The sequence below is a fragment of the Oryctolagus cuniculus genome, chromosome 21 (assembly GCF_051225735.1).
Source record: "Oryctolagus cuniculus isolate XC-2025 breed Fujian yellow rabbit chromosome 21, ASM5122573v1, whole genome shotgun sequence".
NCBI classification, from domain to species: Eukaryota; Metazoa; Chordata; class Mammalia; order Lagomorpha; family Leporidae; genus Oryctolagus; species Oryctolagus cuniculus.
In genome coordinates, this window is record NC_142887.1 from 49,735,706 (window position 1) to 49,807,794 (window position 72,089).

Genomic DNA, 72,089 nt, shown 5'->3' on the forward strand with positions numbered 1-72,089 from the left:
ACTAGTTGTTGACCTGGTGTCATTGGCCTAAGGAGTTTCAGACTGGCAGAAACCAGATTGAAATTCCAACTGAAATCTAGGGAAATGTATTTGGTAAGTATCAAACTTGTACATGGTGCTACCAGGTAATATCTCTTTTAATGTTTTGTTCAGCTGTTAGTGGACATTGGTTTTTTTGTTTTGTTTTGAAAAGATTTATTTATTGATTTGAATGACAGAGGTATATAGAGAGAGGGAGACAGAAAGAATTTCCATCCATGGTTCACTCTCCAATTGGCCATAATGACCAGGATCGGGTTGGTCCAAAACCAGGTATCAGGAGCTTCTTCTTCCAAGTCTCCCACATGGGGTCAGGGGCCCATGGACTTGGGCAATTTTCTATTTGTTATCCCAGGCCATAGCAGAGAGCTGGATTGGAAGAGGAGCAGCCAGGACTAGAACCAGCACCCATATGCGGTGCCGGCACTTCAGGAGAGGGTGTTAACCCACTGTGCCACAGTGCCAGCCCAAGAAATTGTTTTCTAACTTGGTTCTTTTACGGTCTGGACTAAACAGCAATTGTAATCAGAGCTCTATTCTTATTGCCCCTTAGCACTTATTTTCTAAAATAAATAAATTGTATTTGGAAACTACAAAAGAAAAAGCTGTTTTATTATAATACTGCTTGACCTCCTTAAGACTGAATAAGAAATGGCCACTTAAAAGATCTCTGAATGGGGGCTGGGGCTGTGATGTAGTGGGCTAAGCTACCACCGCAGGTGCCTGCATCCCATCTGGGCATGATTTCTAGTCCTGGCTGCTCCTCTTCTCATCCAGTTCTATGCTGTAACCTGGAAAAGCAGTAGAGATTTGCCAAGTGCTTGGGCCTCTGCACCCATGTGGGATACCCAGGAGGAACTCTTGTTCCTGACTTAGGATTGGCCCAGATATGGCCATTGTGGCCATTTGAGGAGTGAACCAGATGGAAGACCTTTCTCTCTGTCTCTCCCTTTCTCTATAACTACAGATGGTCTGGGTGGAGGCTTCTTGGAAATAGAATTCAGTTGTTCACAGACGATGGTTACATGTTTCCTCATGAGCTGTCAGTGAGGTCTGCCTTCTGTCATTGCCTTTCAGTGGGCTCCTGAAACTCCCATGCAAACACCATTATTCATAGGTCATTCAAAACACCAGCAGCCAGTGAGTGTCAGCCAAAATATGAAAATTTTAACCAAGGTTAAAATTATGTTCTGTGTATTAAGTACAATGAATCAGAATCATTCTTTTGAGTTTTCTTTCATAGGAAAAATTTTCAAAATTGTAGGGAAGGAAGGTGGCCACCCGGGGCCCTTTGGTGTAGACACAGTGGTGAGGGAAGGGGAGGCACTGAAGGCTCACACCATATCTCAGGTGGTACCGCCCGCTCAGGACAGTTTCTTGACTCCTCCCCTTGTGGGGCCAGGGGAGGCTGAGCTGATGCTCTTGGGTTGCTGTTGGATTTGCTGTGGGCAGTATTGAGCTGTACTTCATCTTCAGGCATCAGCAGTGGCTGCAAGGCCACTTCCTCTATCTCAGAGACACCAGGTGGGGATTTTTGGCTGCTCTAAGATGTTTAATGGCCCAGATATGGGGTGGTTAGACCTGGTTCAGGGGACCCTAGTCCCTGGCCCCTTAGCCTTTCTGGCTTCCCAAAATGTGGGACAGCTGAGAGTCCAAATGGAGTCTTGCTCGGTGGTGATCTCTTTGGATCAGCTAAGGAGGAAGCCCTATGAGGGCATGGCCTGAGCCAGGTGTTGACTGAATGCCTGAGTCTCCCAAGCCTGGCTCTTCCTCATGGACTGGGAGCTGGGTGACTGGTGCAGTAGTTTCTCTCATCCCTGGAGGGAGGCCACAATGTGGCACCACAGATTGTCATAACAGACTGGTGAGGGCTCTCGTGTTGGACCTGTTGGCACCAAACATGGATGCCTCTCAGCTTCCCATTGCTGGGTCAGGCAGGCTGACAGGAAGGGAGAGGTGTAGCTGAAAGCTGGGTCTTGTTCAGGCTTTCATTGTATGTCTGATTGGCCAGGCTCTTACAGGAGGTGGAAGTGGTGCCCTCTGAGCACATGGACTGCAACTGGTCCAGCACAAAACCTGTTCTCTGCGCCGACTTGAGGCTGGAGGAATGAGAGCCACTGGAAAGTGGGTCAAAGTGAAAGCTTTTGCCAAACGTGGAAGAACAGAAGCTCTCGGGTTCCAAGCTGGGCTCTGAGTGGTAACTGGGATGACGGCTGCTCTCTGCAGTTGAGGTTGGCTTTCTCAAACTGTCCCCATGACTAACCTGGTGCTGGAGGAATGAGGCAGGGCAGCTGATGCACTGCTGCTACTATAAGCTGGCCGACACTTGTACATGGTTGGTGTGGGGGGCTGTCCTTGCCCCAAAAGCTGCTATCTCCATTAGTAGCCAGGCAAAGGTGTGTTCGCAGTCCCATGCAGCTGCTCAGGTCTGGCATAGGAGGAGGCCGGGGTTTGGCATTTGCGGACTGGCTCTCTGTTGTTTCCAAGCTTCCCTTAGACTTAGTTCCCCTAAGCTCTCCCTGGATGCCATTATCCATGATCTTCACAGTAATCTGACACTTCTGGCTGAAGGAAGGGAGGTCTGATTACAATTGTCTTCTCTTTCTTTGGTCTTCCCAAATATCTGGGTGCTGGGGAATTGCAAAGTACATTGTTAAAGCAGCCATTGGTGAAGGGGCTCATGCCTCCCCGGAATTTACCCATAACCTGTTCATTGGCTGTGCGTCCCCAGGCCACCAGCACCACATGAAACCCTGTGAGGCCAGCTACAGGGATGAAGAATAAGCCAGCAACACACTTCACTGCCATTGTGACAGTGTGCAGACCCCTGAGAGCTCCTCTATGTGGCAGAGGACATAAAGGAGGCCAAAGCCAAATATACCCATAGAGTGGGCTGTCAAGGAAAGGAGGAAGAGGAAGAAACAATGCTCGTTCTGGCGGCCAATACAGTTGTTCACCCAGGGGCAGGGATGATCAAATTCCTCCACACAATTATCACAGACACTATGTGGGAACGCCGAGGAGGACAGTAGCAGCGGCGGGTGGCACATCCTTTCATGCACACCTGGATGCCCTTGATCTCCACTGTTTTGTAAAGGGAGCTCAAAAATCTTCCTTGTCCTCATTTTCCTCAGCTCCAGGGAAAATGCCTGGGTCCATGAAGGTGGCCCTACTGAAATTGGCCAGAACAAAGAGAAACATAAATGCATTGTAGATGGGCACTGCAGGTGACATATTCAGGCTTAGTTCTGGACAAGCAAAGAAGAGTGTTGTAGCTCCCACTAAGAAGATAGCGGCTGCTGAGGCCAGGACGTGTTTCTGGGTCTGAATCTCTTTCCAGACTCTGCAGCATGTTGGAGCTCTGAGGGGAGATCTGCCCTGCTGCATAGCCCAGGCCCACTCAGAGGCAGAATGGATAAGACAATGGGATAAGGGAACCAACAGAGAAGAGTACAGAAAAAACAAACAAAAAAAAAAAATCAGGGAAACAAAAAATTTAGAATTATCATCCTTCCACATCCCCAAACAAAACTGAAGGTCAAAATATCTCAAATGAAGGAAACATATGGGAGGGGTAAAGGTGGATTGCAAGTGATAAATAACCGCTTCCCCAGAACAAAGCAGAAGAGGAGGTTAAGAAACACAACTTGGGGGCTGGCGCCGTGGTGTAGCAAGTAAAGCCGCTGCTTGTAGTGCCGGCCTCCTATATGGACACCAGTTCAAGTCCTGGCTGCTCCACTTTTGATCCAGCTCTCTGCTATGGCCTGGGAAAGCAGTAGAAGATGGCCCAAGTCCTTGGGACCCTTCACCCGCGTGGGAGACCTGGAAGAAGCTCCTGGCTCCTGGCTTCGGATTGGCGCAGCTCCAGCCTTTGCAGCCAATTGGGGAGTGAACCAGCAGATGGAAGACTTCTCTCTCTCTCTCTGCCTCTCCTCTGTGTAACTTTCAAATAAATATAAAAAAAACAAAAACAAAAAAACACAAGTTTACCAGCTTGGAAATGGGAGACAAACAGGAGGCTGTACACATACAAGTAGCTGCAGGTAGAGAACATGGACAGTCAGACAGATCAAGGTACCGCTCATGGACAGAGGCAGGTCTTCAAAAAAAAGAAGGGGAAATTTCAAGGCAGGGCAGGAAATTCTGAGCAAGGAAAATTCCTGAGGAGATACTCTAGTACCTCCACGACTACCACACTCCCACAAAATGTGAGCACTACCTAGAAGAGGTGTGTGCTGTGCATTTTTATCCATGAAGGAACCTGCAGCCCCTTCCAGCGTGGAAGAAGAGCTGTTTTCACTGCAGCCCTTGTCAGTTCTAGGCAGCCTTCTCAATGCCACCGCTCCCACACCTTGACTTCACCAGGGTTTGTAGTCTGCAATGGCTCTGTAATATTATTTATTTCTCTCTTGGTGGCTAATGCTGGACTACAGCTGTTACAAGTTGAGTTGTAAAGACTTTCCTTTAAGAAGAGAGAAAACAGAGAGAGAGCAAGCTGCTCTGTCTTCAATCTCTTCTTGCTATTCCCAAGCCCTTCGAGGGCCCCATTTCCTATAGAGTTCATGCAAAACTGAAGGAAAACTTAAAATCCTTGAAGCCTTTTCTTCCCAATAAGCAGAATAAGACAAAGACATTGATACCACGTGATACTTTAAAAAATAACTCGGGATGAAGGCACAGTTCCAAAGATGTCCCAGTTTCCAGGTTAGTCACTGTGTCTGGTCTTTCTTCTTCAATCTTGGGCTTTCCAGACACAGAGTTCAACTGGGTTATGGTGCCTCCCTTGGAGCAGTGCCCATCACCGCCACCGTCGTTGTCGACGCAGCCTCCCGGCAGTGCTGTCCGGCCTCTGACAGGCAGCGCAGAGCCCCCACACGCTGCACGCCCGCACTGCTCCTCCACGAGCCAGTGCACAGCCATGGCTCTCAGGGCAGGGTATCAAGCCCTCCCAGTGTTCCCATTGGCTCCCTGCCCCGGGCACATGAGACGTTTCTCTCATTCATGAGGGTCACGCAGTTGCACCTGCCCCTACTCCCTCTGCCATCCACCCATAGCCCCCACCCCTTCTCCACTCTCAAAGTTAAGTACTCTTAACATCTTAACATTCTTTAAAAGTAATTCTAGATGGTTTAAAAGTAAGTATGAAATTTTTATCCTGTTTCATTTTGAAAATTATGCTAATTTAGAAGTTTTTAAAGAATTATTTTGAGATGGTGATGGGGCTGACGCTGTGGCATAGTAGCTTAATCCTTCACCTGCGGTGCCAGCATCTCACATGGGTGCCAGTTCTAGTCCCAGCTGCTCCTCTTCCAATCCAGAGAGCTTCTGCTATGGCCTGGGAAAACAGTAGAAGATGGCCCAAGTCCTTCAGCCCCTGCACCCATGTGGGAGACTGGGAGGAAGCTCCTGGCTCCAGGCTTCAGGTTGGCACCCCTCCAGCCATTGCGGCCATTTGGGGGCTGAAGCAAGATGGAAGACCTTTATCTCTTTCGCTCCCTCCCTTTCATTGTCTGTAACTGTACCTTTCAAATAAATAAATAGAATCTTTAAAAATAAAAAAACTTATTTTGGGGCCAAAATAATGGCATAGCAGCTAAAGCAGCCTCCTGTAATTCCATTATTTCATATGGACACCAGTTCAAGTCCCAGCTCCACACTTCTTACCCAGCTCCCTGCTAGTGGCTGGTGAAAAGCAGCAGGTGGCCCAGGTGCTTAGGTCCCTGCACCCATTTGGAAGACTCAGATGAAGCACTCTGACCCAGTGCTGGCTGCTGTGGGCATATGGAGAGTGATCCAGCAGATGGAAATGCACGTTCTCTCTCTGTGTAACTCTGACTTTCAAACAAATAAATAAACCTTTAAAAAATGAATTATTTCAAAATGTAAATTTTTGTCATAAGGTAGAAAGGCTACAATACTCTAGAATGTAAGGACAAAAATAGGACAAAAACTGAAGGTTTAAGTAAGTTGCAGAAAGCATGAGCACATAACAGAAGGTTTGAAGTGGCCAGCACTATGGCGCAGTGAGTTAATGCCTTGGCCTGAAGCACTGGCGTCCCATATGGGTGCCAGTTCTAGTCCTGGCTGCTCGTCCTCTGATCCAGCTCTCTGCTATGGCCTGGGATATCAATGGAAGATGGCCCAAGTCCTTGGGTCCCTGCACCTGTGTGGGAGACCTGGAGGAGGCTTCTGGCTCTGAATTGGCACAGCAATGGTCAATGCAGCCATCTGGGAAGTGAACAAGCAGATGGAAGACCTCTCTGTCTCTACTTCTCTCTAACTCTGACTTTCAAATAAATAAAATAAATCTTTAAAAAAAAGGTTTGAAAAGGAAAAATCTTGTAAGAAAAATTGTGTGTGTGTGAAAACCAAAAGCTTCATTCAAATCTCCCACATGGGTGAAGGAGCCTAGCACTAGGGCCATCCTCACTGCTTTCCCAGGCACATTAACAGTGAGCTTCATCAGAAGTGGAGCAGGGTCTAGCACTGTGGCAGAGTGCTGAGATGGTGGCAGCCATTTGAGCAGCAGTTCATGTCCCAGCTATTCCATTTCCAATCCAGCTCCCTGCTAATGCACCTGGAAAAGCAACAAAAGATGACCCAAGTGCTTGAGTCCCTCCAAGCACATTAGGAGACCTGGAAGAAGCTTCTGACTTTGGCCTGGCCTAGCCCCAGATTCTGTGGCCATTTGGGGAGTGAACTACTAGATGAAAATGTCTGTCTTTTGGAATCTCTCTATATATATATATAATTCTGCCTTTCAAATAAATAAATAAATAAATAAACTCTTTTTTACAAATGTGGAACAGTCATTATTCAAACCAGCACTCTGGGATGAGGCATCCCAGACAGCTGCCTAATCTACTATACCACAATGCCTGCCCAATTATAATTTTAAAAATTTACATTGTTTTCTAAAATTTTGGAATGAATATCAAAGGTACACTGAAATAAAATTAGAATTTGATGCTTTTTTAAACAAGCTGTTTATGTGCATATTGATATGTTAGAAAATATCTGGAAATAGCCTTGGACTTTAATTTTGGAATATTTTTTTTTAAAGATTTATTGATTTATTTGAAAGGCAGAGTTCCAGAGAGGCAGAGGAGAGAGAGAGATCTTCCATCCTCTTGTTCACTCCCCAGATGTCCTCAATTGCCAGAGCTGAGCCAGGAGCCAAGAGGTAGCATCTTCCTCCAGGTCTCCAACATGAATGCAGGGGCCCAAGGACATGGGCCATCTTCTACTGCTTTCCCAGCCATAGCAGAGAGCTGAATCAGAAGTGGAGCAGCTGTGACTCAAATTAGTGACCAAATGAGATGCTGGCACTGCAGTTGGCAGCTTCACGTGCTATGCCATAGTGCTGGTCATGGAATCTTTTGTTAAAAAAAAAAAAAAAAAAACAAAAACTGCAGCATCTCCTTTTAAGAATTCTTGCTTAGTTTTTAATCATCTGTGAATTTTCTAATCAGCTTCCTTAATCTTTCTTCTCCTTCCTGGTTGTGACTCTTAAATTTTTCTAATAATGGGTTATTTTATATGCTATTTTTCTATTCAAGGTTTTTACTTCCACTTTGGTGACTGACCAAAAATCACAAATGTTGTGCCTTAGCAAACAATCAGAATTGTTTGGAAAAAGCTGAGTCATAAGAGTTAAAAGTTGTATATATACTTGTTTTATAAAATCAGATTTATGAGTAAATCTGGTTTAGAACTGGTTGAATCACACTAAGCAGATGGATGCTATTTCAAAATTATGTGAGCCTATTTTGACCAAATATTTTAAGCCATTTTGACATCCTGAGACTTTCCCAGAATCAAGGTTCTAAATTTTTTCACTTTGAGATTTTCAGCAGGAACCCTTGATGTGTCAAAGGATATATGTCTTATCTTTTAGAGGTAATAGTTTATTATGCAACTTGCATTTTAGGAAAGTACTGTCATGAAATTATGCTCAATGTTAAATTATATTTATATAGATATGTCATTGATATAAATGTCCTAGAAGTAATATAAATTTTAAAATCTGATAGTTCTGTTGCGTTGTTAGTAGTCATGATGGTTATCTTCATAAAAAGGAGACCCAGAGTCCTAAAAGGGACAATAGGTATGTAAAATCCTTCAGTTTCTTTCTTTCCTTTTTAAAGATGTATCTACTTATTTGAAGGCAGAATTCCAGAAAGGAGGAGAGAGAGAGAGAGAGAGATTGGATTTCTTCTGTTGGTTCACACTCCAAAGGGCCACAATGACCAAAGCTAAACCAGGCTGAAGCCAGGCAATATGGTCATAATTCAAGTTCTCCCAAATGGGTACAGGAGCAGACACTTCGCCATCCTCTGCTGCTTTCCCAGGTGCATTAGCAGGGAGCAGGATCAGAGTGGAGCAACCAGGACTCGAAGTGTAACCCATAGGGGATGCCAGCATCATAGGCAGTAGCTTCACCTGCAATGCCACAATGCTGGTCCCTCTTTAGTTGCTTTGTAACATCCTGTATGGAATGAACATAAATGGCTCATGTCAATTAATCAATTTCATAATTTTAACTATGTTTATTTAAAGACTTCTGTCATCCATAGTTTTGTATTCTTCTCTAAAAACACTTGTAATCAATTTCACAGAAAATGTTCCTGAATACAGATTTTTGGCTACTTTAGACAAGAATTTCCAGAACTTTGAGGGAAAGAAAAAAACTAAAAATCCCATAAACTGGTAATGGAGGGGCCAGTGCTATGGCAGAGTGGGTTAAAGCCCCAACTTGCAGCTCCAGCAAAAACAAAGAAACTGGGGCCAGCCCCATGGCACAGTAGGTTAATCCTCTGCCTGTGGCACTGGCATCCCATATGGGTGCCAGTTCTAGTCCCAGCTGCTCCTCTTCCAATCTACCTCTCTGCTATGGACCGGGAAAGCAGTAGAAGATGGCCCAAGTCCTTGGGCCCCTGAACCCATGGGGAGACTGGGAAGAAGCTTCCGATTGGCACAGCTCCAGCTGTTGCAGCCATTTGGGGAGTGAACCAAAGGAAGGAAGACCTTTCTCCCTGTCTTTTCCTCTCACTGTCTGTAACTCTACCTCTCAAATAAAATAAAATCCTAAAAAACATAAAGGGGCTGATACTGTAAGATGTGGACTTGGTCACCCAAGGCTAGCTGACATGTCTAAGAATTACAGCCACTTGTTCACTGAATTAGACACAACAGTTCACATTTGGGCAGTTTTTTACCACTGTGCATACTGCTCACTGTGCATACTGGGCTCACTTCTGGAAAAAGGAAGGCTACTGGCTCATTTCTGGCTATTTGGGAGAGTCTAAGCCATACTATTTGATAACTGAAATATTACTAAAAGAAAAAAAGCCTTTTTTTTTTTAATCCAGCCACATTGTCCACGGGCCCCTCTAGAGACAATAAATGTGAATGATTACATGTATTGAACAAATGTGTCCCAGCAGGCTATTCTAATGGCCCTTTAGCAGGGGTGGAGGACTTCCATACGCTAGCCACATAAAGCCCATAGAATCATTTGGTCTGACCCTGCCAAGGCAACTACAAATGGGATTCAATATTCAATCTATACCCACTAAATCTTAAGTTGCCAAGGCAACTACAAATGGGACTTGATATTCAATCTATACAAAATAAATCTTAAGTTCATAATTTTGTATGTCCTGTGAATGATGTTATAGACACCAAAATGTCCCATGGAAGAAAGGCCCTTTGCTTTAAAGACTACAGACCTTAAACAATAAAGGATGGAAACAGCTTCGAAGACAAGGAGATCCAACCATTGAACACACAGCAGTAACTCCTCCAGAATCTTTGGAAGCAACAGCACTGTTACCAGGTATCTTAGAACTGAAGGTTAAGCTCAAAGTCCTCACCCAGGCCTTATGTCTCAGATGAGGTAAGGGTGAACACTCACACTGACTTGAGTTAGGAAAGAGGGATGTTGATGGTCTGAGTTTTTATTGGGATAAAGATTAAAGACATACATTGGGACTTCCTTGGGTTCAAGAAACATGGAAGAGATATACAGAAATCTGTGAGTTTCCCAAACTTTCACTGAAACTAGTCCAATCTCTGTTCTATTTGTATGAACACTGGCTATTCATCTTCGTTCTTTACATAGAACTGGAGAATGTGATTTTGCACATAAGGCACTGGCAAATTATATTCAACGTGTCTTTTTTTGTCTTAAGGATTCATTCTTTATTTAGTCATTTTTATTAGCTTAAGGGAAGACTGGGGAGCAATGGCACTAGCATATCTTTTTTTTTTTTTTAGAAACATTTTATTTAGTGAACATAAATTTCATGAGTACATCTTTAAGAACAGAGTGATTCGTCCCACCATATCCACTCTCCCACCCCTACTCCCTCCTTTTCCTCCTCCCTCTCCCATTCCCAGTCTCCATTAGGATTCCTTTTTTTCTTTTTTTTTTTGGACAGACAGAGTGGACACTGAGAGAGAGACAGAGACAGAAAGAAAGGTCTTCCTTTGCCATTGGTTCACCCTCCAATGGCCACCGTGGGCAGCGCACTGCGGCTGGCGCACCACACTGATCGGAAGGCAGGAGCCAGGTGTTTCTCCTGGTCTCCCATGGGGTGCAGGGCCCAGGCACTTGGGCCATCCTCCACTGCACTCCCTGGCCACAGCAGAGAGCTGGCCTGGAAGAGGGGCAACCGGGACAGAATCCAGCACCCCCACTGGGACTAGAACCCGGTGTGCCAGCGCCACTAGGCAGAGGATTAGCCTATTGAGCCAATATAATCTGTATAGGATTAAAACATTTTTAAAAACTTTTTTGTATTAATACAAAGAGAAATGTTCCATGCATTCCATAGCAGGATAAAACTTGAGGGGCCAGCACTGTGGCATAGCTATAATTCTAATATTTGAAGCTAAAAAAATTTTCAGAGAAAACTCAAGGCAAAACAAGAAAGCAGAAGAAATAAACAGTAAAATGGAGAAGGTGGAGACAGGAAGGGGTAATTCTCCCCATCTTCATGTAGGAAAGAAGCAGTGCTGTGATGCTAGCATGTGGCAAGGATGTCTCCCCACCAAGACCCTACAATCTCTGAACCTTGCTCTCAACCACCATACTCACATATGGATCCTCTTTGGACTCTGCTGATGCCTCTGGGACAGTCATACAACCCCTGCTGTGCATGTAAGCCAAGCCCAGGAAGAGCCAGTTCAGATTTACCACCCACATGCTCTTGTCTGTTGGCTGGCAGGGTGAAAAACCCTGCAGGGTTTACTACATACCAATTGTAAGAAGGCGGCATGTTTGAATATCCTGGGGATTTTGTATTTTCACCTGGGTAAGAGACAAAGGATTGTGCTGCTTAATGCTGAACACAGTTGCTCCATCAGCAAAATGATTTCCTTCTTTTGCCTGGAAATGCAGGGGCTACACAAGGGGTACAGATAATATTAAACCTTTTAAAGTGTCCAGGTCCTGCTGCTCCTCCAGGGTGAAGTCCACAGTCCACACCTGTAACAGTGCATTTCTCCGAACGGTATCAGCTCTGGGTCACAAAGAAGGGTGACAGGGAGTTCATTCTTCTCTTTATGTCTATCTTGCCTCTTATATAAGATGAAGCTAATTTTTGTATGCTATAGGCCAACAGAAAGGAAAATGATAATCAAAACATATCAATTTCATACTAACTTTCAATTATGAAATTTACTATAATAGAGTTTCCCTTATTCAGTAAAAGATCACAGTGTAATCTGTAGACATAAGTGTAATGTGTAACTGAAGAGTGTTAGATCAAGTGAGACGTCCATTCAAAGTAGGTCAGGCTAACAATGTTTTAAAAAAACTTTGGAAGGATGGCCTTGTGGCAGTGTGTAAAACCACAGGGAACCTGTTTAAGATCCAGTTGCTAACTTCCTTTCCAGCACTCTGCTAATGCACCTGGGAAAGCATAAGATGGCCCATGTCCTTGGGCCCCTGTAGCCACCTGGGAGACCTGAGAGAAGTTCCTGGCTCCCATCTGTTCCAGTTCCAGCTGTTGCCACCATCTGGGGAGTGAACTAATGATGGAAGGTCTCTCTCTTTCTAAATAAATCTATTAAACAATAAATTTTAGGGGATGGTATAGTGCCACAGCAGATTAAGCTACCATCCGAACCCACAGCATCCCACATGAGCACCAATATGAGCCACACCTACTCCATTTCTTATCCACTCCCTGTGAATAAATGTGGAAAACCAGTGGAAGATGGCTGAAGTACTAAGACTTCTGCCATCCACCTAGGAAACTTGGAAGAAGTTCTGGGCAGGTATTGGCCCAACCCCAGCCATTGTAGCAATTTCGGGACAACCAGCAGATGGAAGATCTATCTCTTTCTCTCTGTAACTCTCTTTCAAATAAAGAAGTAGTAAATAAAACTTTTTTGGATCATCAGGTTACACTTCACAGAAAAGACATATCTCTTCATCAATGTGTCCTCATGAATATAAAATTGCAAAACACACTGGCAAAAAGGCAAAGAAAAAACTAGACCAAGTGATGGGAACTACAAATGTAACATATCTAGGTGAGTGGTCCTGGACTGTGAGGAGAAAAAAACAGTAAACATGTTCAAAGAAGTGTTAACTGAATGAATCACTGTTTTTGAAATTTATTTATAAACAAAAGTATACTTATAAGCTTTTTCACATCTCTTCCAAAAATCAATGTAATTGCTATTGTTTACATGAAAGATATTGGCTATGTCCTCAAACAGGGCACATAAACTTGGAAAGTTATCTTAGAAGATTTGCATTTTTTTAAAGATTTTATTGGAGCTGGCACTGTGGTACAGTGGGTTAAAGCCCCAGCCTGCAGTGCCAGCATCCCATACAGGCAACAGTTCGAGTCCTGGCTGCTTTATTGCCAACCCAGCTTCTGCTGTGGCCTAGAAAAACAGTGGAAGATGGCCCAAGTACACGGGCCCCTGTACCCATGTAGGAGACCCAAAAGAAACTCTTGGCTCCTGGCTTTGGTTCAGCTCAACTCTGGCTGTTGCAGACATTTGGGGAGTGAACCAGTGGAAGGAAGACTTCTCTCTCTCTAGCTCTACCTCTATCTGTAACTCTATCTTTCAAATAAATAAAAATAAATATTTAAAAATAACAGATCAAAGGGACAAGATTTAAAAAAAGATTTTATTGATTTGAGAGGTACAACTACAGACACAGAGAGGGAGGGATAGAAAATATTTCTTCCATCTGCTGGTTCACTCCCCAAATGGCCTCAATGGCCAGAGTTGAGTCACTCAGAAGCCAGAAGCCAGGAGCTCCTTCAAAGTCTCCCACATGGGTGCCAGAGCCCAAGCACTTGGGCCATCTTACACTATGTTCCCAGGCCACAAGCAGAGAGCTGGATAAGAAGATGAGCAGTCAGGACACAAACAGGTACCCATATTGGATGCTGATGCAACATCACCAGCCCCCAGAAGATGTGAATTTAAGAGTCAACATCTGGAAGGAGAATGAAGAAATAGAGAGGAAGAATTGGAGAAGACATGATGACCAACCATTAGACATAGAGTAGTCAGAATAGTGAAGAAAAAGATAGGAAGCATGAACACAATTCGGTACTAATTGGTTAAGCAGAGGGTTGAAAGTGTGTGGACACTGGCACAGGAAGTTGAAATTGGGAAAAAAATCAATAAGAATATGATGCAAAGAAGTGAGACTGGTACCCATATGGGATGCTGGCACTACAGGCTATAGCTTAACTTTTAAGTCTTGAAAAAAATTTTATTTGCACACAATTTATACCTGCAAGACTCAAAGAATCTCCTGAGAATACCTATTTGGTTGGCTCCAGTATTCTTTTTTTATTGAACCAACATTGTGGTGTAGCAGGTTAATCCACTGCTGGTAATACTGGAATCCCATATAGATACCAATACAAAACCTCTCGGTACCACTTCCCACCCAGCTCCCTGCTAAGGTATCAGAAAGCAGAAGATAACCCAAGGGTGTGGTCTCTTCCACCCATGTAGGATATGGAAGAAGCTCCAGGATCCTGGCTTCAGACTGTCATAGCAGCAGTCAATGCAGCCATTTGTGTAACGAATCAGCAGACACAACCTCTCTCTCTCTCCTCTTTCTGTAACTCTTCCTTTCACATTAATAAACCATTTAAAAAAAAAAGATGAAACATGACCACTGCTGGACAATAGTGGGAGTCAGAGAGTATTCTTATTTTATATATTATTGTTTAACGTTGCCTCCTCCAGTTCTTCTAAAAAGTACAAGCAATCCTTTGGGAAATGATAGCAATCTGTCATCTCCAAAGTAACTGATACCTGAAGGTTATGGCCATGACAACACTGTTAAATATGTGAACAGTTAAATAGACCTCAAATGCTTTCAAATGCTCAAAATTGGCCAAAGGAAAGGAGAATGAAGCATATATAAAACATGTTTAAAAATTCATAAAATGAAAGATTAAAACATCATCTCAAAAAGTTGACTCCAGGCTGGCGCCATGGCTCACTAGGCTAATCCTCCACCTGTGGCGCCGGCACACGGGGCTCTAGTCCCGGTCAGAGCACTGGATTCTGTCCCAGTTGTTCCTCTTCCAGTCCAGCTCTCTGCTGTGGTCTGGGAGTGCAGTGGAGGATGGCCCAAGTCCTTCGGCCCTGCACCCTCATGGGAGAAGCACCTGGCTCCTGGCTTCAGATCAGTGTGATGCACCAGCCGCAGCACACTGGCCGCAGTGGCTATTGGAAGGTGAACCAACAGAAAAAGGGAGACCTTTCTCTCTGTCTCTCCCTCTCACTGTCCACTCTGCCTGTCAAAAAAAAAAAAAAAAACAAAAACAAAAAAAAGGTTGACTCCATCTAAAACTATGAAAACATATATCTAAGTCCACTTTTTATTGTCAGAAGCAATCCAACTGAGAAAAAGTACTGAGGGTTTAAGCCATAGAGGCCAAGGGTGATAGATAGGAAATACAACACCTAAGCAATCTAACCCCGAGAGTCTTTGCCAAAGGCTGCAATGTGGATTGCAGAGGAAGGATACTGCAGAGGGCAGGGACTTGTGCAGTGAGGGTGCATAATCAAGGCCTCAGCAGAGTGTGTGCCATGTGCACTTAGGTCACTCTCTATTTCTGCCTCCATGATAGACAAATTGCTATGAAGATCCCCCCACCCTTCGTGACTCCCTACTTTTTTCAGATCATAAAGGAATCTGTAAACCTGAAGAGTTACTCTGGTTTATCTTACTCATGCTTTCACCCTCTACATGGGGTACACAGAAGGCACATAACTTGTTTCCTCTGTTAACAGGTCTATGTATCAAGGGAGGCTACATCTGGAGATAACACGGGTGCCTGGCATTATTCTAGATTCTGGATTTTAGGTAAAATGATGGAAACATGGGATATTGCGGTCTCTGGTTGAGAAAAAGTTGATACCTGTGGGATGGCCTGCGCTGCGGCTCACTTGATTAATCCTCTGCCTGCAGTGCTGGCATCCCATATGGGCACCGGGTTCTACTCCTGGTTACTCCTCTTCCAGTCCAGCTCTCTGCTGTGGCCTGGGAAGGCAGTGGAGGATGGCGCAAGTGCTTGGGCACCTGCACCTGCATGGGAGACCAGGAGGAAGCACCTGGCCCCTGGCTTCAGATCAGTGTAGTGCAGCCATGCCAGCATTTTGGGAGGTGAACCAACAGAAGGAAGACCTTTCTCTGTGACTCTCCCTCTCACTGTATGTAACTCTGTCAAATAAATTTTATAAAAAAAGATACCTGTGGGAGAAGAGACATTCCAGCATGTGATGACCAGGGACCACTCATCTTCAGTGTTGTTTCCTGTGAGAGGATTTTACACCCCCATTCCCATACTTAAAAATGCAGACAAGGCCACATGACTCTTTCCAGATACAGTGGAAGAAAATTTTGTCACATTTGAGAAAATCACAGAAAATCACTGTTCTTTATCATCCAGCCACAATGACCATCAGTAGACACCATTCTATCAGCCTGAGGTCAAAATGACAGCTGATGCACAGCTTAAATGTGGAAGACTTGAAGAAACTGAGTCATTGGTTACCTGAGAAAGCCATTAAAAGACCATTAGCTGTAGTAGATGGCACTCATAAATAGATGGCACTGCAAGTCCATGGGTTATATCTCTGGAATTTTTAATAAATAGTGCTTAACACAAATACAGAGAAAAGGGACCGGCGTGTGGCGCAGCAGGTTAATGCCTTGGCCTGAAGTGCCAGCATCCCATATGGGTGCAGTTTCTAGTCCTGACTTGACCTCTTCTGATCCAGATCTCCATTATGGCCTGGGAAAGCAGTAGAGGATGGCCCAAGTCCTTGGGCCCCTGCAGCCACGTGGGATACCCAGAAGAAGCTCCTGGCTCCCAGTTTCGGAATGGTACAGCTCTGGCCATTGCAGCCATCTGGGGAGTGAACCATCGGATGGAAGACCTCTCTCTCTGCCTCTCTTCTCTCTGTAACTCTGTCTTTCAAATAAGTAAAATAAATCTTTAAAAAAATAAAGCTTTGGATCAAGACACAGAAATAAATAAATCTTAAAAAATACAGAGAAAAGCTAAAATGGAATCCAAAGATCACATCAAATGTACAAAAACTTGACAAGTACATAAGGTATATGATTTATAATTTTGAGTGAGAAAAATTCCATAATATTGTACTAAACACTAGATGAAAAAAATAACAGAAATTTAGTTTCTCATAGTTTGACACTATGCTGCCTGAAGTTTTGATTTCTTCTGAGGACATTCTCTTGTTTCAAGATCATCAAATTTCCAACATAACCTTTGGGATCTAGTCTGTTTCTCCTCCCATCTCTAGGGACTCTCTTTCAAAATCAGATTGGAGGGCCAGCACCGTGGCACAGTAGGTTAATCCTCCATGCCTGCGGTGCTGGCATCCCATATGGATGCCGGTTCCAGTTCCAGGTGCTCCTCTTCCAATCCAGTTTTCTGCTATGGCCTGGAAAAGCAGTAGAAGATGGCCAAAATGCTTGGGCTCCTGCACCCACATGGGAGGCTGGGAAAAAGCTCCTGGTTCCTGGCTTCAGATCAGCACAGCTTCAGCCATTGTGGCCATTTGGGAAGTGAACCAATGGAAGGAAGACCTTTCTCTGTCTCTCCCTCTCACTGTCTATAACTCTACCTCTCAAATAAATAAATAAATAATCTTTTATATATCAGATTGGATTAGGTCAGGATATAAGATAACACTCAGACATCAATAGCCTCTGTATACACAGACAATACCACAGCTGACATAGAACTTCTAACATCAATCCCATTCACAATAGATACAAGAACAACTACCTTGGAGTAAATTTAAGCAATGTCAAAGATCTCTGTGATGAGAAATACAAAATATTAAAGAAAGAAATGAGACAAAAAATGAAAAATTGTTCATGTTCATGGAGTTAGAATCAATATCAAACTCCAAACTACTGAAAACAATTTAAAGATTGAATACACCAAGATTCAATGTACTGATTCAATATACCAAGGACATTCTTCTCAGATATAGAAAAGGATGCTGAAATTCATATGGAAACACAAGAGTCCCTGAATAGCTAAAGCAATCTTATACAACAAAAACAAAGCTGGAGGCTTATTTGAGAGGTAGAGTTGCAGACAGTGAGAGGGAGGGAGAGAAGTCTTCCATCCACAGCTTTACTACCCAATTGTTCACAATGGCCTGAGCTGGGCCAATCCGAAGTCAGGAACCTGGAGGTTCTTCTAAGTCTCCTATGCAAACACAGGAAGGAGCTCAAGCACTTGGGCCATCCTCTGTTGCACTCCCAGGCTATAGCAGAGAGCTGCATTGGAAGAGGAGCAGCCAGTACTTCAACTGGTGCCCACATGGGATTCCAGCACTGCAGGTGGAGAATCACCCACTGTATCACAGCACTGCCCCCAGGTTTCAAGATATACTATAGTGCAGTAATCAAAATAGCCTAGTACTTGTACAAAAACAGATGGATACACCAATGGAACAGAATATAAATGCAGAAATCAATCCTGGAGAAGGATAATCTGTTAAACACATAGTGCCGGGAAAACTGGATCTCCTCATGCAGAAGTATGAAGCAATACTCCTACTTTACACCTTACAAAAATACACTCAAAATGGATTAAAATGGATAAAAGATTTAAATAACAACCTGATACCAAATTATTAGAGAAAGTTGGGGTAACCCTGCAAGACATTGGCATAGAAAAAGACTACTTGGAAAAGACCGCAGAGGCACAAGCAATCGAAGCCAAAATTGACAAATGGGATCACATCAAATTGAGAAGCTTCTGTACTGCAAAAAAAAAAAAAAAAAAAAATTATCAAAGTGAAGAAGTGAAGGGCCAACTGACAAACTGGGAGAAATGATTTGCAAACTATGCAACTGATAAAAAATTAATAACCAGAATACATAAAGGCTCAAGAAATTCCACAACAGCAAAACGAAAAGCCCAGTGCAGAAATGGGCAAAGGACTTAAATAGATATTTTTAAAAAGAAGTCCAAATAGCCATCAGATACATGAGAAAATGCTCAGATCACCATTCAACAGAGAAATGTAAATCAAAACCACAAGGAAGTTTTACCTCACCCCCGTTAGAATGGCATTCACATAGAAATCAAACAAATGCTGGCAAAGATGTGTGGAAAACTTAACCCTGATCCACAGTTTGTGGGAATGTAAACTGATAAAGACACCATGGAAGACAGTATGGAGATACCTCAAAACATCGTACTTAGTGAATAAGCCAGTCTAAACAGGACAAAAACCATATATTCTCCCTGATCTGTGACAACTAATAGCACACCTAAAGGTAACCTATAGAAATGAAATTGACACTTTGAGAAGCAATGACTTTGAACAGCCCTTGTCTTGACTATTGAGGAACAATTTTTTCACATTATCTGTTGAACTCTTTACTTAGTATAGAGTTACTCATATGTGTATAAAGTTAATTGAAAATAGATCTTAGTAAAAAATAGGAATGAGAATAGGAGAGGAAGAAGAGTGTAGGTGGGAGGGTGGCTATGGTGGGAAGAGTCACTATGTTCTTAAAGTTGTAATTATGAAATGCATGAAGTTTGTCTTCCTTAAGTAAAAGGTTTCTAAGGAAAAAAGATATGAAAGGAACATTCCAGAAAAATTTTCATTTTGATGATTTGCGTCAAGGCTACTTGGTAGCAATATTTAAAAGCAAAGAATGAATGATGCATTTTTCATCCTATTTATTTTTAATTGTTTACTTTTTTGTTTTAAAAGACAGTTTTGGAGAGAGAGCAGAAGGCAGTGGAAGATCTTCCATCTGTTGCTCTACTCCCCAAGTGGCTGTAACAGCCAGAGCTGGGCCAGACTGAAACCAGGAGCCAGAAGCTTCATGGGGGTCTCACACATGGGTGGCAGGTGCCCAAGCACTTGGACCATCTTCTGCTGCTTTCACAGGTGCCTTAAGCAGGGAGCTGGATTGGAAGTGGTGCAACCAAGAAACAAACCAGAACCCATAGGGTTACTCGAATCCCAGGCAGCTGTTTAACCCAATATACTGCAATGTCACAATTTTTGTCAATTTAGACACTAGAAGTGAGTGTGGACAACTGAAGAAATTAAGCTTCTGCAACTTAAGTGAGAGGCTAGGACTATATTCCTGGCTCTCTGTTATGACCCTGTCTCAGTCCTGGTTGTTGTGGGTGTGAATTAATGGATTGAAGGTGTTGGTGTCTGTCTCTCTCTCTCCCTTTCTCTCTCATTCCATAACACAGAGTAGGTTAAGCCTCCACCCATAGTGCCAGCATCCCATATGGGCACCAATTTGTGTTCCAGATGCTCTTCTTTTTTAAATATTTATTTGAAAGTAGAGTTGCAGAGAGAGAGCCAGAGACAGAGAGAAAGGTCTTCCATCTGCTGGTTCACTCCCAAAATGGCTGCAATAGCTGGAGCTGGGCTGATACAAAGCCAGAAGTCAGGAGCATCCTCCAGGTCTCCCACTTGGGTGCAGGGGCCCAAGGAGTTGGGCCATCCTCAACTACTTTCCCAAGCCATAGCAAAGGGCTGGATTGGAAGTGGACCAACTGGGACTCAAATCAGTGCCTATATGGGATGCCGACACCACAGGCAGAGGCTTAACCTACCATGCCACAGCAAGGGCCCCAGATCCTCTTCTTTGGATCCAGCTCCCCGGTTTTGTCCTGGGAAAGCAGTGGAAGATAGCCCAAGTCCTTGGGCCCCTAAACCCACCTGGGAGACCCAGAGGAAGCTCCTGGCTCTTAGCTTTGGATCAGCCCATCTCCAACTATTTTCACCATTTGGAGACTGAACCAGTGGATAAAAAATTTGTATGTCTCTCCTCTCCTTGTAACTATGCCCACCAAATAAATAAATAAAATCTTTTTTAAAAAAAAGTCTCTATATATTTCCATCTACTTCTCATTCTCTCTCAAGTATATAAATACTTTAAGATGGCAAAAGATTGGCCAGCACCATGGCTCACTAGGCTAATCCTCTGCCTGTGGCACTGGCACACCGGGTTCTAGTCCTGGTCAGAGCACCAGATTCTGTCATGGTTGCTCCTCTTCCAGTCCAGCTCTCTGCTGTGGCCCAGGAGTGCAGTGGAGGATGGCCCAAGTCCTTCGGCCCTGCACCTGCATGGGAGACCAGGAGAAGCACCTGCTCCTGCCTTCAGATCAGCGCAGTGCGCCGGCTGTAGCACACCAGCCGCAGCGGCCATTGGAGGGTGAACCAATGGTAAAGGAAGACCTTTCTTTCTGTCTCTCTCTCACTGCCCACTCTGCCTGTCAAAGAAGAAAAAAAAGATGGCAAAAGATTCAAGTCAAAGACTAGAGAATTGTCTTGGGCTCTGACTATAGTTTATGCCATTGATAAATGGAATAATTTGCCTGAAACATACCTTTGTGGAGTCTGAAGTAATCCTGCATTTGTACACTCACTGTGATAAAACTATGGAGAGTTATTTAAGGACCTGCAATAGGTTCTATCCTCTACACATTTTCTGATCTAATCCATGAAGCAAGTTCAGCCTCCAAAAGCTTTTAGACACTCTACTTTAACAATTCAAAATATTAGCTTTTTAATTTTTTCTGATGTAGCAAATTCTTGCCAAAGTTTGAATTCAAACCATGTAAAAAGTCTTGTGGCTATGGCAATAAAAAAAAATTGAGACCAATGGGAATTCAGCTCAGATGGCTTTAAATCTTCAAACCATTCTTACTTTATCTTATATGAATCCTGATTCTGAATTATATTTCTTTATGCTTTTCCAATTTATTTAAAAAATCTCATAAAAAATCTCATAAAACTCTTAACATACAATGTGAAAGAAGCTGAGGAATAAATAACCTACCAGCAATATATTTATTTTTGTTGGTCTTGGCCACATGTAGATGTCTCTAGAATCTATCTGCAAGAGAAATATTGGCTCAGTGACAAAAATGAAGTGGCCTCCCTGTGGGGGAATATAATCTTTACACATGGGAAAAACAGAAAAGATGCCAAAAGAGCACACACAAGACTACCAAATACTTTGATTAAACATAAACTATTGTTAGATAACCAAAATATTAATTTATTACCAATTCTGTAAAAAAAAATCCTTGTCAGGCCTGTCACTATGGAGTGGTGGGTAAAGCCATCTCCTACAGTGTGGGCATCCATGTGGGCACCAATTTGAGTCCCAGCTACTCTACTTCTGGTCTAGCTCTCTGCTATGGACTGGGAAAGCAGTGGATGAACACCTAAGTCCTTGGGCCCCGTGCACTCACATGGCAGACCTGTAAGAAGCTCCAGGCTACTGGCTTCAGATCAGCCCAGCCCCAGCCATTGAGGACATGTGGGAGTGAACCAGCAGCTGGAAGGCCTCTCTCTCTCTTCCTCTGTCTCTGTAACTCAGCCTTTCAAATAAATAAATCGTATAGAAATAATTTATAATGTTCATCACAATTGTTCAAATAAGTAGCAGTACACCAGAAAAATGATGATTTCACTAGAATCTATATACACAGAAAATTACTCAGGCAGTACTTAAAACATCTCTTGCTTTTATGTATCTCAAATTCCTTAAAAGTATCCAGCTTGAAAATTAGTTTTTGGCCACAACTATATGTATAGAAAAAATTGACAGAATCTGCTAGCACAGCTTCCTGTAACTTCCATGTGACACTCCTCCCTGTACCCAAATCTTAACATAATTCTCCACCACACAGACCCCTGACATTTTCCTGTTCACTTGTTCTAGCCCATGAGATGACCATAAATATGATAACAACATAGTTTGTAAAGTATTTTACAGTTGGGAGTGTGCCTTCTTGTACAGTATTCATGTGGAGAATCCTGAGACTTACCTGAAGGACACCTGGGGCCTAGGTCAAGGCTGTGCAAGTCAGACATTGGAAGGGTAGGCATTATGATGCCGTAGGCTTACCTACTTCTCTGGACATACCACATCACAGAGTGCCTGGTTTGTGTCCTCATTATTCCACACCTCCTGCAAGTGGTTTTTTTGTTTGTTTGTTTTAAAAAATGCTTATTTATTTGTTTGAAAGGCAGAGCTACAGAGAGGCAGAGGCAGAGAGCAAGAGGCCTTCCACCTGCTGGTTCACTCCCCAAATGGCCATAATGGCCAGAGCTAAACAGATCCAAAATCAGGAGCCAGGAGCTTCTTCCAGGTCTCCCATGAAGGTGCAGGGGCCCAAGGACTTGAGCTCTCTTCTACTGCTTTCTCAGGCCATAGCAGAGAGCTGGATTGGAAGTGGGCAGCCAGGACTGCAACCAGTGCCCATGGGATGCTGGCACTGCAGGTCATGACTTTCCTATTACAGCACAGCACCAGCTCAAAAGTGTTCTCTTGAGGCAACAGATCATGGCTCAAAAACTTGGTTTCCTGCCATCTGAATGGGAAACCCACATAGAGTTCCTACCTCCTGGCTTTCATAGATATAACACTCGCTATTGTGGGCTTTTGCAGAGTGATCCAGCGGATGGAGGACCTTTTTCTCTGCCTTTCAAATAAACAAATCAGTAAAAAATTATCGGTATGTGATATGGAACAATGGGTCTCTACCACCACTGGTTAAAGCCAGAGTTGCTCCACTTCCAATTCAGTTCCCTACTAATGCACCTGGGAAAATACCTGAAGACAGTCCAACTACTTGGACCATCTCTATCCACCTGGGAAACCTGGATCGAGTTCCTGTTTTCTGGCTTTGGCCTGGTCCAGTCCTAGCCACTGAAGCCATTTGAAGAGTGAACCAGCAGAAGGTATTAGATAGAAAGATCTGTCTCTCCATGAATCTGCCTTTCAAATGAACAAATAAATAAATAAATTTTAAAAAATTATATTGGTGTGAGTTAAGCAATCCTGAAGGCAGCAGCCTCAATTAAAGCAGTAGACAACTAAAACAGGTGATTTGTGATTCCAGATGCCAGCAGCATATGGATGGCCTAGCAGAGGCCACCCCAAAATGCTTACTGACAATTACAAATGAAATAGTTGAATTTTATACCTGCACAATTCTTCTCCATTTTGAGTGCAAGAGCCCAGAATCTTGGACCATCTTCCTGTTTTTTCTCAGAATATTAGCAGGGGGCTGGATCAAACTTTGGGCAGCCAGGACATTAACTGGTGCCATATAGGATGCCAGGGTCACAGGCAGTGGCTTCACCTGTTATGCCTCAACACAGGCTGCAAAACTGTTTTAATCTTATACATCTATTTGAGCACTGTACTGTGATTTATTTGTATTTTACAAACCAGCAAGCAGTAAAAGCATGAATTGTTCACATGTTAAGTAATGGAAAATAGATTCACACTAAATTTTGTAGCATATAAGTAGCTGATACTAAGTGTGAAAAACTTGTATAATGCCCACATTTGGATACACAATCCATAGAGATTATTAGGGAAAAAGTCTAACCATGGACAAGGAAAAGTCTTCCAAAACAGTGTTTGTTCCAAATCAACTGTGGTTTCTGAAATGGGTCTCAAAATACAACTTTTAAAATAAATGTGGTAAATTAAATAACCCTACTCAAACATAAATAAATAAACCAGAGTTTGTGACATCTACAAATCATTTGATATTTGTCAATGCACTTAACCATAGCTGTAGATATCAAATATGACAAACTACATTTCACATTAATTGGAAAACAATAAATTTTTTTAAAGAAATCATAGTAGACAAGACACACACCCTGGTATTTGATGTGAGCCTCCCAATCAGCAGCTTAAACTGATGCAGCACAATCCCTGCCCCACAGCTCCTGGTTTTGATTTAGCCCAGACTCAGTTGTGAGCCTTGGAGGAATCAGCACATGAAAGCACTGTATCTGTGTCTCTGCCTAAAAGAAATAAAAGGATAAATTAAAGAAATATACTATGCCCCTTATAAGCAGGATGCAGCTACAGAAGAGATGTTGACTCTACGCCCCTCAACGTCCCTTAGGATTAAGAGAATGGGGTCTCTGAGGGGAGAATGTTGTAGGCAGGCATATAGAATAAAATTGATTAGGTGTGTGAGCTAAAGGACCACACTTTCACCATGCCCTTGTGTGACCTCATACCCCTACCTGGCCACACCTGTGTACCCACCGGCCAATCAGGTTAATTAACCTCTCCCCTTTGGAAATGGATTAAAAGTCTGGGACATGGTGTCCTTCTCTCCCCTTTGCTTGGCCTTTTGCCAGTATGGGGCTTGCTGTGGCCCTGCACCTCCAGGGCTCGTGGCCTTTGGGCCACCCACCCCATGCTTCCTGGCCTAGATGTTCCTCCATGTGGCTGGTTCCTAGTACTCAGCATGAATTCAGATTTGCTTCTCTCCTGTAGATAGGGTTCTCACTCTCCTATGCATTTCTTTCACTAAATAAAAGCTTAAAAATGTAAAAAAAGAAATTGGCTGCCTTCTGCTCTTTTCCCTATTTCTAAACTTTACAACACAAGCAACTGCAAATGTGCTCCATTAAAATAAATTTGCTTACTGTGGACATTGCAGGGAGGTTTGAGGGTAAGAAATGCCACTTGTGATAACATCATTGCATACTGGAGTGCCTTGCTGGAGCCTGCTTATCCTACCTGATCCATCTTCCTGCTAATGTTCATCCTGAGATGATGATTCAAGTACTTGAGTCCCCCCCCCCATAAACATGGTAGCTGCAAATGCAGTTTTTGGATGCTGGATTTAGCCTGTCCTAGACACAGCTGTTGCAGGCCCCTGGGCAGTGAGCCAGCAGATGAGAAGGTCTTTCTGTCTCTGCCTTTCAATTAAATGAAAATAAATAAGACATTTAAGAAAAATGACAGCAAAAGAGAACAATTAAAATATTCTTTTTTTTTTTTTTTTTGACAGGCAGAGTGGACAGTGAGAGAGAGACAGAGAGAAAGGTCTTCCTTTTTGCCGTTGGTTCACCCTCCAATGGCTGCTTTGGCCAGCGCACTGTGCTGATCTGATGGCAGGAGCCATGTATTTATCCTGGTCTCCCATGGGATGCAGGGACCAAGCACTTGGGCCATCTATCCTCCACTGCACTCCCTGGCCACAGCAGAGAGCTGGCCTGGAAGAGGGATGACCGGGACAGAATCCGGCACCCCGACCAGGACTAGAACCCGGTATGCTGGTGCCACAAGGTGGAGGATTAGCCTAGTGAGCCACAGCACCGGCTTAAAATATCCTATTTTAATGAATTCTACTATATACATTATCATGTTCAATGTGGATTATCTAAATATACCAATTAAAAGAGATTGAAACAGCCAAAATAAAACCAAGACCAACCTATGTGTGATCTGTAAGAAAACATATATATATATGTTTATATATATAAAGACATAAAAAGATGATCTGATTCTGGGTTAATTAAAGAAAAAATTGGATGCCAGCATTATAGCACTGTATCAAGATTAACTTCCTACTTATGATGCTGGCATCCAGCAGAGTATCAAATATCAGCTGCTCTGTTTTCAATTGAGCTCCCTTCTAATGTCTAGGAAAGCAGTGATGATTGTCCTAGTACCTGGCTCCTGCCACCCATGTGGGAAACCCAAATGGAGCTCAGGTATCCTCCAGATGAAGAGTTAGGGTCCTGGCTTAGGCCCAGCCCAGCCCAATCCAGCCCATTGCAGCCATTTGCAGAGTGAACCAGAGGATGGAAGATCTCTTTCTCTGTCACTCTCCCATTCAAATAAATAAATATTTAAGAAAGAATAAATTTCACTTGCATATGAAATGTGAAAGATCTGCATTACAACATGGTGACTCCACCATCATCAAAAACAACTACATGATAGAATGTGTATGGTGGTGAGATTTATTTCACTTCTACACACATATTTATCACCACTAATGTGTTAAATTATTCCATTTTTTTTCAAGTGAAAATATATAAGTACATTAAGAGTAAGATAAACACAAAAATAGCTTCAGTTCTGATTAGGATTTAGGTCAGAAAAATTTTAAGTGTTACACAATGAAACTGAAGGCAGTTTTCCAAAAGGATAGTACACTGTTTCCTTAGCATCAATCTGTGCAAAGTAAAATCCATACAACTGAACGGGCATTAGAGATACATCAGTGGTAATCAGTACAAATAAATATAAGTGGAAATACCAAGTCACTGGAAACTGGTATTTAGTAATGAATAATCAGAGATGCCAGTTACTACTAGATGGAATAAGGAAATAAGGTCATCCCAGTGTTGACAAATCACAAAATACACATCAATGAAAATTTAGTTAATCCCTCCACTCTATGAATACTTCATATTAAATTTGAATTTATCCACAACCTGCAGCCTAACAATATTTTTCTGTTATTTAAAATATTTGCCATGCATTAGCACTGGTGGGGAATTAAAAAAAGTAACAGTCACAGACATCGAATAATAATCTAGAAGAAAGCAACGTTCCATAACTCCTGGAATCACTGACATGAACTGCCTGAACTGACAACCTAGAATAGAAACATCTGGGGAGGCTGGTGCCGTGGCTCAATAGGCTAATCCTCCACCTTGTGGTGCCAGCACACCAGGTTCTAGTCCCAGTCGGGGCACCAGATTCTGTTCCAGTTGCCCCTCTTCCAGGCCAGCTCTCTGCTGTGGCCCGGGAGTGCAGTGGAGGATAGCCCAAGTCCTTCGGCCCTGCACCTGCATGGGAGACCAGGAGAAGCACCTGCTCCTGCCTTCAGATCAGCGCAGTGCACCGGCTGCAGTGCGCCGGCTGCAGTGTGCCAGCTGCGGCGGCCATTGGAGGGTGAACCAATGGCAAAAGAAGACTTTTCTCTCTGTCTCTCTCTCTCTCACTATCCACTGTGCCTGTCAAAAATAAAAAAAAAAAAGAAGAAAAATCTGGGGAAAAAACACTCAAGGCAAAAAAGGAAAACATCTTTTTAGTGTAAAATATCAATAGTCAGTATCAGCATTCTGAAAAGTTGAAAAGCCAAGAGACAAACACAACCAAAATTCTTCTTTGGAAGAAGCAGATCATAAACTACACAAAGAACCACAAAGAATTAGACTTGGTCACTTCTGAGGACAGCGGGGGAAGAAATCAGGAAGACACCTGAACTGACAAATGCCCATTCATTCACTTGGGTAAGCATTCTGTGGGTGTTTATATTTTTATGTAAAGTCAGCAGAAAATAAGTGCTACCAAACAATAATGAGGCCCTTGCTTCTCGACAACTGGATTCACCAGAGAGGAAAGCATTTATTTCAAGAAGCCGGCATCTTGGGGAGAAAGATCTCTTCATCTAAAACATGCTCTTTCCACCCAACAAGCCAGCAAGAGCTGTTTCTAAGAACATGGGTCGAGGGGCAGACACTGTGGTATATGGGGTAAAGGCACAGGCAGCAGTACCACTGTCACATATGGGCACCAGCTGCTCTGCTTCTGATCCAACTCACTGTGAATGCAGCTGGGAAATCAGTGGAAGGTCACCCACATGCTTGGGCCCCTGGCACCCCCTTGGGAGACCTGGGAGATGCTTCTGACTCCTGGATTTGGTCTGGCCCAGCTCAGGTGATTGCAGCCATGTGGGGAATGAACTAGCTGATGGAAAATCTCTCTCCTTCTCTTCCTCTCTCTCTCTGTACCTCTTCCTTTCAAATAAAATAAATAAATCTTTTTTAAAAAAATGGGTAGCTTCAGATGGAGGTTAGAAATCAAAGGGATTCTATTTAGTTGACAATTTGGCAGCTGTTCAGGCTTTGCACTAATAAGTGCTCATCTGGGGATATCCAAGGCATCAACCAGGTGAAGATGTTTTGATGGGGCTGAAGCTCCTTTGTTAGCTGGGTCAAAGTCTGCTATTCTGGGCTGGTGCTGTGGCACAGCAGGGTAAGACACGGCCTGTGGCACCAGCATCCCATATGAGATGCTCCTTTTCTGACCCAGCTCTCTTCTGTGGCCTGGGAAAACAGTAGAAGATGGCCCAAGTCCTTGGGCCCCTGAACCCATGTGGGAGACCCAGAAGAGGCCCCTGGCTCCTGATCAGCTCAGATCTGGCCATTGCGGTCATTTGGGGAGTGAACCAGTGGATGGGATACCACATAGGATCCCTGATCATTATAATAATCACTTACATAATATTAAGTCAAATTATGTATAAATATATTAAGTATATTGAATATTTAATTAATAGACATAGACATTTAAAATATATTAAAAATCTCAACTCTGAAAACTCAGTTTTCTAAACCCAAAGTCAGAGAATACATGAGATAATCTTGACAAAACACAAAATTTCTTTCCCTTCTGTAATAACCAAAAGGTAAAGGAAATTCTTTTGTGCTGTGTTTCTTCTAATAGGAAGCTCCTCCAGATTACTTAGAAGTTAAACCCAATGGAAAGTTACCCGACCTTAGACACTGGAGGCTGTGAGCATTCAACATTATAAAAGAATGAAAAAACTTAGAAAAGATTACACCTGTTGCCAGTACTGTGGCTTAGCTAGTAAAGCCACCGCCTGCAATGCTGTGATCCCATATGGGTATCAGTTCACGTCCTGGCTGCTCCACTTCTGATCCAGCTCTCTGCTATGGCCTGGGAAAGCAGCAGAAGATGGCCCAAGTCCTTAGGCCCCTGCATCCCTGTGGGAGACCCAAAAGAAGCTCCTGGCTGCAGCTCAGTGCAGCTTTGGTCATTGTCGTCATCTGGGGAGTGAACTATCAGATGGAAGACCTCTCTCTCTCTCTCTCTGCCTCTCTGTAACTCTGCATTTCAAATAAATAAATACATCAAAATTAAAGAAAATAATACACCTTAGAAACAAAAGCAGAAAAAAAATCCATAGAACAATTTAAATACATCTAGAAAAGTCAGGTGTAGGGGCCAGTGTTGTGGCGTGGAGTGTAAAAGCCACCACCTGTGACACAGGCATTCCACATGCACACTGATTCTAGTCCTGAGTATTCCATTTCTGATACAGTTCCCTGCTAATGTGCCTAGAAAACCAATGAAAAATGAAAAAGTCCTTGGGCCCCTGACAGCGAGGTGGGAGAACCAGAAGAAGCTCCTGATTCCTGGCCGTTGTGGCTCAAGTTCAGCCATTGTGACCATTTGGGGTGTGAAGCAGTAGACCAAAGATCTCTGTCTCTCCCTCTCTCTGTAAACTCTGCCTTTCAAATAAAAAGAAAGCTTAAAAAATATTAGGTGTAGGGGTTGGTGCTGTGGCGTAGCGGGTCAAGCCACTGCCTGCAGTGCCAGCGTCTCATAAGGGCACTGGTTTGAGTCCCGGCTGCTCCACTTCCTATCCAGCTCTCTGCTATGGCCTGGGAAAGCATCAGAAGATGGCCCAAGTCCTTGGGTTCCTGCACTCACTTGGGAGACCTGGAAGAAGCTCCTGGCTCCTGGCTTCACATCAGCACAGCTCTGGCTGTTGCGGCCATCTGGGGAGTGAACCAGCAGATGGAAGACCTGTCTCTCTCTCTCTCTTCCTCTTCTCTCTCTGTGTAATTCTGACTTTCAAATAAATAAATAAAGCTTTTTAAAAAATCAGGTGTAAAGATCAAGTACTCTTATTATCCCTAGTCTCCTAAGATAAATATTTCTTTCAAGATTAATTTATTTCCAAGGTAGAGTTACAGGGAGAGAGATCTTCCATTGGCTAGTTCATTAGCCAAATGGCCACTACAACCAGAACTGTGCCAGGCAGAAGCCACTGCCAGGAGACTCATCCAGGTCTCCACATGGGTGCAGGATCCCAAGGACTTGGGCCATCCTCTCCTGCTTTCCCAGGTGCATTAGCTAGGAGATGAATCAGAAGTGGGCCACGAGGAATCAAACCAGTGCCCATATGGGTTGCTGCCATCACAGGCAGCATCTTAACCCGCTGTGCCACAATGTCAGCTGTAAAGACAAGCATTTCTCATGACAGGCCATAACTAAACAATAAAGGAGGAGAAAATAGCTTGTAAGAGATGGCTAGTTGTTGGAAAGGAGTCAATCAAATGGAAATTGTAAGAAGCTGCAGTTGAGAAGATGGTTGAAAATGTTATTAGAGGGGCCAGGCACTGGAGCGTAGTAGGCTAATCCTAGGAAAGCAGAGCAAGATGTGCTTGAGAATGGGGGACCCACAAGAAGCTCCTGGCTCCTCTTGGATTGGCTCAGCTCCAGCCATTGCAGCCATTTGGGGAGTGAACCTATGGATGGAAGACCTTTCACTCTGCCTCTCCCTCTCTCTCTCTCTCTCAAAATTTTAGGCACTGTGGTATAGAAGGTTAAGCCTCCTCCTCAGTGCCAGCATCTCATGTGGACTCTGGCTCAGTTGAGTCCCAGCTGCTCTACTTCTGATCCAGCTCTGCTAATGCACCTGGGAAAAGCAGAGGAAGGTGGGCTAAGTACTTGAGTCCCTGCACCTGTGTGGGAGACTCAGCAGGCGCTCCTAGCTCCTGCTTACTGGCTCCTGCCTGACCCAACCCCCACCCATTGAGGCCATTTGGGTAGTGAGTCATTGGATGGAAGATCTCTTTCTTTTCCTCTCACTTTGTATTTCTGCCTTTCAGATAAATAAATCTTTTTTAGAAAGTTAGCAGACTTTAAAATCAAATATTAAAAACCTCTAGCAAATATTTATCATTAATATTGATATTTTCTAAAAAAAACTTTACTGATTTAACATAGGGGACTAAATCCTAGTTTTATTTATTTGAAAGACAGAGTTACAGAAAAATAAAGCCAATGAGAAAGAGATTGTCTATCTGGTTCACTCCCCAATCATCTACAACAGCCAGAGCTGGGACAGATTGAAGCCGGGAGCCAGGAAAATCCATGTGGTTCTCCCACATGTGTGGCAGGGGTCACAGCATTTGGGCCACCTTCTGCTATCCCAGGCACATTCGCAGGGTGCTGGATTAGAAGTGGAGCAGCTTGGACTCAAAGAAGCACTCTTATGGGATGCAGGTATGATAGACTGCACTTAACCTATGATGCTGCCCCCACTCTGAAAATTTTTAATGTCAGGGCCAGTGTTGTGATGTATGGGTAAGACCACCACCTGTGATGCTGGCATCCCATATGGGCACTGGTTCATATCGCAGCTGCTCCACCTCAGATCAAGCTCCCTGCTAATGGCCTGGAAAAGCAGAGGAAAATGGCACAAGTGTTTAGGCCCCTGCTACTGATGTAGGAGACCTGAATGGAGCTCCAGGCTCCTGCCTTCAGTCTGGCCCAGTGCTTGATTATTACAGACATCTGGGGATGAACCAGTAGATGGAAGATGTCTGTCTCTGTCTCTCTAACTCAGCCTTTCAAATACATAAATAAATCTTTCAAAAATTCTAGACTTTGGGATATTGACTTAGAATTATTTCTTATTGGGGCTGGTGCTGTGGCATAGTAGGTTAAGCCTCCACCCGCAGTGCTGGAGTGCTGGCATCCCATAAGGACACTGGTTCAAGTCCTGGTTGCTCCACTACAATCCAGCTCCCTGCTAATGACCTAGGAAAGCAGTGGAAGGTGGCCCAAAGTCCTTTAGCCCCTGCACCCATGTGGGAGAGTGGGAGGAGGCTCTTGGCTTCTGGCTTGATATCTGCAAGATCCAGCCATTGCAGCCCTCTGGGGAGTGAACCAGTGGATGGAGGAATTTCTCTCTCTCTCTCTCTCTCTCTCTCTCTCTCTCCTTCCCCCGCTCCCTCTCTCTGTTATTCTGCTTTGCAAATATTTAAGTAAATAAATCTTAAAAAAATTATTTCTTATCCTTGGTAACTTACTGTTTAGTGAAAACTTAGCAGGTAATTTTGAACGGTTATATGTTAACAAGTTATGAAAACATTTACCAAAAGTCCCAATGCTTTCTACATATTTTAAGAAGCCAAGAGTACATGTATTTAGAAAAATCTATCTTTTACATTTAGCAATTCAAAAAAATTCATCCTACTGCAGAGTAGTCCTTGGTCTCTCTAGCTGCTACACTGTTTTATCTCTCTGCAGCCACTGTAAGTCAGAGATGCTCTTAGCCCTGGGCAGGAAAACCTGAGGTCTATTACCTCATGTCAAATTGCATAGGAGCCCCAAATCAGTAATCCATCCTGTGATCACCTTGAGGAGAGGATCTGGGTTGCGCATGGCACAAGCATCATGAGCCATCGGGGTGGGATTCCCTTTGTACCCAGTCATCCTCCTCACCTTGCACAGCTCGTACTGGGCATTCTCTTCAGTGTGTGTTCAGTTTGTATACCACCTCCTGCTCATGTCTGCCACCACGTGGCTTCTGCTGTGATGTAGTGAACAGCAAGATGGCCCTGTGGTGTCAAAGATCAGGCACAAATACTCACCTGTCGGCTTGATGCTGATGTTTGCTCCATCTCACACATATCCATGAATCCAGCAAGGCTTGCAGCATCAGCTTGAACCTTGCTGTGGATTCTGACCCAGCACTGCTACATTATCTTCTCTACCTCCTCTCCAGTCAGTGTACACTTGAGTCCATTTCTCAGGCAGATGAGGAGAGAGAGACATCCCCTTAGGTTGCAGGGACCTGAGGATGCACAAGGTGCCACAGCAAAGACCACCAATTCATTTTTTAGCAATTATACTTACATTGCCTGAGAAACTACCATATTAGATAAGTATGGTTATTCTCTTAAGTCATGATCTTGCCACAGAACAACTTTAAATTGGACTTCATAGGAAGCAATGAACACTGCATCATCTTTTCATCTATTGTTTGTGCTTAGGTGAAAATTATGTTGTGATTTTAAATAACACAAATAAGCACAACCAACTTTTACACATACAACAGTAAACACACATAATGTATAGCATACATTATGACACAGAAAAATATAGAAATCTCTGCAACTCTTTTTAAATCTTTTAATCAGGCCCTATGGCTCACCATGTGGGTAGCCAATTGAACAGGGATGAATGTTGGTAAGAAGAAAGAGCTTATTTCTAGAAGCTGGCATCTTAGGGAAAGAAATTTCTCTCTTTTTTTAAGATTTTATTTATTCATTTGAGAGAGCAACAGAGAGTGGGAGAGCCAGAGAGAAAGGTCCTCCACCAGCTGGACCACCCCCAAAATGGCCACAATGGCTGAGGCTGGGCTGATCCAAAGCCAGGGCCTTCCCCGTATCTCCCACATGGGTACTGGGTCCCACACCCCCCGGGCATCTCTCAGCGCATTCCCAGGCCACAAAGCAGAGAGCCAGATCAGGAGAGGATCAACAGGGACATGAAACAGTGCCCACATGGGATGTCGGCACTACAGGTGGAGGTCCAGCTCTGTATGCCACAGTACAGCCCCAAAAGAGAGCTCTTGATGTAAAATGTAATATCTGTTAAAGGGTTAATTATTTAAAAGATTTATTTATTTATTTGAAAGTCAGAGTTACACAGAGAGAGAAGGAGAGGTAGAGAGAGAGAGAGGTAGAGAGAGAGAGAGATATTTCATTCAAAGGTTCACTCCCCAATTGGCTGTGATGGCCAGAGCTGTGTCAATCTGAGGCCAGGAGTCTGAGATCATTCTGGGTCTCCCACTTGTGTGCAGGAGCCCAAGGACTTGGGCCATCTTCTACTGCTATCCCAGACCATAACTGCTAAAAGGTTTCTTAAAGGACAAGGGTAGCGGCCAGAGCCGCGGCTCACTAGGCTAATCCTCCGCCTTGCGGCACCGGCACACTGGGTTCTAGTCCCGGTCCGGGCGCTGGATTCTGTCCCGGTTGCCCCTCTTCCAGGCCAGCTCTCTGCTGTGGCCCGGGAGTGCAGTGGAGGATGGCCCAAGTGCTTGGGCCCTGCACCCCATGGGAGACCAGGATAAGTACTTGGCTCCTTCCATCAGATCAGCGCGGTATGCTGGCTGTGGCGGCCATTGGATGGTGAACCAATGGCAAAAGGAAGACCTTTCTCTCTATCTCTCTGTCACTGTCCACTCTGCCTGTTAAAAAAAAAAAGGACAAGGACAAGGGTAGCTTCAGGGGGAGGTAAATAAAACAATGAGTCACCTTAATTGACAATATGTAAATGCCCAAGCTTTTTTCTGATGAGGCCTCTTAACCAGGGGGCTCAGCATCAGTTGGGTGGAGGCTTCTTTGTCAGCTGGGGCAAAAGTCCACCATTATACAAATGCTACTACTCACCAGAGTAATTCAGGCAATATACAATATCAGTAATTGGTTTTTGCTATATAAAATGTGAAAAGGAAAAGGGAAGGAGGATGGCTTTAGTATGGTTACAACTCCTTTTTAAAAGCTCCAATCAACTGAATATAATCGCTTCCTGCTGTTAGTAACCTCAATTAACCCTATTGTTCCTCAGGGGAAACCTGAAAAATTTACTTGAGCATTTAACTCGGAAAGCAACTCCAGTCCCAGTGATGGTACTGGACACTAACATACATAAAGATAATTATATCCTCATTTCAGATTCAGTAAGCACTCTGTTGGAAAAACATGTTTTATTGCTTTATTAACTCTTGTTCCTCAGTCAATTTTATCAAAGGCATTTGTGGAAAATTACAATAGATTTAAAAAAATTTTTTTAGTTTATTTGACAGCTAGTCGGTGAGAGAGAGAAAGGTCTTCCTTCCATTGGTTCACCCCGCAAATGGCCACTACAGACGGCACTGTGCCAATCTGAAGCCAGGAACCAGGTGCTTCTTGTCTCCCATGTGGGTGCAGGGCCCACGCACTTGGGCCATCCTCCACTGCCTTCCTGGGCCACAGCAGAGTTGGACTGGAAGAGGAGCAACTGGGACTAGAACTCACACCCATATGGGATGCCAGTGCTGCAGGTGGAGGATTAACCAAGTGAGCCACGGTGCTGGCCCCTATGATAGATTTTTTAAGAGACCAGGGAGCCCCAGGGTCTCTGCTCTACCACTGGGCTGAGGCAGAGCTGAAGCTTCTGCTTTTTCTAAATTGACAAGGACTCCTAACCTGTCTCCTTGGGCATCAACAGCCACAGACACAGTTGCTGGAAGGTTTAAGGGATTTAAATGCTTACTCCGTCCCATTTACCAGAACTCTCACAAAACCTCTACTGTTAGAAACCCACTGACGCTGTGGCATATTGGGTAAAGCAGCCACCTGCAGTGAGTGCCAGCATCCCATGTGGGTGCCCATTGGGGCTGGTCCTGGGTGCTCCAATTGTGATCCAGGTCTCTGATGTGGCCCTGGGGGAGCAGTGGAGGATGGCTCAGGCCCTTGGGCCCTTGCATTGGGTGTGTGTTGGGGGGGAACCCAGAGAAAGCTCCTGGCTCCTGGATTCGAATCAGCCCAGCTCTGGCCATTGCAGCCATCTGAGAAGTAAACCAGATGAAGGACCTGATGGAACAAGGAACAAGGACATAAGCCTCAGCCATTCTCCTGCATTGAACAAAAGAGATAAACATTGGAATGTATTCTTTGCCCTAGAAACACAATTGGAGGGCCTGTGCTGTGGCATAGCAGGTAAAGCTGCTGCCTGCAGTGCAGGAATCTCTCATGGGTGCTGGTTTGAGTCCTGGCTGCTCCATTTCTAATCCAGCTTTCTGCTATGCCTGGGAAAGCAGTGGAAGACAGCCCAAGTCCTTGGGGCCCTGCACCCATGGGAGAGACCCAGAAGAAGCTCCTGGCTCCGGGCTTCAGATCGATGTACCTCTCTCTGGCCATTGTGGCCATCTGGGGAGTGAACCAGAGGATAGAAGCCTTCTCTCTCCCTCTCTGCCTCTCCTTCTCTCTCTGATTAATCTTCAAAAAAAAAAAAAAACCCTCAATTGGGTCTCACACTCTGTTGTCTTCATACTCCACCCCTTACAGCCACCTGAAAGACCAGTTCCAGGAACTCCCCTCTGCCTGCTGCCCCCTACCTCACCTCCATCCGCAGCCTTCCCTGGGGGTCAGGGCCTTCTGTCAGGTGTTCCATCATGGGTACGTGGACAATTGCTGTTGGTCACCCATCTCTACAGACTTATTTTCCCTGAATAAATTTGGTCTGGCTATAAATTCATGCACTACCTCCTCTCTATTCTGTGCCTCTTTTCCTAACAGGACCCCCCCCACCTCTGCCTCTCTAACTCTGCTTTTCAAATAAATAAACATTAAAAAATCCCACTTAACAACCACCTTCTCTTAAATTTAACACATATGCAGACCATGCAATATTACAATAGAACACCATTTTTTTCTTCGACATAAGATCTTAACTATATCCTGCCCAATCAGCCACGATGCAACTCAAGGTGATTTTGGATGAAAATTAGATTGAACCACTCATATTTCACCCAAGAGGAAGAAGTCCTCATACAAACAACCAAATGAGTACTCTTCAAAAAAATATCCAAATTTCCTCACAGGGAGGCTGAAGTAAAAATCTTAGAATCTGTCTCCCACACACCAGTACTACAAAAAAATGACCTAAACCAGGTCTAAATGACATGAGCCCAAAGAACAGAGATAGAAATTTCAGGTATGCCCCTGGTTCAACTTACCCAGTCTCAGAGCTGTTGACTCGGGACACAAAGGGGAACCATTGACTCCCTGCAAGGTAGCTAATGCCACAGCGGGAACAGAAAGGAAAGTCCTGGAGAGAAAGTGCTCTCAGAAGCTGCTGGATGTCCCCAGAGTCCCAGCCAAAATGTTAGCTCAAAAGTGGCTCTGGGGTGGAGTTACAAGTGACCATTGCCATCCTTACTAATGTGAAAGGGTTAAGCCACTTGAAAAATACATTACAGGGGCCAGCGCTGTGGCTCAGTGGGTTAAAACCCTGGCCTGAAGTGCTGCCATCCCATATGGGACTGGTTCTAGGCCTGGCAACTCTGTTTGCCATCCAGCTCGGTGCAATGGCCTGGGAAAGCAGTAGAAGATGGCCCAAGTCCTTGGGCCCCTAACCTGTGTGGGAGAACCCGGAAGAAGCTCCTGGCTCCTGGCTTCAGATCGGTGCAGCTCCACCTATTATGGCCAATTGAGGAGTGAATCATCAGATGGAAGGCCTCTCCCTCTCTCTCTCTGCCTCTCCTCTCTGTGTAACTCTGACTTTCCAATAAATAAATACAATCTTTAAACAACAACAACAACAAAAATACATCGCAGACTTCTGGGCTAGCTCACCAATGTTGTTTCCAGACACATAATCTGGCTCTTGATGTTCACTGCTTCAATTCACCATAGCTGAGTGCTGGCCAGAGGAAAGGGTGTATTTCCAGAAGGCAGCTGCAGTCTTGGGAAAGAAAGTCCTCCAATCCAAAGAAGCCTTTTTCTACCCAACCGCACAGCACAGAGGATGTTTAAAGGGACAGGGGTAATTGGAGCACCAGGCTTGAAATAAAACAATGAGTCTATTCAATTGATAATTATGCAGATTTTCAGGCTTTGTTCTGAGGAAGGTCCCACCAGACAGTCAGGGGAGTCCAGAGTGTCAGGTGGGAGGTGCTTTCTACCTCAGTTGGGGGAGGGTTCTCTGTCAGCAGGGGCTATGCCTGCCCTTCCAAATCATCTCCTTTTTTTCAGTAGGCTTCTGAAACTCTTCTGCAAATATTACTCACAAGATTAGGGGAAGGTAGGATGCCTTCATTAGGACTACCATGCTGTTGGAGGAGGGTGATCAGGGTTTATAAAGAGGTTCTAAGGCAGGGGGTGCTGGTGTGAGGACTAGATGACCTAATGGGGAGTCCTTGTAAGAGTGCGCAAGATGCTTGCTTCTCCCCAGAACCTGTCTATTAGCAAGACAGAAGTGGTGATCCCACTCCCCCAGTTTCTAGCTTTATCATGAGAATAGCAAGGAAGCAATGATCCACCCTTCTGATCTTCTAGTTTTATCAGGAGAATAGAAAGAATTTGCCTATCCTACTATTCGGCTGGATTTTTGTTTTATCAAGAACAAGCTAGACAGGATTATTGATGGGTTTTGTCCCCAGCCTCTAATTGTTAGCTGTGATTATTCTGCTCATTCAAATTGCAGTTAAAAGACTCCACTCCATTTTTCAGGTCTCCCTCTCTTGGAGACCCCCTAATGGCTGCTGTGGCAAGAGGTTTCTCATGTAAATAAATCTTGCTTTGCTCACTGCGTGTCCACAGGGAAATTCCTTGTGAGACATGCACCCCAGGCACCTTCCTTCATCACCACTTTCCCCCATTACTTTGGTGTGGTGAAGTCATGAAAGAGTTGATGGTCTCTGGTTTCAGATGTCATGGCTTGTCGCTAGGTCGAGGTCAAGGCTTAAGTTCTCTGATTCCTCCTGGTGGTCAGCACCTGAGTCCTTCAGCTCTGCCTCAGCCTAATGGTAGAACAGAGACCTGGGGTTTCCCTGCTCTCTTAAAAACCTACTGTAAATTTCCACAGATGCACCTATGAAGTTGGTTGTGAGGAGCAAAAGTTAACAATAGGATTTTTTTTTTTTTGACAGGCAGAGTTAGTGAGAGAGAGAGACTGAGGGAAAAGTCTTCCCTTTTCTGTTGGTTCACCCTCCAAGTGGCCGCTCCGGCTAGCATGTTGTGGCCAGTGCGCTGTGCCATTCCTAAGCCAGGAGCCAGATGCTTCCTCCTGGTCTTGTTGGGTAGAAAGTCAATTATGAGCTTATGTGTGTGTGACATAAAGACCTAAAGAGAAAACATCTATGTCCAGCATATGCATCTGCATCTAAGTCATCCTGACAATGTTTCACTGGCAGCCTGGCCTTTGCATCCTGCCCTGCCCCCTTCTACCTGATAACCTGCCAGGTGGGGGTCCCCGCCCCTCCTGCCTGACAAATCTTCCACAATCTCCCAGATGCAGCCCAGTATCTGCATTTCAAACACCCTGCTCCCGGATCCCCATTGTTGTACTTCAACTTTAGGTCAGTGTAATTTTGACATTAGCACTCAACTTAAAACTCTGTAAACAATTTTAAAATTGTAAACCTTTTAAAACTTTTCATGACTTGCTCACACCTTCTGAAACTTTACACCCATTGTTACTTTTACATAGTCTTGAATTGTCATGTATGGACAACCTATGAAAATACATGCTAACGAACTCAGTCTCTCTTATTGAATTTAAGATGTGCAAAGTACTCTGGCCTCAGAATCAGCCCTAAAGGCATTCGGATCTGGCTGAAAAGCCCATGAGAGTATTTCAGGCATGGAAAGCCAAGACACTGGCAAAAGATCTCTGTGAGTGAGATCCCAGTGGAAAGAACAGGTCTTCAAAGAAGGAGGTACCTTTCTCTGAAGGGAGGAGAGAACCTCCACTTTTACTATGACCTTGTCTAAACAAGATAAGAGTTGGAGAACTCAGAGGGCTTCCATAGCCTTGGAAACTCATGACTGGAGCATAGGGAGATTACTGATGCCACAGACAGGAGTGTCAATTGGTAAAGTCAACAACAGGAGTCACTGTGCACTTACTCCTCATGTAGGATCTCTGTCCTTAATGTGCTGTACATTGAGATTTAATGCTATAACGAGTACTCAAACAATATATTTCACTTTGTGTTTCTATGGGGGTGCAAACTGTTGAAATCCTTACTTAATGCATACTAAACTGATCCTCTGTAAATAAAAAAAAAAAAAAGAAATTATCAATTCCCAACTTGACCCTCACTGGGATTAAACATGACAACAGGTCTGCTCTGATTTCATCATCATTTAAAAAAAATCATCTATTAATTTTCACTTTATGTTTCTGTGTGGGAGCAAACTGTTGAAATCCATACTCAATGTATACTAAGCTGATCTGTATATTAAGATAATCGAAAATGAATCTTGATGTGAATGGAAGGGGAGAGGGAGTGGGAAAGGGGAGGGTTGTGGGTGGGAGGGACGGTATGGGGGGGAAGCCATTGTAATCCATAAGTCGTACTTTGGAAATTTATATTCATTAAATAAAAGTTTAAAAAAAAAAAAGATGTGCAAAGTACACATAATACATTTTCCCCAAGTTTTACTTAGCACTGATGCCTAGATGACTTAAGACACTGAGTTATTAATGAATACCACACCATTATGTGAATTAGAAGTCAAAATTACATCCCCATGCTTTTAAGTAACATAAGGATAGCACCTCCTGGACAGCAAACACTAGTTCATGTTTACAACTTTGAAAAGATCTTCATCGTTAAGAGAAACAAGTTTAAAGCATATCAAAGACATGTAAAACTGAGCAAGTGAGCCACTGAGCAAACTTAAGGGCGTTTGCATTAACTCAATTCTCTGAACCAATCTGTATTGGCTTACTTTAGTTAACAACATAAAGGCTTGTATGCACAGAATTTACTTTCATTTTCATAAGACCGCTCTAGCTGGAAAGCAAAACATGAATACAGCATAGGTCACATAATCTGAATTGACTCAAACAGCTGTTGCTTTAACAAATTTTAGAGTCCCATCCTTTGAGAGTTCCAGGGATCTGACTGGAAGCCCAAAGTTGGAAGACTCAGTTTAGAATTTAAGCTGTCAGAGTCAAACCATTTACCCAAAATTAGTACATTTCTGATCAGTTGGGTAATCACTCAAACATTAAAAACAGATAAACAACATAAACAACTTCACATTGCAATTTTCCCAATCAAGACTCTAATGGCAATAGAAAAAGGCGAAACCTTCAAGACAGGTGAATGCTCTCAGATAAGTCAGGAATAGCAGCACAGAAAAGAGCTGATTATCAGCATATGAACCCATTGCTTAGGTTTCCATTAACTGCAAAGAGAAAAACCCATCAGGTTGTTAAGGGTTAATGGCTTAAGGTTCTGGCTCCCTTAGGTAAAGCCAGCAGTAGTATTGAATTGGAGATTCCTCCTGCAGAGGAAAAAAAAGCAGCCCTGGGGTGGGGGCGCTCTCCCTAGAGATATCTGGCTATGCCTGCCTGGGTGCAGCAGGCCACAAGACTGGAATAGAGTGCAGAGAAAGGCTCTGTGGTCCCCCATTTACAGGGAAGACTGCTCACACACCGGGGCCTGGCAGGATTAGCTGTGGGGTTGGGTAGGTGTGCCGTTTCACCAAGAGTGCTGGGAACCTCCTATAATTCAACCAAAGCCAGATGCAAACACTCAGTCAATTACAACAGATAGTTAACTTTAGCTACTTTCCAGATTCAGTCCTCAAGCAGTTAAAGCTTAGCAACAGTAATAGTTCACAAAAACTTTAAGAGACGCACCAGAGCTACCATAAGCTCAAAGACGGAAAACTTTCTACCAAGTTGGAAAGGGTTAACAGGTAACAGGGAACAGCTTTTCCCTAGGTGGAGAGGCCTGTGGAATTTCCCTCTTCCTTTCTCCTGGCCAGTGGTATAGGAATGGAGATGAGGAGAGCAAAAGAGTCGGGGAGGGACCCCCGGGAGGAGGAGGAAGGCTGAAAGCCACAGAGGACAAGATGTGAGCGACTGCCCTCACCTTCCCCTATGAATCTCAGCTGGAGGACAGCATAGGGAAAGGCCCTCATGTCTGGGGCTGAGTGGGGTTCGAAATCTCCTATCGCTCAAGGTTACCCACTACCTAGTTGTCTGAGTTTACCTGGAGGGCCAATATTAGCCTCGACCGAAGCTAAGCCCTGCTCACGTAGGCAGTGTGACCAGGCGTCCCTCCAAGAGATAGACCTGATCCTCCGGTCGCAGTCCAGCCACGGGGAAGCCAAAGTGAGCTCAGGGGGTCTCCAGGCTCTCAGCCAACTGCCCTTCCTAATTTCCCTCCCATTCCTTACAATCCCTCTGGAGTTTTGGCCATAGCTAAGCCGTGGCCGGGGGGACTCCGCATTCTCAGAGAGCTTTGGGGTGCCAGACACTCAACGGTCACTTCCACAGATCTGGTACCACTTAAGGGAAGGAATACTGACCTCCGATGTCTTCTCAAAATCCCTTCATGGTTGCCAAAAATGTTACCAGAGAAATTCCAGGGTTCTTGTCTTTGCGCAAGAAAAGAATTCAGGCGTGAGACAGAGTAGTGGGAGGTAAAATAGCAAGGTTTATTAGGGAAGGGACATCCGTAAGGACGGATGGGCACCTCTCCGGACAGGACCTGAGAGAGTGCCCAGTCACTCAGACTGCGGTGGGAGGGAGTGAGGTTACGTGTTGAGAGGAGAGATTACACCTGGCCAGACCGGGCAGGTGGCTCAGCAGAGGCAGAGGGCTGAGCGCGCAGTCATGTTGAGGCTGGGTTTTTTTTGTTTGTTTGTTTTTGGTTTTTTTGACAGGCAGAGTGGACAGTGAGAGAGAGAGACAGAGAGAAAGGTCTTCCTTTGCCGTTGGTTCACCCTCCAATGGCCGCCGCGGCCGGCGCGCTGTGGCCGGCGCACCGCGCTGATCCCATGGCAGGAGCCAGGTGCTTTTCCTGGTCTCCCATGGGGTGCAGGGCCCAAGCACCTGGACCATCCTCCACTGCACTCCCTGGCCACAGCAGAAGGCTGGCCTGGAAGAGGAGCAACTGGGACAGAATCCGGCACCCCGACCGGGACTAGAACCCGGTGTGCCGGGGCTGCTAGGTGGAGGATTAGCCGAGGCTGGGGGTTTTTAAGGAGATAGGTCTTACTTCCCCACCTCTACTCCTCTTGGAACAAAGGGCTTTTTGGATGTAAATGGAAAAACTTCTATCTGAGTTTTCCCCTGAAGGTATCAAACTGGAGGAAGCCTAGCTGGCCCCAACCTGAGTTTAGAGGGAGGGTGAGCAAGACCCCCTAGAGAATGGGGATCCTGGAGCAGGGTGTTTGAAATGCAGATACTGGGCTGCATCTGGGAGATTGTGGAAGATTTGTCAGGCAGGAGGGGTGGGGACCCCCACCTGGCAGGTTATCAGGTAGAAGGGGGCAGGGCAGGATGCAAAGGCCAGGCTGCCAGTGAAACATTGTCAGGATGACTGAGATGCAGATGCATATGCTGGACATAGATGTTTTCTCTTTAGGCCTTTATGTCACACACACATAAGCTCATAACTGACTTTCTACCTAACAGTCTCCCATGGGTGCAGGACCCAAACACTTGGGCCATTCTCCACTGCCTTCCCAGGCCACAGCAGAGAGCTGGACTGGAAGAGGAGCAACTGGGACAGAATCCGGTGCCCTGACTGGGACTAGAACCCGGGGTGCTGGTGCCACAGGCAGAGGATTAGCCTAGTGGGATTTCTAAGAGCTGGGTGTCTACTTCTCACTGTTTCTACACACACATACACACACACACACACACACATACACACTCCTCTCCTGGACAAAAGATTTCCCAGGTACAAAATTAGGTAATGTTATCAGACTCAGTAGCCTTCCTTGCACCAAGCAAACAGTGTTTTCTGGGTGTGTGTTTATTGGAGGGGAAGACTAGAACCACCTATGAAGTTATTGGGATAAGGCAGGACTTTGTAGCATAAAATACTGGGCTGTAGACAGCCCATAAAGAAGTCATAGACAAGTCAAGGTCCATCTCAGCTTGTGGAATTCCTGAGATAAAAAAGTCACATACTCCCATGTTGAAGGGGAATGATTAAACAAGAACACTCTGCTAAAATTAACTGTTATGACTGTGTTGCAGAAAGCCCGATAAGTTGCTTGTGTATGGTGTTATCCTCTGTGTTGCCTTGAGCTATAGCTGGTTATGTATAAATATCGCTGAGACACTGGAATAAAGGAGCCTTGTCTTGGCTCCATTCTCTGACCCTTGTCCCTCTTTTCATTCCCACTGCCCCCTTCAGGTTCTGTTTGACTGGTGCTGCTGGCCTGCACATGCTTCTAAGACTACTGCATAACTTCTGTGGGGCACGTGTTTTGTTTCCCATGGCTGCTTTCACACACATAGGCTAACTTCTATCTTCCTATCTAAAAACATTATTGAAGAACATGAAAGCCTTTGATAGAAGAATACCCTTAGAATCAAAAGCTGAAGGAATTGTCTGATTACATGGGAAAAATTAAATACATTAAGGAAATGTCACTGGAGAAGAAGCTAAGGGTCCTTGTATTTATGCAAGAAAGAACTCAGGTGTGAGACAGAGAACAGTGGAAAGCAAAGTAGCAAAGTTTATTAGGGTTGGGACGTATGTAAGAACAGATGGGCACCTCTCCAGACAAACCAGAGAGAGTGCCTAGTTCACATTTAGGCTGGGGCTTTTAAGGGGCTGGGTCTTGCCTTTCCACCTTTTTGCTGTCTCCTTCTTCTCCAGAACAAAGGACTTCTTGGGTGTAAATACAAAACATTCCTTTCTGAGTTTCCCACTGAAGTCAGACAGGTGAAGCCTGGCTAGCTTAGCCAAGGGGTTTCTCTCTAGGGTGCCTGCCTTAGAGGAAGGATGCTTATCAGGCCAGGTAGAAGGGGCAGGGCCCCCTGGAAGGTTATCAGGGTCTGAGGGCAGGACTTTGCAGTGCAGATACTGGACAGCACCTGCAATGTTATTGGGTGACTTTGAAATGCGAATGCTGGACTGCTGTAGATGTCCCTTTCCTTAGGCCCTTGTCACACACACAGGTTAATTTCTGACTTCTTACCTAACAAAAAGACAGAAGAATCAAGTTATCCTAGTGAAGTAGGCATAACCTTAGGTTTCTAAATAAAACAGTTTTAATGTCAGGTCACAACAGTCAGAACCAAGGAGGAAGAAATAACTTACAGGAGATGCCTAGAAATTTGACAAAGAAAATCAGCAATTAAGTAGAAATTACTAAAAGGGAAATTGCATTAAAAATAGATTTCAAAATGAAACATTAAGACTTATATGTATATATATACATATATATGTATATATAAAGTATATATATGACTTATTACAGATATATATACATACATATACACATATATGTATCTTATTACAGATATATATATACACACATATATATATATATCTGTAACTAAATAACTTTATTGCTTTAGCATGTTGCCCAAATCCATAGTTCTGTCTTGGCACTTATATAACATGAGAAACTCATAGAAATAATTTCCTTCTAATCTCAGCCAAAGCAACCTCACACAAAGTTATCTGCTACAAATCTGTAACATTCTTATATTCCCTTATATTCCTTAAGTTATTTGTTCTGCTTTGTTCCTCTCTCTCCTTGCCAAACACCAGTTTTATGTCATGTTAGGACAAAGATCACTTGCATTCTTTGTGCAAGGTGTCCAGTGTGTAACAAATCTTCCCAGCCAAATGAATCAGTTTACAGGTATTTATTGGGATTCCCCTCCTGGGCAAGGTTCACCAGTTCCAACAGAGTGGGGACCAAGGAAGTCATGCTTCAGAGGTTGGGAGGGCTCCTTTTATAGATACAGGGCATGGGGGTTAAAGGTTGAGATGCCTCTGATCCTCATTGGTTGACCTTTAGGTGCAGGCGGGACCTTGGAAAGGACTTTTTGTTCCTGGAAGTGTGGGCCTTCTCTCTTGTGGATCCCAAAGCTACCAATTTGTTATTTGGAACACATCTTGGGTGCCAAGACACATTATCATTCTCATTTTTCTCTTCCCTATCTATTGGTTCCTTAATTTGCATTTTGAAATAATCCTAAAAATCCTGTAAAATAAGAGCAAAGTATTTTAATAAAAGAACATGTAGAATTTCAAATTATTTTTAAGTAGTCTAAAATGGTTTGTCTTATATCAATTATTTATGTAAACAAAAAAGTCCATTGTCTTTTACAATTTTTAAAAAGCAAACAGTACAGGGGCCGGTGCTGTGGCACAGCAGGTTAATGCCCTGGCCTGAAGCGCTGGCATCCCATATGAGCACCGGTTTGAGACCTGGCTGCTCCACTTCTAATCCAGCTCTCTGCCCCAGGGTCAGCTCATATCCAACAACCACAATATGAGAGCCTCACTCCCTTAGGAAGAGCAGTGCCAGGAGGACTGGGTTGTGGATTTAGTGACCTGTTTCCTAACTGAGGAAACTGTTTCCTCCTATCCAGGAGGAAAAAGAAGGGCCAGGGGATCCCACAAATCATGGGTTCTCCCCCAAATTTCATGCATGAAATCTGGATTCTCCCTGAGAACCTGTGCATCCTAACCACACAATTTGGAAAAATACAGAGCTCTAGGGCTGAGCCAAAGTCATCACATTCAGGAATGAGAAGATAGCCAGTGTCCCATGCCAGATACCATCCTGCAAGCAGGAGACAACTAACCCCACAAACTCACCATATTCCAGATTCCAGGCATCCTTCTGATGGCTCTTGTAGTGAGAGAACTTCACAGATGACAAAGAACGAGCCTTGTGGAACCACTATAAGCAGCAGACTGGAGAAGCTGTATTTAGCAGCATGAAGAAAAAGACCCCATGTTGCTCTTCATTGTTGATTCAGTGTGTCTGATTGGACAGTTTGCTGAGCCAGTGAGCAGGCATCATGTCAGAGAAGATGCAGCCAATCAGAGTCACACCTACTAGATTTCTGTGACAGTTGGGGAGAAGGGGTGCCATTCATCCAGGCTGTGGCTGGAAGGGGTAGTGAGGTTTTGAGTCTTGGGCTCAGGTCTGGAGGTGCTCACCCTCCTGGGGCCTCGCTCTCCTAAGAGCAGGGGCTGCTATCACCTTCCTGATGACTGAACCACATGAGAGTGGGGATCTCTCCCACCCTCCAATGTCTGTGATTCTGCTGGGATCTTACGACCTGGAGCTTCCAATAAACTCCTTTACAAGAGATGAAATTTACTCAAAATTTAATGAATTCTGAGCTTTTCATTTTCTTCACTTTTTTGACTTAATTTTGTTTTAGGTCATTTTGCTTTTTTAATGATTTGAAAAATATTTAAATATACTCTATAGAAGTTTTCTAGTCTGTATTTTGTCCTTTAAAATGGCTTTCTATTTTTCCCTGCTGCTACATGGAAAGCCACTTGATATATATTGATCTTATACTCACTAATATCACTTAATTATCTTGTCAGTTTATAGTTTGTTTTGGATTACCTCTGTAGATTGTAGAGTCAACCACATATATTGAAATTTTTGTTATTTAATTGGGTGTAGAAGGGACATTCTTTAATACAATCAAGGCAATTTATGAAAAAACCACAGGCAGCATCATAGCGAATGGGGAGAGGTTGGAAGCATTTCCACTTGTGAGAGGCCAGAGCCATGCCATGACAGGCTTCTCACAAGACAAAAAAACTGACTAGGCCCAAGATGCCCCTGGTATGAGAAGATGAAACCTGACACCGGGCAGTCCTTGGTCCTGTCTGCAGGACCAGGTGGAGGCAACCAATAAGGTGGGCCAACCTTGCTCCTGCAGGCCCAGGGGAAGGAAGGAATGCAGATGTAATACTTGTTTGCCTGGGAACTATAAAACCCTGAGAACAAAGAGAAGGGGGTCTTGGTCTCCCAGCACTGCATTGCATGGGAGGCTGGGGCCCCAGCATGCTGGACCTACAAATAAAGTCCCTTAGTTCTTTGCATTACGGTGAGTCTCACTGGTTCTTTCTATCTGGGCAATCTGGAACACAACACACTGAGATCTGGTACCAGACAGCGATGCCCACTCTCATCACTGCTATTCAATATAGTACTGGAAGTTTTTGCCAGAGCCATTTGGCAAGAAAAAGAAATTACAGGGATACAAATTGGGAAGGAAGAACTCAAACTATCCCTCTTTGCAGACAATATGATTCTTTATTTAGGGGATCCAAAGAACTCTACTAAGAGACTATTGGAACTCATAGAAGAGTTTGGCAAAGTTGCAGGATATAAAATCAGTGCACAAAAATCAACAGCCTTTGTATACACAGGCAATGCCATGGCTGTGAAAGAACTTCTAAGATCAATACTACTCACAATAGCCACAAAAACAAATACCTTGAAATAAACTTAACCATGGATGTCAAAGATCTCTATGATGAGAATTACAAAACTTTAAAGAAAGAAATAGAAGAGGATACCAAGAAATGGAAAAATCTTCCATGTTCATGGATTAGAAGAATCAATATCTTCAAAATGTCCATTCTTCCAAAAGCGATTTATGCATTCAATATGATGCCAATCAAAATACCAAAGACATTGTTCTCAGATCTGGAAAAAAATGATGCTGAAATTCATATGGAGGCACAGGAGACCTCAAATAGCTAAAGCAATCTTGTACACAAAAACAGAGCTGGAGGCATCACAATACCAGATATCATGACATACTACAGGGCAGTTGTAATCGAAACAGCATGGTACTGGTGCAAACACATGGATAGACCAGTGGAACAGAATAGAAACACCAGAAATCAGTCCAAACATGTACAGCCAACTTATATTTGATCAAGGAGCTAAAACCAATTCCTGGAGCAAGGACAGTTTGTTCAACAAATTGTGCTAGGAAAACTGGATTTCCACATGCAGAAGTATGAAGCAAAACCACACCTTACACCTTACACAAAAATCCACTCAACTTAGATTAAAGATCTATGCTTACTACCCGACACCATCAAATTATTAGAGAACATGGGAGAAACCCTGCAAGATATAGGCACAGGCAGACTTCTTGGGAAAACCCTAGAGGCACAGGCAGTCAATGCTAAAATTAACAATTGGGATTACAGCAAATTGAGAAGTTTCTGTACTGCAAAAGAAACAGTCAGAAAATTAAAGAGGCAACCAACAGAATGGGAAAAAATGTTTGCAAATTATGCAACTGATAAAGGATTAATAACCAGAATCTATGAAGAGATCAAAAAACTCCACAACAACAAAACAAACAACCCAGTTAAGAGATGGGCCAAAGACCTAAGCAGACATTTTTCAAAAGAGGAAATCCAAATGGCCAACACATGAAAAAATGTTCAGGATCACTAGCCATCAGGGAAATGCAAATCAAAACCACAATGAGGTTTCACCTTGCCCCAGTTAGAAGGGCTTTCATACAGACATCAATGAACAGATGCTGGTGAGGATGTGGGAAAAAAAGCACACTAATCTATGGTTGGTGGGAAGGTGAACTGGTAAAGCCATTACGTAAGACACTTTGGAGATTCCTCAGAAATCTGAATATAGCCCTACCACATGACCCAGCCATCCCACTCCTTGGAATTTACCCAAGGGAAATTAAATTTGTAAATAAAAGAGCTATCTGTACCTCAGTGTTTATTGCAGCTCAATTCACAATAGCTAAGACATGGAATCAACCTAAATGCCCATCAGCAGAAGACTGGATAAATAAATTATGGGATATGCACTCTATAGAATACTACACAGCAATTTTTTAAAAATCCAGTCATTTGCAACAAAATGGAGGAATCTGGAAAACATCATGCTTAGTGAAATAAGCCAGTCCCAAAGCGACAAATATCATATGTTCTCCCTGATCTGTGACAACTAACTGAGCACCTAAAAGGAAGCCTGTAGAAGTGAAACTGACACGATGAGAAACAATGACTTGGTCAGCCCTTGTCCTGACTGTTTAGGAGTAGCTTACTATTTTATTCTTTTTAGTATTTCCTTTTTCTACTTAATACCATTGATTGAACACTTTAATTAACATACAATTATTCTTAGGTGTTTAAATTCAACTGAAAATTGATCCTTGTCAAAAATAAGAGTGGGAATAAGAGAGGTACATTTTGGCAGATGCTCACTTGGACTTACCCCTAATGGTAGAGCTAGAAACATGCCATGGGGCTCCAAATCCCATTAAGTTGGCATGTACCAATGCCATATTACTAGTCAAAGTGATCAGTTTAAATTCATAATTGATCATAAAGATGGGATTAATTGTCAAAGGGATCACATAAATAAGATAAGTGCCTGCTAAAAATAATTGAAAAAATTAAAAAGGAGAGAATGATCCAACATGGGAAGCAGGATACACAGCAGACTCAGAATCACAAATGCCCTAAACAGCACTCTGGCCTCAGAATCAGCCCTTAAGGCATTCAGATTTGGCTAAAAAGCCCATGAGAGTTTCTCAGGCATGGAAAGCCAAGACACTGTGGCAAAAAAATGACCTAAATGAACAATCTTTGTGAGTGAGATTCCTGTGGAAAGAACAGGCCATCAAAGAAGGAGGTACCTTTCTCTGAAGGGAAGAGAGAACTTCCACTTTGATTATGGCCTTGTCTACATAAGGTCAGAGTTTGTGAACTCAAGAGATTTCCATAGCCTTGGCAGCTCATGACAAGAGGCTCGGGTGATAACTGACATCATAAATAAGAGTGCCAATTGTTAAATCAACAACAGGAGTCACCCTGCACTTACTTCCCATGTAATATCTGTGTCCTTAATGTTTTGTGCTATGTGAATTAATGGTAAGACTAGTATTCAAACAATACTTTACACTTTGTGTGTCTGTGCATGTGCAATCTGTTGAAATCTTTCGTTAGTATATAATAAGTATATACTGTATATAAAGATAATTAAAAATGAATCTTAATGAAGAATGGGATGGGAGGAGTAGGAGATGGGATGTTCTGCAGGTGGGAGGGTGATTTTGGGGAGAAAAACTGCTATAATCCAAAAGTTGTATTTTCAAAATTTGTATTTATTAAATAAAAGTTTTCTAAAAACAAAATAAAATTTTGTTGTTTAAAATTTGATCCATTTATCTGATGCTTCTATTTTGTTGTTTCATTTTCCTTACTACACTTCTAGTACAATGTTGCAGAAATAGAATGGGAGGAGGTAGCTTTGTCAGGGTAAACTCCCAGGAAAAGAGCTTTCATTGTCTTATCTTAATGATACTGGTTGTTATAGGCTCCTCAGAGACAATTTTAATTATAATAAAAAATTCTGATATTTTACTTCTCTGCTAAGTTTCTTTAAAGCTTAGATGCTGAATTTAATCAAATGCTTTCTAGCATTAAGCTTAAATATTTATGGATTTTATTCTTTTATTTTTAATGATTTATTTGAAAGGCATACTGATAGAGACTTTCATCCATTGGTTCACATCTCATTGGATGACAACAACCAAGCTGGACTTAGCTGAAGCCATCAGACAGGAATACTAGCTGGATCTCACACATGAGTGTCAGAGACTCAGTATTTGGGCCATTTTCTGCTGCTTTCCCAGGTGGAACAGCAGGGAACTGGGAAAATGTCAATCATTCAGAATTTAATCTAGCACTCTGATATGGGACTCCAGCATCACAGCTGGTGGGTTAACCCACTGTGCCACAAGGGGAGCCATTGATTTTGAGTATTTTTCTTTTCTTTTTTTTTTTTTAGGCAGTAGCTTGATGTACTATATATATATATTTACATACATACATACATATATATATTTGAAAGGCAGAATTACAAACATACACACAAACACACACACACACACACAGAATCTATCGGTGATGGCTAGGTCTGTGACAGATTGAAGCAGGAGGCTTGAACTCCATCTGGGTCTTCCACAAGGGTGCAGAGGCCCAAAGCCTTGGGTCATCTTTCACTGCATTCTCAGGCCTATTAGCAGGGAACTAGATCAGAAGTGCAGAAGGGGCTGGCGCTGTGGTGTAGCAGGTAAAGCCACCACCTACAGTGCCAGCATCCCATATGGATGCCAGTTTGAGTCCTGGCTGCTCCACTTCTGATCCTGCTCTCTGACTGGGAAAGCAGTAGAAGATGGCCCAAGTCATCAGGCAGCTACCCTTGAGTGGGAGATCCAGAGAGAGTTCCTAGCTCCTGGCTTCAGATCAGCTCAGCTCCATCCATTACAGCCGTCTGGAGAGTGAATCAATGGATGGAAGACCTCTTTTTCTCTGTTTCTCCCTCTCTGTAGCTCTGCCTTTTGAATAAGTAAATAAATCTTTAAAAAAAAGAAAGAAGTGTAGCAGTTAGTACATGAAGCAGTGCCTATATAGGGTGTCATCATTTCAGACAGGACCCAAGATATATTTTTAATAACTGTAATGCTTGATATCTTGGGGATATTTGAATAGGTAAACACACAGGTAAATGACATACATCCCAGGGTTCATCCTTACCTTTTGGGTAGAGCTAAACATCAATGGCTCCTCAGCACTCCAATTCAGAACCACTCTCAGAGGGCTTATACACGGCACTGATGAGTAAACTTGCTTCGAGTGTTCCACATGAGAAATTACTGAAGTGCGTCAACTGGACTCTCTAGGGAGCAATAGTGATGTGCAGTAAAACTCCAAATCCAGTGATTGGTTGGCACCTGTCTGTTGGGTCTTGTGCCTACTCATGTGGGTTAAGGGAGCACAGGAAGGCTGCAAAGACTGCAGCTGACAAACCTGTCATTTGGAGGTTCAGAAAAGGGAGCAGCAGCATCTTTCTGTAACTTGGGGTCCCAGCAGGGAAATCTTGTGATGTTTCCTCCCACTAGCACAGAGGCTGCTTCACTCCTCTGGGATCAGGCCCCAGATTTCAGGTCTCTACAAAATTGAAATGTTCTTTTGCACCCCCAGCCAGTGCTGAAGTGTTCTATGACCCCTTGCTACCTGACAGCTGCTGTCATCTCAGCATCCCTTGTGACCTGGAGGATGGATGGGCTCTTGTGGTACAGTGTCCTGTTCAGAAACTCAGTCTCAGAGGAAACAGGTTTGGAGGAGTGGTGGCTCGGTTTCTGAATACAAGGGACACTTATAACATGTTGAGGTACTGTAGAGTCTGACACATACAAACCCCTTGACAAATGCTTGCCATCCCAGGAGCACTCTCAAAACATTGGGGGGGGGGGGACATTGTTGTGACATAGTGGCTTAAGCCACTTCCAGTGATGCTAGCATCCCATGTGGATGCCAGTTTGAGACTTGACTGCTCCATTTCTGATCCAGTTCAATACTAGCATGCCTTGGAAAGCATCAGAAGATGGCCCAGGGACCAGTGCTGTGGCATAGCAGGTGAAGCCACAGCCTGCAGTGCTGGCATCCTGTATAGGCATCAGTTTGAGTCCTGGAAGCTCCACTTCTGATCCAGCTCTCTGCTATGGCCTGGAAAAGCAGTGGAAAATGACCCAAGTCCTTGGGCTCCTGCACCCACATGGGAAGACCTGCAGGAAGCTCCTGGCTCCTGGCTTCAGATGGGTGCAGCTCCGGCCATTGTGGCCAACTGGGGAGTAAACCAGTGGATGGAAGACCTTTCTCTCTCTCTCTCTGCCTCTCCTTTTCTCTCTGTGTAACCCTGATTTCCAAATAAGCAAAATAAATCTTAAAAAAAGAAGATGGCCCAAGGAGTTGGGCCCCTGCCTGCCATGTGGGAGGCCTGGATGAAGCTCCTGGCTTCTGGCTTCAGCTCAGCCCATCTCTGGATATTGCAGGCATTTGTGGAGTGAACCAGTGAGAGGAAGGTCTTTCTCTCTCTCTCTCTCTCTCTCTCTCTCTCTGTGTGTGTGTGTGTGTCTCTTCTCTCTGTAGCTCTATTTCAAATAAATAGATTTTTAAAAAGACTTAGAAAACAACCTACCAAACATTCTACATGCTGGGCACAGGATCAGTTCCCAGTGTCTGGGTCCCTGTTCATTGTAGTGATGTTATCACACCATTGCATTCATTGGCTAGATGATTTCAGACACAACCAGGAAGATACTCAAAGATTTATTTTTTAAAAATAGATTTATTTATTTATTTGAAAGGCAGAGGGCTGGCTTTGAGGGGTAATGGGTAAAGTTAGCACCTGTGATGCTGCCATCTTATATGTTTATGTTCTGGCTGCTCCATTTCCAGTCCAGCTCCCTGCTAATGGCCTGGGAAAAGCAACAGAGGATGGCACAAGTGTTTGAGCTCCAGCCACTTGCACGGAGACTGGAAGAATCTCCTGACTCATGGCTTTAGCCTGAACTGACACCAGCCATTGTAGCCATCTGGAGGGAGTGAACAAGCAGATGGACGATTTCTCCCTCTGTCTCTGTCTCTTCCTCTCTCTGTACAACTCTGACTTTCAAAAGAAACAAATGAATCTTTAAAATATAGAAGTCTGAGTGACAGAGAAGGAGAAAGATAGATAGTTGAAAGAGAGAGAGAGAGAGAGATCTTCCATCTATTAGTCTACTCTCCAAATGGCCACAATAGCTGAGGCTGAACCAGAACAAATCCAGGAGCCTGGAACTCCATTCAGGTCTCCCATGTGGGTGTAGGGGCCCAAGTACTTGGGTGATGACTCCACTGCTTTCCAACATGTATTTATAGGGTGTTGGATTGGAAGAGGAGCAGTAAGGACTCAAAGAATGCTCATACAAGATGCTGGCATTGCAGGTTGAGGCCTAATATTTCCACCATAGTGCTGGCCATGATTTTCACAGATTTCTATTGGTCATGATGGAACACAAGGAGACTAATATGTGAAAGACCCTGAGACACTGGAACATCTAGAAGAAAAGTCAACCAAAGAAACAACCTGAGATGTGTTAAATAGCCTCCAGGAACAAGTCTGAGTGAAACCTACATTTGTTCTCAGGAAAATAAATTTTTCTCTGCCTTCTACTGCAGTTTAGTTCACAGGTTCCAGTGCAAATATGGAATAGGAAATAATCATCAAGAACATGAACATAAAACTCACTTGCTGGGACTGGCATTGTGGTACAGCACATTAAACTATCACTTATGATGCCTGTATCTCCTATCAGAGTGCCAACTTGAATCCTTGCTGGGTTCTTTCTGATCCAATCTCCTAACCTGTGCCTAGGAATTAGCAGATAATGGCTTGACTCCTTGCCACCCAGATGAAATAATCAGATGGGGTTCCTGACTGCTAGCTTCAGTCTGGCCCAGGCCCAACTGTTGCAGCCATTTAGGGGAGGGAACCAGTGAATGGAAATCTCTCTCTCTCTTTGCTCCTCTTTCATGTATGTGAATCTCCTTCCCTGTCACTCTTTCAGCAAAATAAAATCTCCCATCATGATCAAGCATTTGGGGATATGACACTTTAGCAGGAAATGGATTGATTTGTTCAGAGTGCTCAAAGCAGCTTTTTTATATCCCACACTTACATTTTTATAGCACTTATTATGCCATCAGTGTGTTTTCATTCATTTTCTTGTATCTAGTCTGTGACCTATTAAAAAGCAGCCTTCCTGATTGTGTCTTTTTGCTGCTCCATCCCATATATTTAGAATAGTGTCTAGTGCCTGACATGTAAAGAACATTTGCTGAATGAGCAAACTTAGCTATTTACTAAATGTTATGGGGGAGCTCACGTATAATCAATCCATTTATAAAATAAAGCTCAGCAGACTATGGAACGTTTATATTTTATATAAAATATATATGACTTTGCAGTCTGCCTTTGAACTTGGTCATAAGCATCAGCATCCTGGTCTCCTAAATTTGTTGTGGGCAGTAAGAAGATTTCTGTCTGCTCTGCTTAAAGGTCCCCTTGGTTCTCTGTATTCAAAGATCTTTTCTACTGGTAACCTTCCATGTCCACCTGGTTTCTCTGTATCTAAGTCTTGACTTAAGGATTGTGTTTGTTGATATAGATCCCAGCTCAAAACTCAGAATGGGGGCTGGCACTGTGGTGTAGTGGGTAAAGCCACCAACTATACTGCTGGCTTTCCATATGGGTACCAGTTCGAGTCCCGGCTGCTCCACTTCTGATCTAACTCTCTACTGTGGCCTGAGAAAGCAGCAAAAGATGGTACAGGTTCTCGGGCCCCTGTACCCATGTGGGAAATCCGGAAGAAGCTCCTGGCTCCTGGCTTTGGATTGGCTCAGCTCCGGCCATTTTAGCCATCTGGGGAATGAACCAGCAGATGGAAGACCTGCCTCTCTGCCTCTTCTTCTTTCTCTGTGTAACTCTGCCTTTAAAATAAATAAATAAATCTTTGAAAAAAACTTCAAAATGAACCCACTGAAATATTTTTGATTTTCTTTTTTATTTCTTCTTCAAGCCAATGGCTATTTGACAGTATGGATTGAGATCAACATATGTGACTTTTCCAGTTTTTCTAGAATAGATTTTGATTTTTATTCTAATGGAGATATGAAGGACAATGGTAAGACTTCAATTTTCTGAAAATTGATGACCCATATTTTCTGAATTAACAGATGATCCCACCTGGAGAATTTTTGACAGCTATTGAGAAGAACACATGTTCTGCTGCTGTTGGGTAGAATGCTCTCTGTGTAACTGTTAGGAAAAGTTGATTTACAGTGTTGTTCAAATAAATCTACCACTCTCTATTGATTTCCTACCTAGATATTCTCTTTTATTTTGAAAGTCCAGTATTGACCTCTTTTGTTTGTTCCATTGCTGTTTATCCCTTCAGAGCTGTCAACATTTGCTTTATATATTGTAGTGTTCTGAGGTTGAGTATACAGCTTGTTCAGGTGAACAACTCAAGAATATCAAGAATAATATGGGAACAAAATGAGGAATTTAAAATATACATAGAACCATGAAGAAGAATCAATCAATTTTCAAGAGGTAGAAAATGGTGAATAAAAAGAAAAAAAAAATAAAAACTTCTACTCCAAGGAAATACAACAGAAGAATAATTTTGTTATGCAGAAATGAGGTTGGATTTGTATGATCCTCAAGCTCTGATGCATTTTCCTGGCATAAAACCATGTCTTCTACTGAGAACATTGTCCCAGGACTTCTTCAGGGAGTGATCCATCCCATCAGTGCAAGTGTGAAGTGAGGATAGTACTAACTCCTGCTACAGGGGCAAGGGTCATGCTTGTTCTTCCTGCTGTGGAATTTTTGGTACATGAGGAATTGGGGCTCAAGTGTGCACATCTTTTGAGGAAATGCACAGGTTCCATGATTTAGCCCTGGCTATGAACAAACGGTCCCTATCTTCATAACAAGGCACACCTGCTTCCGCCTAAGTGTAAGATGCCCAGCGGTGAACAAATTATGTTTCCCTCAAACACAGCCAGGAGGGAGGGAACCCAGGCCTCACTCACATTGAGCATGGCTTCTGCACTCTGTCATCAGTGTCTTTAGTGAGAGAAGAAGGCATCTGCTCATTCCTATTTAAAAAAAAAATCAACATAGCAGCTCAGCAAAATGGAATCAGAAATGTTATTGTGGAAATGGGCAAATATAAGACATGGTACAAAAATAATCACTATTAACTGCACTTCTGAGAAAGCATAACATGTTAACTTTTATGAGATGTCTATTTGACTTTTTTCACATCAAGAGTTCTTTTTTGTTTTAAAGATTTGTCTTATTTATTTCAAACAGAGGTAGAGAGGTAGAGACAGAGAGATCTTCCATCCACTGGTTACTCCCCAAATGGCCACAATGGCCTGAGCTGGGCCAATGTGAAGCCAAGAGCCAGGAGTTTCTTCCAGGTACCCCATGTGGGTGCTGGGCCAAGCACTTGAGACACTTTCCACTGTTTTCCCAGGCACATTAGTGAAGAGTTGGATGGAAAGTGGAGCACCCAAGACTCAAACCGGCAGCCATATAAGATGTAGGCATCACAGGCTGGAGCTGTGCCACAGCTCCAGCCCCTATTTGATCACTTTTTAAATGTACTGTTAGTGTGGTACTGATAAAACAAAATACAGCTGATGAATTTTATCATTTAAGCATTTCTAAGTGTATGTTGAGTAGTGTTGAGTATAAGCAAATTGCTGTGTGACTAATATTCAGAACTGTTTTTCCTTATGAGACTGAAATTCTCTACCCAATGAATAAATTTTTTTTTTTTTGATAGGCAGAGTGGACAGTGAGAGAGAGAGAAACAGAGAGAAAGGTCTTCCTTTGCCATTGGTTCACCCTCTAATGGTCGGTGTGCCTGCACACCACGCTGATCCAATGGCAGGAGCCAGGTGCTTCTCCTGGTCTCCCATGCGGGTGCAGAGCCCAAGCACTTGGGCCATCCTCCACTGCACTCCCTGGCCACAGCAGAGAGCTGGCCTGGAAGAGGAGCAACCGGGACAGAATCCGGCACCCCGACTGGGATTAGAACCTGGTGTGCTGGTGCCACAAGGCAGAGGATTATCCTATTGAGCCGTGGTGCCGGCTTAAAAATTTCTTATAATTCCACCATCCCTAACTCCAAGTAACTGCCATTCTACTTGCCATTGCTCAGGCTACAGAGTCTTTAGGAGGTGCAGTGATTTTTCAGGGTCATATAACTGAGAGGGTAGAGGGAACCATGTTGGAACTCAGTTCTGTCTCTGCAAAGCTGGGTCTTGATTGTACCCAGGTACTCCCTGAGGTTTTTGGATTAGGCTACATGGCACACATGTGTGTGATTATGGACATGGCATGAGGCAGATGGAGGATGAGACTTTGGAGAGGTCTTTTCTGCTGAGGAATCGCATGAAAGTGGATCCCAAAAACTGAAATCAATTTTTTGATGGAAGTCTATAATTGGACCTGGAACTCAGGTTGTCAAGCTTTCTTTGCTGAAGACCCACTGGAGAAAGCCATGTGTTCTGCTCTTCTGTCCTGACTCTCCAGGTGCCCAGACTCAAGAAATTCTGCAGATATTGACTCAGCTCTCACTATTGATACCTCAGACATTTGGGCAGGAAGGACCCCATGGTGACATGGGTTGTCCCAAAGAAGGAAACTCTAGGCAAGGTCACCACTCTGATCCCACTTGGGCATTGCAACACTACTTCCCATTTTGTGTGTGTGTTTGGGAGCCTCATGTAGGGTATTCTGTCCCACATAGGAACAATTTATTGGAAGAGTTAAAATATGGGTCAGCCTGTTATGTCTACACTCTAGGTCATGGCAGACAGAATGGGAAGAATGATGAGATGGTGCTCATCTTTTATGTGAATCCTAAGCTAGAGAAATGTTCAGGCAGAAATCTGTTTGGCTTTGCTAACAGAAAGTTACCTGGAACAGAAACAGTATTGACAACTAACTAAAAAAGAAGAGAAAAGACCCAAATCAATAAAATCAGAGATGAAAAAGGAAATGTAACAACAGACACCACAGAAATAAAAAGAATCATCAGAAATTACTACAAGGACTTGTATGCCAGCAAACAGGGAATCTATCAGAAATGGATAGATTCCTGGACACATGCAACCTGCCTAAATTGAACCAGGAAGACATCGAAAACCTAAACAGACCCATAACTGACACAGAAATTGAAACAGTAATAAAGGCCCTCCCAACAAAGAAAAGCCCAGGACCAGATGGATTCACTGCTGAATTCTACCAGACATTTAAAGAAGAACTAACTCCAATTCTTCTCAAACTATTCAGAACAATCGAAGAAGAGGGAATCCTCCCAAATTCTTTCTATGAAGCCAGCATCACCTTAATTCCTAAGCCGGAAAAAGATGCAGCACTGAAAGAGAATTACAGACCAATATCCCTGATGAACATAGATGCAAAAATCCTCAATAAAATTCTCGCCAATAGAATGCAACAACACATCAGAAAGATCATCCACCCAGACCAAGTGGGATTTATCCCTGGTATGCAGGGATGGTTTAATGTGCGCAAGACAATCAATGTGATACACCACATTAACAGACTGCAGAAGAAAAACCAAATGATTATCTCAATAGATGCCGAGAAAGCATTTGATAAAATACAACACCTGTTCATGATGAAAACTCTAAGCAAATTGGGTATAGAAGGAACATTCCTCAATACAATCAAAGCAATCTATGAAAAACCCACAGCCAACATCCTATTGAATGGGGAAAAGTTGGAAGCATTTCCACTGAGATCTTGTACCAGACAGGGATGTCCACTCTCACCACTGCTATTCAATATAGTTCTGGAGGTTCTAGCCAGAGCTATTAGGCAAGAAAAGGAAATTAAAGGGATACAAATTGGGAAGGAAGAACTCAAACTATCCCTCTTTGCAGATGACATGATTCTTTAGGGGACCCAAAGAACTCTACTAAGAGACTATTGGAACTCATAGAAGAGTTTGGCAAAGTAGCAGGGTATAAAATCAATGCACAAAAATCAACAGCCTTTGTATACACAGACAATGCCATGGCTGAGGAAGAACTTCTAAGATCAATCCCATTCACAATAGCTACAAAAACAATCAAATACCTTGGAATAAACTTAACCAAGGACGTTAAAGATCTCTACGATGAAAATTACAAAACCTTAAAGAAAGAAATAGAAGAGGATACCAAGAAATGGAAAAATCTTCCATGCTCATGGATTGGAAGAATCAACATCATCAAAATGTCCATTCTCCCAAAAGCAATTTATAGATTCAATGCAATACCAATCAAGATACCGAAGACATTCTTCTCAGATCTGGAAAAAATGGTGCTGAAATTCATATGGAGGCACAAGAGACCTCGAATAGCTAAAGCAATCTTGTACAACAAAAACAAAGCCGGAGGCATCGCAATACCAGATTTCAGGACATACTACAGGGCAGTTGTAATCAAAACAGCATGGTACTGGTACAGAAACAGATGGATAGACCAATGGAACAGAATTAAATCACCAGAAATCAACCCAAACATATACAGCCAACTTATATTTGATCAAGGATCTAAAACTAATTCCTGGAGCAAGGACAGTCTATTCAATAAATGGTGCTGGGAAAACTGGATTTCCACGTGCAGAAGCATGAAGCAAGACCCCTACCTTACACCTTACACAAAAATCCACTCAACATGGATTAAAGACCTAAATCTACGACCTGACACCATCAAGTTACTAGAGAACATTGGAGAAACCCTTCAAGATATTGGCACAGGCAAAGAATTTCTGGAAAAGACCCAGGAGGCACAGGCAGTCAAAGCCAAAATCAACTATTGGGATTGCATCAAATTGAGAAGTTTCTGTACTGCAAAAGAAACAGTCAGGAGAGTGAAGAGACAACCGACAGAATGGGAAAAAATATTTGCAAACTATGCAACAGATAAAGGGTTAATAACCAGAATCTACAAAAAGATCAAGAAACCCCACAAAAACAAAACCAACAACCCACTTAAGAGATGGGCCAAGGACCTCAATAGACATTTTTCAAAAGAGGAAATCCAAATGGCCAACAGGCACATGAAAAAATGTTCAAGGTCATTAGCAATCAGGGAAATGCAAATCAAAACCACAATGAGGTTTCACCTCACCCCAGTTAGAATGGCTCACATGCAGAAATCTACCAACAACAGATGCTGGCAAGGATGTGGGGAAAAAGGGACACTAACCCACTGTTGGTGGGAATGCAAACTGGTCAAGCCACTATGGAAGTCAGTCTGGAGATTCCTCAGAAACCTGAAGATAACCCTACCGTTCGACCCAGCCATCCCACTCCTTGGAATTTACCCAAAGGAATTTAAATTGGCAAACAAAAAAGAGGTCTGCACCCTAATGTTTATTGCAGCTCAATTCCCAATAGCTAAGACCTGGAACCAACCTAAATGCCCATCAACGGTAGACTGGATAAAGAAATTATGGGATATGTACTCTTTAGAATACTATACCGCAGTAAGAAACAATGAAATCCAGTCATTTGCAACAAAATGGAGGAATCTGGAAAATATCATGCTGAGTGAAATAAGCCAGTCCCAAAGGGACAAATACCATATGTTCTCCCTGATCGGTGACAACTGACTGAACACCAAAAAGGAAACCTGTTGAAGTGAAATGGACACTATGGGAAACGGTGACTTGATCAGCATAGCCCTGACTGTTAATGAACAACTTAATACATTATCCCTCTTAGTATGCAAACTGTTGAAATCTTTACTTAATGCATACTAAACTGATCCTCTGTAAAAAAAAAAAAAAAAAAAAAAAAGAAATTATCAATTCCCAACTTGACCCTCACTGGGATTAAACATGACAACAGGTCTGCTCTGATTTCATCATCATTTAAAAAAAATCATCTATTATTTTTCACTTTATGTTTCTGTGTGGGAGCAAACTGTTGAAATCCATACTCAATGTATACTAAGCTGATCTTCTGTATATTAAGATAATCGAAAATGAATCTTGATGTGAATGGAAGGGGAGAGGGAGTGGGAAAGGGGAGGGTTGTGGGTGGGAGGGACGGTATGGGGGGGAAGCCATTGTAATCCATAAGTCGTACTTTGGAAATTTATATTCATTAAATAAAAGTTAAAAAAAAAAAAACCAGTCACTTGAGAAGACTGTATCTGCTAGAGCTAAGCCTTGCAAACCCATCTTTTGACTCCAAGGTATTTACTCTATGGAAATGTAAAGATTATGTTCATAAAAATATATACAATAATGTCCAAAGATACACTACTCACAATATTCATAAACTGTAAATCACCAAAGTTTCTACCATGGGAGAATGAATATATGCAAATTGATATGTACTCATTCCATGATAAGCTTATATTTCCAAGAAAATGATGGAACTGAAACTATATACAACTACATGGATGAATCTTACAACACTGACCAAAAGAAAAAGAGTGGCTATGGTATAAATAAATATAGATATATAAGTATAAAATGAAACACAATTATTTTATTAATATTGGATTCATAAATATGTAAATCAATCTATGATATTGGAAGTCATGGTCATGGTCTTTCTTGGGCTCTAAGTACATGAAACAAACTTCTTGCATTCTCAAAATAAGCTGTTACTTGATCTGGGTGTTGGTGACAAATGCATGTTCCCTTTGTGTACTTTCCCCTATGTACAATGTACTCCAATACAATTTTGGTTAATAAAAAGAATAAACAGAAAAAAAAAAGAAACAGTATTGATAGCCAGATGGTGTTATGATACCACCAGACCTACCTTTAGAACCATTGCACAGGGGCCAGTGCTGTGGCACAGTGGGTTAATGCCCTGGCCTGAAGTGCTGGCATCCCATATGGATGCTGGTTCAAGTCCTGGCTGCTCCACTTCCCATCCAGCTCTCTGCTATGGCCTGGGAAAGCAGTGAAAGATGGCCAAAGTCCTTGGGCCCCTGCACCCACTTGGGAAACCTGGAAGAAGCTCCTGGCTCACAGCTTTGGATCAGTGCAGCTCCAGCCATTAGGGCCAATTGGGGAGTGAACCATCAGATGGAAGACCTCTCTCTCCCTCTCTGCTTCTCCTTTCTTTGTGTAATTGACTTTCAAATAAAGAAATAATTAGATCTTTTTTTAAATAACAGAACCATTGCATGAAGTTGAAAATGTACTTAACAGAGTCGTATACTTCTCCCTGGGTGAGGAGCAATTGCACCACACTGACAATGAAACCCAATGCTGAATCACTTTGAGTGCACATGCAAAGAGATCTTCATAACCATGGCCTGGAAATGGCCAATAAGATCTCCTGCTCCTGTTCTTTTAAAAAATGGAACACTGTGGGGAGCAACTCAGACTAGACTGTTACTAGAATTAAGACTTATTCTATGCATCTGCTCTCCCACAATATGGCGCTGGGAGAGGAGGAAACAGCTTCTACACAGCTGCCTCCAGTTCAACCAATAAACTGTAGGACCTGCTCCTGATTGGAGGAGAGCAGCATACTCGGCTTGTGGGTAGCAGAGTTGGGATTGGTGGAAGAGGACTATAAAGGAGGAGAGAGACAACATGCACCAGGAACATCTATCTGAAGGAACACCTGAGCAGCCCCCGAGAGAGCCGGCCGGCGGTGTGCCGCTCCCCCGCGGAAGTGGGGAAAGTGGCAGGGGGAACCGCCCTTCCACGGAGGTGGAAGGGATGGTAGCCAACCCGGGAAGAACCAGCAGCAAACCCGGGGAGGGCCGAGCAGACGAAAGAACAGCGCAGGGTCCTGTGTCGTTCCTCCATGAAGAGGGGGAGCGACAGAACACCCAATTGTGTTGGTGAAGATACAAAGATTTTCAGCCACATGTGCATTGTTTGTGGTAATGTAAAATGACACAATCACCACAGAAAATAGTGTCTCTTAATTAAATTAAAAATGGAATTTTTATGTGATCTGATACTCTCACTTCTGAGTATACATCTAAAAGTATTGAAAATTCAATATAAGCAAAGTATAAATACTATTCAACACAGCATAATTCACTGTAGCCAAGATTTCTAGTGTAGCCTGTACTCAGTGAAAAGTTATGCAGGCACAGAAGAAAAGGAAATCCTGTGACATGGATGAACCTTGAATATATTTTGCTAAATGAAATTAGCCACAAATATCATCCCCAAAGGAAAAATACTGCAAGATTCTAATCATATGAAATAAATAAAGTAGCTAGAGGGACCTGCACTGTGGGGCAGTGGGTTTAAGCTCTTGCCTACAGTGCCAGCATCCCATAGGGTTGCTGGTTCTAGTCCTGGCTGCTCCACTTCTGATCCAGAACTCTGATATTCCTGGGAAAGCAGGAGAAGATGGCCCAAGACCTTGGGCCCCTGCATCCGAGTGGTAAGCCTGGAAGAAACTCCTGGCTCCTGGCTTCAGAATGGCTCAGCTTTGGTTATCTCAGCATTTTGGGGAGTGAACCAGTGGATGAAAGACCTCTCTCTCTGGCTCTACCACTCTCTAACTCTGTCTTTCAAGTAAATAAAATAAATCTTTAAAATAAATAAAATAGCCAGAATACTAGAAACAGAAAGTAGAAGAGTGGTTATGGATGGTAGAAGGATATGCTATTCAGTAGAAATGGAATTTTTAGATAAAAAAAATCCTAGAGATCTGGTGTGTGTGTGTGTAGACACATGTATATGTCATTTACCTTAGAATGACAGCTGCCCTTGTGAGATACAGTACTCAAGCCCTCTTCTACCTGACCCTGGATAAGAAAAGGGCTCCCTCTGTTGGTCTTTGGTCACTCTTTGGGTGCTTGTGAGTAGGGCTGGTGGCAGGCTATTCCCAAAAGAGTGGAGATTCATGACTGGTGTTATCTAGGAATGTTGGGAAGACTGCAATGATGTCTCCTTTCTCTCCAGTTTGGTCTCCTTAGTTATCACACTCTCTTTGGGTGAGAATACAGGAAGATACACCAGTCTCTGCTGAGTTTATGATGATGCAACTGCAGTTCAGTCCTATGAATGGATCCTCCTTTGTAAGAAAATGGGCAGCCTCTCATCTTAGCCTGAGACTTTGAAATGCATCCAATAAACATAGTTCTAGTTTCATTTTTGTAGGACCTTTGTCCAAGTGTATCACGCCAGAGGATGATCAATAATATCTTTCCAATATTTACATTAACATTTCTTTCTCCATGAAGAATTTTCCTACAGAGAAAAAACATGAAAGACTGTGATTTTTCTCTTCTATGTCATGGAACTGCTAAGGAAATAATTCCCTCATTAACCATTGGAGTGATCGAAGTGAATCTAAGTGAGCGGTGCACACAGGAGATAGAGCTGAGTGAAGGCAGAAGCTCATAGTGCAGTGGGGAGGCAGACACTCCTGCAGTGAGCACAATCAGTGTTAGAGGGACTGGGAGAGGTTGAACAACATTGAGTGAGGGAGAAATGAGAGGGTTGGATAGAAGAGCAAGATGGAGTTATTCATTTGTGTTCACCAATTTAAACTTAAAAAAATTATTGGATGTATAGGAATATTTGGATAAATTCTTTTTTTCAACATTTCATTTATTTTATTTGCAGTTTGTGTTCAATGCAAATAAATTCCATAACATGAGGAATTACTATGAATCAAAGCATAAGCCCACAAACATATATGCAATGCAAAATAGAAGAACAGCATTAGATATGAAGCAAACAGTCACGTTCATTCACACACACACAGTGGACTCAGATCTGGTCAACCTGGTTGTTCCCAGGCAGGTTTGTAAAGATGATAAAGTGTGACTGTGGAGAATAAGATTTCTGCCAGAGCACTCTTAGTGAAGACATTTTCTTCCTAGTACACAGAGTGTGACCTCAGGTACTGATTAGGATAGCTTATGACCTACTAACAAGAAGAGCATTGAGCCCTTGTGAGAATGTAGACTTCACAAGAACATGCAGCTGCTTTCTCAGACATGTTTGTTAGGGTTTGCAACCATGACTGGGAACTACAACCAAGACCATGCTGAACAAAGAAAAAGTTTTAGGGCGAAGAACTGCCAGGAGTATCCTCAGAGGGAGAGGCGCTCTGGGCTCAGGTGTAGGGCTGGGGTTTCATAGGGAACTTTTCCCAAGGGAGGTGGGAGATAGGTTGGAGAGGCCAAAGAAAGGGATGTAGGATGTGGGCTGGAGCAGCTGGAGAAGATACCTGATACCAGGAGGCACAGGGTGTCTGCCTGATTTATAACTGGGGGCAGTTGTGGGAACAGTGAGGCACAGAAAGTCTCTCAGGCCTGATTTGTGGTAATGATGAGGCTCTCCATAAGCACAACACCTCTGTGTTTTTGCTTTCCTGATGCCAGGAAAGAGTGGGGGAGACACCTCAGGCCAGCGTGGATTCAGGACTCTCACAATGTTTATCTACTATATCTTGCTAAACGTGTTTCAGAGAAATCTTAGTTCTATGAACACATGCATATTCTCTACAGTAGGCTATTGTAATCCTTATCAGTAAAGAAACCACACCTGGTTAGTCTGTGCACACCTTCTGGAGGAAGAGACCCCATGTCCTGTTGTTCCTTTCATTTGCACACCCCAACATGTAACCTTGGTTATCCAGACTACTGTGACCAAATTAGATATTGGAACAGCTAAGCATCAGCGTGTGAGCATGCAAACTAAAGATTTCAGGGATGGTCTGGTTTTGAAAAGATTTCTGTGTGTCAAAGTAGTTGTAAAAGACTGGCTGCAGAATAAAATCGACTATTAGGCTTAAAGCTCCCTGTCACTGGTCCACTCCCCAAATATCTGCAATGGTCAAGATTGTGCCAATACTTAAGGTGGGGTAAGGACTTTATATAGGTTTCCCAAATGGGTCACAGGAACCCAGTTAGTTGAACCATCACCATTGGTTTCCAGGGCCTGCAGTAACAGGAAACTGGAGTATGGTTCTGGATGAAGATATAAACTTATGCACTGTAATGTAGGATTTAGGCATGTAACTACTAGACCTGCCAGCTCCTCTTATCCATATTTTTTAAAATACATACAATATATGAAGAGTATTTTATTTACTTTTATCTGTGGATTTAAGATTTTTTAAAATAATTATTTATTTATTTGAAAGTCAGAGTTACACAGAGAAAGAGAGAAAGAGAGCAAGAGATCTTCTTTCCACTGTTTCACACCTCAAATGGCCACAATGCTCTGGCTGGAACCAGGAGTCAGGAGTTTCAAATCCCTCACATGGGTACAGGGGCCCAAGCACATGGACCATCCTCCACTGCATTTCTGGGCATATTAGCAGGGAGATGAATTGGAATTGGAGCAGCTAGGTCTTGAACCAGCACCCATAAGGGATGCTGGTGTCACAGGCAGTTTCTTTACCCACTATGCCACAATGCTGGCCCCCAGGCTATAGATTTAAAAGGCATGTAACAATAAAAAAATAATGTTACATGACAATTTTTTGAATGACTGTTGAGATGACATTAAACTGGAAATATTCTGTTTCCCATTTAGCAGATAGACTGGATTAAGAGACAAGGAGATGGGACTGGCACTATGGTATAGGAAGCTAATCCTCCTCCTGTGGTACTCATATGGGCATTGGTTGGTGTCCTGGTTACTCCACTTCTAATCAAGCTCCCTGATAATGGCCTATAAAAGCAGTGGAGATGGTTCAGGTGCATGGGCCCCTGCACTCATGGAAGACCCAGAGGAGATCCTGGCTCCTGGCTTGGGATTGGCCCAGCTCTGGCCATTGTGGCCATTTGGGAAATGGACCAGATGATGGAAGAGCTGCCTCTCTCTTCTCTCTGTCTAAAACTCTGCCTCTCAAATAAGTAAATAATAATAGTAACAGATACAAGGAAAATGATAACTGATGATTGGAAACTCCAAAGAGGAGAGAAGGGAGTCCTCACCACAGAAGAAATCAGGCTAAGACCATCATATTGCAGCAATTCAGGAATCAGAGCCTGTCTGGAACTGCTTCTTATTTGTGACAGTGAGCACGACAGAGATAGAGGTGCAAGAACTGCACGTGCTGAACCCCAGGTTTTGTATTTCGACTGTTCAATCTGAATAGTGCTGGTCACTATCATCTTGCTTAGATTTGTGGATACCATAAAATGTTTGAAAATCTTAAAGACTTGGTAATTCTACCCTAGTCAAGTATAAAATTTCTTAATCATATTTAAATTTTGAATTACTTAAAAAATAAAAGAAAAAAGCAGAAAGAAATCTTATTTTGTAATTAAACATTTGAAAGTTTTATTTGAAGTCCCACTTGAAAAATTTGTGGTGTGGCACACATTGGTATCCGTACAATGGGTAATAACATTCATTCAAGATATTCTGAAAAAAAAAGATTCACCTTTTTTTGTAAATAAAGATTCATTGGAAATCAACCACATCTATTTACTTTAATCCCTTTAACTCAGGAACCTCATAGTATAAATTTTCTCAGATGTTGTCACAGGCTTGTTCTGGCTTTACTTGCAGCTGTGTATAGACAATTATAATTCTTTTTTAAAGATTTTATTTATTTGAGAGTTAGAGTTACAGACAGTGAGAAGGAGAAACAGAGAGAAAGGTCTTCCGTCCACTGGTTCACTCCCTAGATGGCCACTGCAGCTGGAGCTGTGCCGATCTGAAGCCAGGAGCCAGGAGCTTCCTCTGGTCTGCCAATGGGTGCGGGGGCCATCTTCTACTGCTTTCCCAGGCCACAGCAGAGAGCTGGATTGGAAGTGGAGCAGCCGAGACCTGAATTGGCACCCATATGGGATGCCGGCGCTTCAGGCCAGGGCATTAACCCACTGCGCCAAAGCGCTGGCCCCGAGAATTATAATTCTTAAAAACATAGAGCTGCTGAAAACCCAATGAGAGCATTTCGGGCATGGAAAGCAAAGACACTGTGGCAAAAAAAATGATCTACATGAAGAATCTCTGTGAGATCCCAGTAGAAAGAAGGGGCCATCAAAGAAGGATGTACTTTTCTCTTAAGGGAGGAGAGAACTTCCACTTTGCTTACAGCCCTGTCTAAATATTGACGGAGTTTGTGGACTCAAAAGGCTTCCATAGCCTTGGCAGCTCATGACAAGAGCCTCGGGTGATCACTGACATCATAAATAAAAGTGCCAATTGTTCAATCAACAATAGGAGTCACTGTGCATTTGCTCTACATATAGGACTTCTGTCCTTAATGAATTGTATGATGAGAATTAAAGGTAAAACTTGTCTTCAAACATTACTTTGTACTTTGTGTGTCTGTGTGGGTGCAAACTGTTAAAATCTTTACTTAGTATGGAGTTGATCTTCTGTATATAAAGATAATTAAAAATTAATCTTAATGATGAATGGGATGGGAGAGGCAGTAGGAAGTGGGATGACCTGGGGTTGGGAGGGTGGGTATGGGGGGAAGAATTGCTATATTCCAAAAGTTGTACCTATGAAATTTATATTTATTAAATAAAAGCCTTCTCAAAAAATAGATATAGTGTGTGTTCCCTAAGAAGCTAAAAGGGCCTGATATCTTTCAGACTAACCTTAGCATTTAAAGCTCTGACTTTGAAATTGAATGATGACTACATGTGCTTGAAGACCCTGCCTCTTAGTTCCTTTTCAGTACGTGTGGCTCAGGTAATCCTTGAGTGGGAAAAGAGAATTCTAAATTCTAAATTTTGCAAGTTGGATTGTGGAATTGAGGGTTGCCACTGATCTGAAAATAACTGCAGTGCAGCTGTCATCCTACCACTGATTATTCAGTATCAGTCAAATCCTGCACTTGGAGACTACATGTATCCAACATTCTCCCTTTGTATATTTATTCCTTTGGGTATGTGCAGCCACATCTGTTCATCTTTTTTAAAGATTGGTTTACTTACTTAATTGAAAGGCAGAGTTACAAAGAGGGAGGGGGAAGAAAAAGAGACAGAGATCTTAAATTAAAAAAACAAATACAGCCCCAATGAAATAGATCCACTATGGCCTTTTTTTATGAAATGCATTTCTCATTCTCATAAACTCCATATTTTTCAAGATTTTTACAACTGTTAACCTGCTTATATTTTCATAGTATGAAAATCATTGGTGTTCATTATTTTCTTTGCTTGAGTTCAGATCCAAATACTTGAAGAAAGAAACTATTATGACAAATTAGGTGCAGTTTTTATGCTTGAGAGATTTCAGTATGTTGTGTATATTCAAACTGCTACAGCTTCATGCCTCCTGCTTCTGAAGCAGTGTATGCTGAGTGCTTGAGAGAGACTGTGACCAGCACTATTATAATTATAAATAACTATTTTTCAGCACTTTATCTGAAACTGGCTTGTCAGTCGACTGTTGCTTTTAACAAACCACTTATTTTTTCACAGTCATCACAATATGTATATCAGCATTTTCATCCACTTACCATTTTGTTTCTGCCGTTGAAATCATAACCACTTTTGTGTATCATAATATCTAGTTCAAGCTAATCCTGGTACTGTGAGGCTGCGGAACATCTATGTTGGCTTTATTATAATATATTGTAACCTCCCTGCAATTATGTAACCCTATGTTTGCAACTTTTATGAATGCAATTGTTCAGATAAAATTTAGGTAATACCTGATCATTCACTCTTTCCAGATAACATATTTTACAGATTTTGTTGTTGATTTTTATAAGACTTGTTTACCATTTAATTTTGAAAGTGTGTGATAGTTCTGGATAATGGAAATGAGTTGTTTTAATATCTATGTTATGGATCTTATTTTAGCTTATTATTTTATTTATCTATATAAGGTGGACAAATGTCTTTATTTAAGAGCATAGTGATACTTCCCACCTTAACCCTACCTCCTGCCCACATTCTCACCCTCCTTCCTCCTTCATTTCTTATTCTTTAATTGTACAATGACATATTTTTAGTTTATATTATACTAGTTACATTAACCATCCATTAAGTAAAGAATTCAACAGATAGTAAGACCAAAAAAAAAAAAAATACACAAAAAACCTGTTCCACAACAGTAGAGACAAAGGCTGTAAAAAAGAATAAATTCTCAAAATATCAATTTTACTCATATACATTATATTTTTGTACTCTCTTAATATTTGTGTGTTGGAATATTGCTCAGCCATAAAAATAATGGCATCTTTTCTTTTGCAAAAAAATGGATGCATCTGTGGAAACCCTTATAATATTGAAATAAGAAAATACAAAAAAAAGACAAATTCAAAATGGTTTCCCTGAGCTGTTATAAATAATGAAATATGAAAAAGAATTTTAAGGGCAGAGTGTACAAATGAGAGTTTAGAACACAGAGAGAGATGTATTCCATCCACTTGATGCCCACCTAAATTCCATAACTACTGGTATTGAGACAGTCCAAAGCCAGTAAACAGAACTCCACATGGGTCTCTCATATGGAAGGCAGGAAATTAAGTACTTAGTGCCTCCAAGGTATATTAGCAGTAAGGTGGATCATTATTTCTGAACGGATGGTACTAAAGCCAGGTGCTCCAATATGGGAAAAGGGAATCTCAGACAGTGACTAAATCAACTTGCCATTTTGCATCTTCAACTTTGTAATAGATGGCATGATCTTTGATTGTTAAAACTCTAGAATTTTTTTCTTTTATATTCATTTGTAATGTAATTGTAATTGTGTGGTTTTCAGCCAATTTGCCTTTATCTACTCTTTTCATTATCTCCCCTCCCAATTATTAACTTTTTCTTAGTAATAACAATAGTTTTTCACAACTGCATGTCCTTATTCTGTTGATATTATATCTTTAACTAGCACATATATGCAATATCTTAATCTAAGCCAACCCAGAGCCATGAAACTGGATTGCTTCGCTAGCATTTTGATTGTCAAGTCAGCAACTAAGAATCCTGTAGGTTTCCTGGAAACTGCCATTTGCAGAGCTTCATGGAGATGTTAGTCTGCTGTGTTCATTCACTATA

General features: G+C 42.8%; 1 long non-coding RNA gene and 1 pseudogene across 4 annotated transcripts; both read right to left on the reverse strand.

The window, feature by feature from the left end:
* Nucleotides 1-1,373: 1,373 nt before the first annotated feature.
* Nucleotides 1,374-3,842, reverse strand: LOC149119999 (palmitoyltransferase ZDHHC5 pseudogene; annotated as a pseudogene).
* Nucleotides 3,843-10,301: 6,459 nt separating this feature from the next.
* On the reverse strand, nt 10,302-37,727 carry LOC149120000 (uncharacterized). Of its 4 annotated transcripts, XR_016227127.1 has the most exons (6): nt 37,579-37,727; nt 32,827-33,029; nt 24,255-24,402; nt 21,407-21,463; nt 11,476-11,652; nt 10,302-11,353 (listed from the first exon to the last, which is right to left on the reverse strand). It is a non-coding gene; the product is annotated as an uncharacterized LOC149120000 (long non-coding RNA). The 4 variants fall into 4 exon arrangements; XR_016227125.1 differs by having other exon boundaries at nt 10,302-11,652; XR_016227128.1 differs by lacking the exon at nt 24,255-24,402 and having other exon boundaries at nt 10,302-11,652.
* Nucleotides 37,728-72,089: the final 34,362 nt, after the last annotated feature.